This window comes from Adiantum capillus-veneris, chromosome 29 (assembly GCF_014529385.1).
Source record: "Adiantum capillus-veneris isolate H3 chromosome 29, ASM1452938v2, whole genome shotgun sequence".
NCBI lineage: Eukaryota > Viridiplantae > Streptophyta > Polypodiopsida > Polypodiales > Pteridaceae > Adiantum > Adiantum capillus-veneris.
Window position 1 is genome coordinate 114,917,691 of NC_140959.1, and position 72,089 is coordinate 114,989,779.

The following is a 72,089-nucleotide window of genomic DNA, read 5'->3' on the forward strand; positions in this document are numbered from 1 at the left end:
TTGAAAAGAACATCTATCATGCTTACGAAAAGTGTTTGAGAAGTGCAGATTGTATCACATCTCCTTAAACCCTTTCAAATGCCAAATTTGGGTTAAACATGGAGTCATTTTAGAGCACATAGTGTCCAAAAGTGGGATTTCCACAGATGAGAGAAAAATTAAAGCCATTGTTGAATTGCCACCACCTACAAACTATAAAGGAGTTCAAAGGTTCATGGGCCATGTTGGTTATTACCGGTGGTTTATTTTAAACTTTTCCAAGATAACTCGTCCATTGTACAAACTTCTTAGTGAGTTTCATTGGACCCCGGAGTGTGACCATGCTTATAAGTCATTGAAAAATACCTTGACTAGCGCTCCTATTCTACGAGTGCTCGATTGGAATGTAATTTTCCATGTGCATATTGAGATATCAAACTTTGTTATTGGGTGTGTTCTAGCTCAACCAGGAGAACATAAACTGGACTACCCCATTAGCTTTTTAAGTCGTCAATTGAATGATGCCGAGAGAAACTACACCACTACAAAGCGAGAAGGTTTAGCTATGATTTACGCAGTGAAGAAATTTTGCTACTACCTTCTTGCTAGCAAGTTTGTTTTCTATGTGGATCATCAAGCCTTGTTGTATCTAGTAAATAAACCTTGTTCCATGGGAAGAATTACATGATGGTTGTTAATTCTCCTTGAGTTTGATTTTACCGTTGTGGTGAGACCTGGTAAAAGACATGTCATGGCGGATCATTTGTCTCGCATACTCAATGGTGAAGCCTCTATTGGAGTCGATGATGAATTGCCTGATACTTCTCTATTCCTAGTCCAGACCATACCTGAATGGAGTGAGAAGATTGTGAACTTTTTAGTTAACGGTTTTCCACCTAAAGAGCTTGGTAAGGACATAGCTCGAAAACTGTTAAAAGAGTGTGAACCTTATTCTCTCATCGCAGGAACTCTCTACAGGCTAGGGAAGGACGAGATTCTTAGATGTTGTGCCCGTGAGGATGAGTATTTATACATACTGCAAGAAGCCCACATGGGTATAGCCGGAGGACATTTCTCAGAGGAACTAACAACAGCTAGAAAGGTGTTGCAATCAGGCTATTGGTGACCTACCTTATTCAAGGATGTATCATTTTTTGCAAAAGGATGTGATGAATGCCAACATTACAACATCACACAACGAAAGGATAAGATGCCCTTACATCCTGTTAAAGTGACTCAACCATTTGAAAAATGGGGTTTAGACTTTGTAGGCCCAATTAGTTCGGCAGCTCGTAGCACTCAATCTTGATATATTATCATTGCCATCACTGACTATGTAACAAAGTGGACGGAAGCTAGAGCGACACATAAGGCTGATACAAGGTCAACTGCCAAGTTTCTCTTTGAGAACATTATTACAAGATTTGGTTGTCCCTTTGGAGTGATAAAAGAACTCACTACCAACGTCATGATAGCTCACCATAAGTCCACACCTTATTATCCACAAGAAAATGGCCAAGTTGAGAGTACCAACAAGACCTTAATCTCTATCTTGACTAAAACGGTGAAAGCTTATTGCATAGATTGGGATTTGAAGCTGACTTCAGTCCTATAAGCGTATCGTACTTCTTACAAAGTGGCTATTAATTGTACACCATTCAAAATAGTATATGGCCAAGAAGCAGTTATGCCATGGGAGTTTGTAATTCCTAGTCTGTGTGTAGCTTCACAAGAAGGTTGGGATGGTAACCCTTTAGTTGAGTGCTTATATATCCTTGAGAGGTTAGATGAAGAAATACAATTGACTGTGCAAAATGCACTTGTGGAGAAAGATAGGAGGAAAAAATGGTTTGACCGTCATCTAAAGAACAAGGATATCAATGTTGGTGATAAAGTCCTTATGTATGAGTGCGTAACGAAAAGAAAAAGTTGAAATATGTAGGAAAAGGACCATATAGAGCATGTGAAATCACCCCACAAGGAACCATTCGTGTGGAGACTCTTGATGGAATTGAAACCATTGGATTCCTCAATGGTAGCAAAATTTAAAAGATATTATGACCCTTTAAGCCAAGAGGAGCTACTTGCCATCTATCAAAAGAAAGCAGCCAAAGAACAGGCAGAGCTTAAAAATATCCAAGCAAGAGTTGAGGCTCGAGAAAGACAACAACGTCTTAGACACCTACGAGAAGCTAATCTGGGAATCACGGAAGTGCTTTTTGAAGACACTGATGATGATTCATTGGAATCTAAGCCACCTCTACGATATCAAATTGAATTAAATAGCCTCTATGGGAGAGTACTATATAACAATTATTGGATACAGGAGCTCAACATAATTTGTTATCCTATGGAGTTTGGTGTCAGTTAGGGAAGCCACCTCTATCTGAGAGTAATATCCAAGTCAAGGGTGTCAACAAGAAAAAAAGTGCAGGTTTTGGAATCTGGCACACTTCTGTCAGTTATGACAATGGGGTTGTAGCTCAAGACTTTTTTGTCATGCCTGCTAGAACTATGGAGGGTAATATAAACCTAGGACGCACGTAGATGATAGCCACCAAATGCACTATTTATTGGGGGACTGGGGGTGTCACAACGTAGAAACCAACTCTTAGCCCTGCCACTCAAGCCATAGTCCCTGAGATATTGTCTTTTAAGGAAATAAAACCCAAAACATTGCATGTCCAACAGGTTGAACCATATGTCCCCATAGCCCAACTCTCTAGAGCTTCAACTATTGTAGTTTAAATAAAGCTTGAGACACACAAGACCCATCCTAATATAATAAAGAAAACATACAAGTGGGTCCCTATAGCTTCTTTAGCGACCATAGCTAGTGCTAAAAGACGATCCTGGTAAGAGACATCCCTCTCGTCCCAAGAAATGTAAAGAAACGTGCCAAAACGTAAAATGTGCTCTTACTTGTCACCTGGCCCATGTGAGCCCAATCTTGTAGCTCTAATACGAATTGAAGATCACGGAAAGGAAAGAATCACGGAATGCTACACACCCGCTCTAGAGTTAGTTTGGGTACCGAAGAAAGAATGATTTGTTCCACCTAACTCAGGAATAGGGAAGTCAAATGAAGATTCTTGCTCTTCATGTAGTTCCTATACAAAAATAGAAGCTTTGACACAACCTCCACTACCATTGTACATATCCATACAAACAAGGAAACATTTGCACCTCCCGTTGTAAGTTCACCACCTACAACAACGCTGCAAATAAAATCATGGGAGAGTACCTTACCACCCTTGCAACTAGATGAAATGCCTAGGGTGGACGAAAACTATTGGTCAAAGTCTTCACCCGTAACAACTTGGAACAATTGGTTTCAAAAGGTGATGACATCATTCCAAAATGAATGATCTACCCAAGGAAGGGGGGAGTGTTTGCTGACATCCATCATTCACTTGCTTCCCTCTCAACATTCCTCACTGACCTATCAATCTCCGAATCTTAGGGAATGTATATATAAAGTCTTATACTCACAAAAACAAGATAAAAAAGTAAAAGAGCAAGAGCCACCAAACAATAATTTGGAAACTTACAAGTTCTATACATAACACAAAATCATAAAAACACATTATGCACAAGGACACGACCTTTTGACACAACCCTTGTAATATTTGCACTCTAACCATCATCTATCTGTGTGTATAGATATGGCTTTCCAGTACGCTAGAGTCATCCACTCTTGCCTTGGGTGATAGCTACCCTCGTTACTTTTTACAAGTGTTTCACATGGTCTTTCCGGTGCTTACCTGTGAATGGGATTTGGTAGGTACGCTAGCATGTGAGAGAAATTTCGACCGGTTAGAATGGCTGATACGTCTCTTGACCACGACTGATCCATACTTAGTAGAGATCGTTTCTCCCATTGCACAAGTCTACCCTTTTGACCAAGATGACTATAGACATCTAGTGACCTTCTTAGCAAACATTGGTGCCTCTAATAATGAAGACAATTTACATGATTACACGGATGGCATATATGGTCTCACAGATGATGACTTTGTTTTTCTCGACGACGAGGATAGGGGTTTAACCTTAGGGTTTTCCTCCAATCTCTACAATATCTTATTCCCTTGACTCTCTAGGGGGAGTGCAAATAATTAGGTTAGGGTTCCTTATGTTTTTTAATTGTGTTTAATAAGGGTGGGACCTTTTTCCACTAATGTGTCTCTGGAAGGTGGATATTTGGTGATGACTATTGTGCAGTTTGTGACTACATAAGGATGCCTTCGAAGGACAACAACAATGGATGTTCTCCATTATATCAGGTGTACTACTTTCTTTTATCTATGCTTTCCACAGTTACATATTTGCATCTTGTCATTTGAGTTTCTAACAATGTATAAAATGTATGAAGTTGTGACATTGCTAATTTAGATGCTATAATTTTTTCAAACTTCTAGTACCTTATTCTTCTCTTTGAGTTTGCTCTATTAGTTGGCTTTAAGTAGGTATCAGGACCTTAGGTTAAACTATGCCACTTAATTGTTAGCTTTAATTCCTAAATAGTCTATTGATTGTAGTAACTTTATTAATGTTTTAAGATATGAGGATCTAGTTCTCTCTAGCTTATTCCACCTAAGAGTGACTTGTGTTATGGAAGTCCATGTGTTAAGCTGGCATTTGAGACCTCGAGTCTCTCAGCTGCTGGTATTTGAGACCTTGAGTTCCCCAGCTACTTGTAACAACTATGACAAAAGAGAGAGAGAGAGAGAGAGAGAGAGAGAGAGAGAGAGAGAGAGAGAGAGAGAAAAGAAAAATCAAATAGCACAAACTTCCTTGTATTTTATGTTGATCACACTTAGGTGGTATAAGTGACAAGATCACTAGTCTTTAAACCCTGATGAACAATCCTAGGGTTAACTACTCTTTAGTCGACATTTTATAATTAACGTTGGACATCTAGTACTTACTTTAGTTCTAGCTCTTGTGTACTTCTCTTAAAGTCAACCTAACAGACCTTAACTCAATTGCATTTCATTCAGGTACTACACTTGTTCTAGTTGGTAATGTTACAATTCATGATTTTTTTTGCATTTCCTAGTAGGGGGTACCAACTGGCGTACAATCGAAAAATGTTTCATTAGGAGAGAATATCCGCTTTGTACAGGACCACAGAGAAGGCATGAGAGAAGGTCGTGCGCAGGGGGGAAGGCACAGTTCGCGCAAAGAGGAGGCGGGGTAGGACAGAGATGTGGTTGGGGAGGTGCAGAGCGGGAGAAGTAGGGGGGCGCCAAAAGCATAATTTTATAAATTAATGGGTAGAATTTTCAGCTCACAGTCATAGTGGTTGTCGTGGTTTATAGCAATAGTGAATGGCTTATATAACACTGTTGCATGTGGGTTTGAATCTTGCTCTCTCCTTTTATGAGGGTGCAAGAGCAATCCCTCCTGTGAAGTGGAATCGATAGGAATCTTCGAAGAAATTGAATAAAACGACGTAGCTGTCAGTAGGGCATTTTGTAGAATATATGTATGCATCTCACTTATTGCACACCTACACATACTGCCTTTGAGCTTTCACAATGTTGTTTTTCTTCTGCTACTACAGGTACTCCTATCATGGATTCCGATGCTGCACTGTTATATTCCGAGGGTGAAACCTACATCAGGAAGGGGGGCATGTTAACCACGGCGTCCACTTCTAGTAGTCATGGGTCGGGCTTGTCGGTCCAATAGGAAAAGGGTAAGAGTGATCGTCGATGAGAGACGTCCTCTAACTGGAACATTCAAGGATTAGTTGGCTAAGCATGGGCGCCCAAGTGTGAATGGGCGAGCTCAGATAAAATTCACCTAAATATAAGAATCACTTATTCTCTCATTTGTGCAATTGAAGAGTGCTCTTGCTCCATCTCCATCTCCTTGTGTGTGTGTGTGTGTGTGCGTATGCGTATGTGTGTGTGTGTGTGTGTGTGTGTGTGTGTGTGTGTGTGTGAGAGAGAGAGAGAGAGAGAGAGAGCATTGCGACGGTACGGCGGCGGCGAGGCGGTTGAGCGTTGCACGGCGGTAGCTCCCTCTTCTTCGTGGTGAGGAATCCTTCACGAAGGCGAGCATAGGGCGGTGAGTGACACACCCTTGCTCTCTTGAGATTTCTAGATTAGTCTGGTTGTGTGCTTGCAGCCATTTGTGGCTTGCACACAGTGTATGGCAAATCCTCTCCTTTGACACGTGTGACAGACGCGCACATGAGTATAGCCGCGACCTACAAGAATCTTTTCAAAAGGTTAAGGAGGCTATATCAATCTCTCAACAAAGGCAAAAAGCTACCTGCCGACAAGCACAGAAGAACCTTAACGTTCAAAGAAAATAATTGGGTCTTACTTAAGTTTCCCAAGGCTTGATTGAGGCAAACGACGGGCAAAAATCCTACGGATCATCAAAAGTATTATGCTAAACTAGCAAAAATATACTCTGGTCCTTTTTAAATCTTGAAGCCAATCAATGACATGGCTTATCAACTCAAGTTGCCGAACCATTGTCTCATACACAATGCTTTTCATGTGAGCCTACTTAAGTCGTATAAAGGAGAGCCACCAAGAGAACCAATTATTGAAGACCCTCCAAAAATCGAAGACCAAGAAGAGGTGCTACAACCCGAAGCTATCTTTCGGCACGAAGACAAGGTACTACGACATGGTAAGATTATCCAACGATATCTTATTAAGTTCAAAAATTATCCTTTTAAAGATGCTAGATGGATGCAAGGAATACAGCTTAAGGATAGTATGAACCTTGTCAATGCTTACAATGCTACACTAGAGTAAGCAAATGTAAATGCTTTCTAAATGAGCAATGTTTTTGTCTTATAAGACTAATCCTCTTTGTGCACAAATTTAAATAGTATGCATGCTTAGGATCATGTTTGTGATTTAGGAGGTAGAAGAAATAAAGTCTTAGTCATTAGTCTACGTTTCTTAGCGTGTAGAGGATCCCTTTTCACCCTACGACATCATTCCAGAATGGATGACTAGCCCATTTGATGCTTGGGAGACGTAGCTGCAGCATAGTCATCCTCGACTATGAGGTAGAAGAGATAAAGTCTTAGTCATTAGTCTAGAGGATCCCTTTTCACCCTACGACATCATTCCAGAATGGATGACTAGTCCATTTGGTGCTTGGGAGATGTAGCTGCCGCAAGCATGTTTGCTCTTTAGTCCATGTCATACTCCCAAAGTAGAGTGGTAAATTCTACTTGGTGTTTGAGTGACATACATGATTTCAAGAGAGACGTAATGTTATAAAATCTAATATCTAACCAACCCAAATGATTTTCTTATATTAAATTGATAATTTAATGTGGAAGAATAAATGGGAACAAGGGTTAGAATATAGACATGTGCTTATGGATCTGTCTCAACACGGGGCCAAGGTTAAATGGGTCCAAATGAGAGATGGTCTGTTAAAGAGAAATGCTACCTAATGGAGCTTAAAAACCTTAGGATTAGCTTCATTAAAGACCTCCAAAAGTTGATGTTAAAAATTCCTTTGACCTTAGGCAAGCTAGGGCTGACCTTGAGGTGGGAATCCTACCCAAGCATGAGGTGCTTTTCATGCTTGCTAACTAAGGTGCTTAAGGTGTTTGTGGAAACCTTGCCCAAGCTTGAGATGTTCGATCATGCATGAATGACTAAGGTTCTTGAAGTGTTCAATTAAAACATGATCTCTCAAAAGGCATAAACAATTTTCATGCTTAAATGACTAAGGTGCTTGAAGTGTTCAATTCAAACATGATATCTTAAGAAGCATAAAAGATACATGTCAAGATCCTCCCCATTTGGCCCTCATGATGTGCTTGAATCCTATTGGATAAGATTTAAAGGGATCTAAATCCTATCCTATTAGATAGGATTTAAAGGGGTCTAATGAGAATTTAAATGCATAAAAATAAGTAATTAAGTTCTTTCTCTGAAAGAGAAAAAAGAGGACACATGTCCAAATGATATAATTATGTCCAAATGATATAATTAAATAGTACGAGAGAGAGAGAGAGAGGTGGACCAAGCATGAGAGGGGGTATACAATCCCCCCCACACACATACACACTCTCTCATTATGTGAAGTGCAAAGTGCAAGAGCTCCATCTCCTTCTCCAAGCTTGTTGAAAAGTTGAGATCCTACACCCACACTCTTGGCTATGGAATGTAAATCCAACCAAGAGCCATGCTTCAACGTTTAAGCTTGCCATCTTCTTCATCTTCATTACTATGCTATTATGCTATGCTAAGCAAGAAGAGTGATGATAAGTGAGGAAATATTTCTTTCTCCTATGAATGATTCTTCTTCCTCTTCCCTATCCGCTAGCTCTCTCCACCTTCGAAGGTGTTTGAGACCTTGGAACTGAGGCTTGGGATAGTTAATGCTTTTTGCAAAGTTTATGTTATGCTCGTGATGCATGAAGCTTTCCATTTTCATTACATCACATAGGTCACAAGGAACACAAAGATTGTATTGTACTAAGTCTCTCTTGATGGGAGAATCTATAATACAAACGCCTTTTGGAGGGGGGACTGGCTCCAAGTAAATCCAATCCTCAACTATTGTCATGTTCTCTAATACTCTCTCTTGCAAAAGTATTCTTCATGCCAAGTTAATTTAGTAGGTTTATGTTGCTACCATCAATTAAGTTCACCCTCTATGTTCTCAAAGTAATCTCACAACAATGCTGACTCTAATTCTCTTAATTGCGCTATTCTCAAAGTTCATAGGCCATTTCCATTATAGGGGCCATCGCCAACAACTGAGGCCAACACCCGTCGCGAAGATGAGATCTTGAACCCTTCACTTTTATATATTTTGTAAGGTTTTCTTTGAAGAGAGCCGATAGGGGGTACCCATTTGGTTTTATTGTATTAATAATTAATTAGTAAGGTATATACCTTGGAGTCTCATTAGATTACGAGGATTAAATTACAATGGCTGAGAGAGAGAGAGAGAGAGAGAGAGAGAGAGAGAGAGAGAGAGAGAGAGAGAGAGAATTTAGAGAGATTTGGAACTGGTGCACGAAGGGGCAGTGCAGAGAGGCTTGGAGCAAGGGAAAAGGAGGAAGGCGAGAGCAGAGAGAGGGCGCTGCTATTGGGTATGGTTAAGAATAAACATGGCACATTCGTATGGATGGCGTAGCCTAGCAGCGCGATGAATAACTCGCCTCGGTGAAGGTTCAAATCCTTAATGCCTCTTTTGTAAAGATAAGAGAGTCCAAATTAGAAGGAGTCAAGGATGGGATCAATGTTACAAAAAATTGGGGTCCACTGTATTTTAACCGACTGAAATCCTAAAATCTCAGTTAGATTTTGAGCTTGCCTTGAAGAAGACCAGGATTTTTTCACAAGTTTTAGTTTAATTACTAGCAAAAGATCAAAAATTTGACCTTAAAACCGAGATAATTTCAAGTTTGCCCTTATTTTCTTCGATTAGAAAAAATATGTTTTTCTAGCCCTGGATGGGATCACGAGGAATCTTGATAATGTTTGAATAAAATATAGGAGAATGCAGTAGGTCCTACGAATGTTGAAAAACAAAAGTGAGTGCCAATCTTGGAAGATGCAAGAGTAGGGGGGAAGAAATAATATAAAAAAAAACGAAATCAAGCGACGCAGAAGGCAAAATATCAGCGAGGCGATGAGCGAGGAGGTAGATGTGCACGATATGCAGGGGACGCTCAAGGCATGTGCACAAGGAGGGTGACGGGCAAGGGACGCTCAGAATTTGAATGGAAAATCACATATATTGTCTTTGCATGGATTGCCGTTGGGAGTATCCATGCCGTTGGGAGTAAGCGGAGTTGTTACGGCCCACGGGAGCAGGTTGAATAGATATCGATTGACGGGCATGGGTTCAATTTCGCCCTTTCATTTTGTAAGGGGAGAAGATCCTTGAGAGAAAATACGGAGAATCTGGAAGAATCTGAAATTGAAGGGAGAAGCCAGTAGGGGTGGCCCAATCAAATAAATTCGGAAATTTGTAGGACTCAAATTAGATGCGAGGGGAAATCAGCGATGTGACAGTCAAACCAGGATATGGTGCCAGGGAATTGGGCAACGCGACAGTCAGAGATGAGAGGATGTGCGCGCAGGTACGTAGCAGGTGGACGTGCAGGAGACGAGCACGGATTGAGGGCGATGGACATGCGTGCAGGAGATGAGCACGGATTGAGGATATTTTTTATTGTATGGGTTGGCCGCATAGGTCAACTCAAGGTCCTTGCTTCCTTGGTTAGGGAAGGCCGCTTGAAAACCATTGTGTTGCTACGTTGTGGGTTCGAATACACTCACTTCGCTTTTATAATGGTGCACGTGGAAGCCTCCTCATTGGCAAGAAGTGGGGTTGGGAGGGAATCGAGTGGAATCTTGGAAGGAAATGATAAAAATAGAAGAGTTGCCAAAGTGTGACAATTCTCCTTCCGTCAAATTTTTAAGCTCTCTAAGCTCTCTGTAGGCTATAAAGGGGATAGTAGAGATAGAAGTTTGAGTCTTTCCGAGAAGGACGGGGCTTTCTTACAGTTGAAATGTTTCCATTTGGGTGACGTCCAGCTTCCTTGCATTTCAATCGGCGTAGCGATGGGCCGATGTAGATGAACCCTTCACGCTTCTCTTAGTGATGTAGGGGCCAGAAGGCGAGGGGGAGTTCTTCTGATGCAGATGAACCCTTCACGCTTCCCTTACTCCAGAAGGCGAGGGGGAGGAGGAGATGGATGATGCAGTCCAGCAGCACCTCCTTCTTGATAATGGTGCGTTGCAAGAAGATGGCGATGAATACCACAAGAAGGAGGACCTCCAGCCCATCCCGCTCGCGCACAGAACCTTTTCCGGCTTGGACATTGCCTGCTTCTGGGTGGGTATGGTCATCTCTGTTTCGACTTTCTACGTTGCGGGCTCTCTCGTTGAACAGGGCATGTCCTGGTGGCAGGGTCTCCTCACAGTTGCGCTCGCTAACTTCTTACAACTCTTGCTTCTCATTTGTATGGGCCATTCAGGTACCAAGTACGGAATTCCCTTCCCCGTCTTATGTCGATCTTCGCTTGGTACCAGAGGTGCCCACATCGCTGCCTGTCTTCGCGGTGTCAGCTCCTGTGGTTGGTTTGGCATCGACACATGGATCGGAGCACAAGCTCTCTTTGTCTTTCTAGATGCTCTGTGCAACGGAAGCCTTCAAGAGTGGCAAGCCATTGCATGGATTGGTATTTCGTTGCCACAGCTTGGATGTTTTGGGGCATTCTGGCTTTTTCAAGTAGGGTTTATATGGCAAGGCATGGATGGAATCCGTTATCTCGAGAAGTATTCTGCCCCTCTTCTTTTCATTCTGTGTGTATGGCTGCTCTTATGGGCATGTGTCAAGGCAGGAGGGTTACAAGAGATGCTATCGGCCTCGTCACAATTTGGCCCCGGAGGAGCAAAACAGGGGCAGTTTTGGAGTGTTTTTTCCGTTGGATTGACGGCAAATTTCAGCCTCTACTCATCGATGAGCTTGAGTATATCTGGTAATTTTTTTTCTCACCAGATTAGCTGCTTTAGGTGCACTTGAAGGGTGGGATGGGCAAATTGAGCCAAGGGACTACTTGCTTGAGTGAATTGTGTGTAGATCCCTGTTTGCAAGGGACCTAAGGTTGGTTGCTTGGCAGATAAATGCATGGTTTTCCTATGTTCATACATCTGTTGTGATAATTGGGCATTGTTGCTTGCAGTTGCATGTAAGCATGGCCATACTCAAGTGCTTGTTGTGTGCGAGAGTGATTTAAGCCGACGATGTAAAATAAGATAAAAGAACACACACACACACACACATGTTATTTTTATATATATATATATATATATAACATGTGTGTGTGTGTGTGTGTGTGTGTGTATCTATATGTGTATATCCCATATCCCATATATCCCAAATATCCCATACTCATGCCATGATTTTGATGAGATAAGGTCCATGGCCATTAAATGCAAGGGGGCTCCTGTATCTGTTAATCGGAATGGGTGGATATACCCTCTGATTTTCTTTCGTCCGTTTCTGATGACACTACAGATATCACAAGGTTTGCAAGAAGTCAAAAGGATCAAGTTCTTGGGCATGCCACATTCCCATTTCTTATGATTGCCTTCTCATTTGTGGGCCTTGCTGTGAGCTCCTCGACGGCCGTAATATTTGGCATTGTAATATCAAACCCTGTTGAAATTCTAGCCCAGATTGGTGGGATCACGCCTACAATTATCTCTCTCCTTGGCATGACTCTGGTTATAGTAACTACAAATGTGGCGAACATTATTGCACCCTCAAATGCTCTCATCAATCTGTTTCCGGAGTCGATCACCTTCCGATTGGGGGCTTTGATAACAGCAGTTGTAGGGGTCCTAATGCAGCCTTGGCGCCTTTTTGCGAATAGCCAAACACTTTTCTATAAGTGGCTCTTGGGGTTATCCTTGATTACCGGCCCATTGACGGGCATAATTGTAGTCGATTACTACATAGTGAGGCATTGTGTGCTTGACATCGACGCCCTCTACTACCCCAACACTGTTCCACTCTATTGGTACTCCAAGGGTTATAATTTGAAGGCTGTAGTTGCTTTCTTTGTCGGGTTCCTGCCGAATGTACTGGGGTTCTTGTATTCAGCTGGTGTCTTAAGTCACGTGCCCTTCATTTTTCGGGCATTATATGAGGTTTCCTGGTTTTCAAGTTTCTTCTTGGGGGCTTTATCCTTTTGGGTATTCTCTGTAGTTTTCAAGGCTAGGTGCAATCCAATCAAAGCGGAGTTTTATGGTGGAGCAAGTTCAAAATAAAGCTTAATGATGGCACCCATTTGGCGCCGTTCTCTTGTTTAAAGACCGATCATCCCCGTGGTACACACGCTACATATTATGGCTTTCTAACTGCCCAAGATATTCAATTCTTGCAAGTCTTGGTGTGTTGGATGCATTCGATGCCTCTACTGGAAAACCATGTTTGAGAAAGAGAGCATTTTTCTCAAACTTACGAACTCTTTATGTGGCAAATGAAATGGCTATATTAGAAGGTGTTTTACCAAGTATCTCCAATTTTTTTGTACACAAGCTACATATTATGACTTTCTAACTGCCCAAGGTATTCAATTTTGCTGGTCTTGGTGTGGATGTGCATTCGATGCCTTTCACCTTAATGTAGACCTACTTTTTGGCCTCTAAAGGCCTTAGTATCCATACGGATGAAGGTCGTCCAAGTTTTGGTGTTTGACAGATGTCCCTCAAAGGAACCTTAAAAGTCTTGAAAGCCTTGAAAAGAAAGCTTTTCACATGATCTTTGCTTATGTTAGATTTACTTTATTTTGAAAAGGATGCAACAAATGATTTGAAGTTTGAATATGATAATTTTTCAAAAACTTTTGATTTTTTTAAACCACAAATCATTTTAAACTTAAGAACAAGGCTTGCCAAAAGCGTTTTTCCTAACCAAAGAAATTAAGGGCACACTTGAAGTTTGTCGATTACTAAGTCAAAAAATCAAAAAATTATTGATTTTTACATTAAAACTCAAATATTTATAGATTTTTTGTCAAGGTCATCTCATAATCTAGTTAGGATTTTGCAAATCTAACTGGTTAAAAAATGCAGTAGACCTTGTTTTTTTCCACACATTGCTTAAGAAGTAAACTAAATTCTTACGATTACATATTAAGGACTAAATAAAAGGTTTTTTTGAAAAAAAACATTACTCTCTCTCTCTCTCTCTCTCTCTCTCTCTCATGGAGATCATTATGAGCCTTTACCTTTTTAACCTTCAGAAGGCCATAGGAGAGTGGCTGGAGAATTGGTGCACTTTTTGGACTGTTGATTCAGAATCATGGATTGATGACGCATGTCAAGTGAGCTTGTTTTATAATGTATATGGATTTTTATATCATTGTAATTTGGTCCTTTCTTTTAATGCTCAAGTGACTTCTTTGTTTTATAAAGGTTATATATATTTTTGGCCTGCGAAAGCAATGGCCTTAGTGTTGGGTTGGCTTGGGCGTCCTACTGCGTATGGCCTCCACGTGGAGCATAGTGAAGTACAGGCTTTTAAAGCTCTAAAAGTTTCGCACGCAACTCTTGCAGTTGCAGTTCTCCTCACTGCGAGCCTTCACTGCGTCCAAGTTCGTTTGAGGCTTTGAGCACGTTGCGACTGTGCAACGTCTTGCGACTCTCGAGGTGCACGTGCTCAATTTTTGCAGCTGTCCACAGGTGACGCGTGCTCCAATAGCTGACGCATTCTCCAGTAGTTGCAGTCAATGACCAGGCGCTCGAAACCGACTGGGCGGCTGGGCCTTGGTTGCTTGAGAGAGAGAGAGAGAGAGAGAGAGAGAGAGAGAGAGAGAGAGAGAGAGAGAGAGATCATCTCAAGGACGCGTCTGGACTTTGTCCGTAGCTGCCCAGTGCCGCCGTTGTCCCCTCACTTCTCGTGACTTGCGAGTTTGACTGCGTTTAGAGGCGTCTTCTGCATGTCCAGCGCTTGAATGCCAATGCAGTGAAAGTACGTGATGGCTAGTTTAGGTGTCCACAGCGCTTCAATAGAATGCTTGTGTGTGTGTGTGTGTGTGTGTGTGTGTGTGTGTGTGTGTGTGTGTGTGTGTGAGAGAGAGAGAGAGAGAGAGAGAGAGAGAGAGAGAGATCATCTCAAAGCAGTGTTCGGCAAAAATCATGTTTCTAAGCATACAAATTTCCTTTGCTTCAGTTTGCAAAGAGGAAATTTTAGAAAATTAAGGGGATTTTTTTGGGTTTTTACACTATTTTTCTCTATTTTGGGGTGGAATGTCTCCTTTCCCCCTTGCCCTCAACCGGCATTTTTGGCGCTAAAGCCTTGCTTCAGTTTGCAAAGAGGAAATTTTAGAAAATTAAGGGGATTTTTTTTGGGTTTTTACACTATTTTTTTCTATTTTGGGGTGGAATTTCTCCTTTCCCCCTTGCCCTCAACCGGCATTTTTGGCGCTAAAGCCTTAGTGTTGGGTTCGCTTGGGCGTCCTACAACCTATGGTGTCCACGTGGAGGTTGTACTTTGCAGAGCCTTAAAGGCTTAGAGGTACTCGGCGAAGCGACGGTGCTCGGCGACTGCAGTCGATGGGGCTACCCTGCACGTCTTTGACGTGGTGCTTATAGGTGTGCGACAGTAGGTGTCCCTGCAGGTGAACTCGCGAGCCTAAAAGTCGTCTGCAAGCTGTGCAAGCAGTCCAACGTTGCAATAAATGCAGTCAAGAAGAGTGAGTAGACCCCTGCAAGCAGAATTTTGCACGGCATCGCGTGGGAAAAGGAGAAAGTATTGGGCTTCGGGTTGCGGCGGCTGTAGACGTGCGCATGGCGCAAGGGGAAAAGGAGAAATTTCGCCCGAAAATAGAGAAAAATAGTGTAAAAACCTAAAAAATTAAGCTAGTTTTCTAAATTTTCCTCTTTCCAAAAATAAGGAAAGTCATTTTGCATGTTTGGGAAAATGGTTTTTCCTGAATACTGCATGCCGTTTTCGATTTCGAAAATGCTATGAATCTCAAAAGAGAGATAGTGTTTCGCTGTAGGCATTGTCACGGAAAAATGTGTCTCAACTGATTACCATGCCTTTTTTTATTTCGAAAATCTTGTGAACCTCAAAAGAGAGAAAAATAATGTAAAAACGCAAAAAATAGTACCTAATTTTTCAAAATTTCCTCTCGAAAAATTTTGTTAGGGAGAAATATGTCTTGACCTAATACCATACTGTTTTCAATTTTGAAAATGCTTTCAACCCCAAAAGAGAGAAAAATAGTGTAAAAACCCATCAAAAAATTAGCCTGGTGTTTAGAATTTCTCGGCATTTTTTACATTCAAAATGGTATGGTGTTAACCCGAGGCATATTTTCCCAAAATATTGCTCGGCAATGTCCAGGCTATGATACGAAAATATTTCAAGAGGAAACTTCAAAAATAGACTATTTTTTTAATATTTTAACACTATTTTTGTATATTTTGGGACGGCACTTCTCCTTTTTCCATGCCTTCAATCGGTAGTTTTAAAATTGGAAATGGCACGATATTAAGACGACACACATTTTGCCCAAACACTAGAGACGAATTTCAAAAAATTAGGCTACTTCACAAAATTTCAACACTATTTTTTGTCTATTCTAGGGCAACGTTTTTCCTTTTTCCCAAATACTATCGTGCCCTCGAGTGGCGTTTTCGAAATTGAAACCGGTACACTATTAAGACGACACACAATTTACGACGAGTACCGGTTTTCGAAAATATTTTTCCCACCAAGTGCTCGGGAAAAATCATTTTTTCGAGCATGCAAATTTCTTTTCGCTGAGTTTCTCAAGGGAAAATTTTAGGCTCGTTCATTCGTTATTTCTATGGTGTTCAACACATGAGTGTGGTGGGAATGCTAGACCACCAACACACACTTGTCCACTAGTTCATTAATCCCTTTGAATTTGATGTCACCTGTTGCATCTGTCTAAATGTGTCAAATCCATTTGATAGATCTGATAGTAGGTTAGCTTTAAGATATAGTGAACCGTTGAGAAAGGCAAGGGAGCTTGTAGTATATAAGTGGGCTTGCCTCTTTCAAAAATCAGTTCAAAAATATTCCTCTCCCTTACTTATCCTAAGATGCTTGTGACTGTGTGAAGTATTCTTTGTATGAACTTATTCATCCTTTAGCTAAAGCAAGCGCTTTACCTTTTGCTTTTTTTGAACACAGCAAGTAATAATTGTGTGAAGATTATTTACCATCCTCTCTTAATATGGCTACCTCTTCTTCCTCGCGAAATCCACTCGATGGACATTACGATGGCTACGATAACAACGTTGAACCCATGTGCGATGAATCTAGTGATGTTCGCTCGATGGAGTTTGAAAATGGTGACTCAATAGCTTGCTAACTTATAGAAAATCATTGATATATGCTTGGGAATAATGTGGCTTTCCTTTTTGTTTTTTACAGAGTTACACAAGATAGTGCATCGTGATACAGCTGCATCTTTTTTGGGACCCGATAGTGCCCTCGTTCTTGATCGTGTGTTTCCACTCTGCACAAGGAGCGCTTCGAACCTACCTAAGGTTGATGTTTCTTCTTCTCTTGGCGTTGGGCCCAAATCCCTCAAGCGTGTGGAACAAAGTGGGGCAATAGCACGTACACTTTCCAAGACGTGTGAGGTGACAACGGAACTAAGTAAGACTTGCTTGCACCACAAAGATATTGTATTGTTGTATCCAACCCTTATGAGTTTTGTTTTTTGTTGTGGCAGCCAAACCTTTATTGGGGGGACCACCACTTGTAATTGCAAAAAAAGAGAGCATTGCGGAGGGTGCCAAACTAGAAGCACATATTGGTACTTAGTGTTCCCATGAGAATCTTATTCCCACTGGTTCATCTTCTCTTGTGCCTTATATTCCCACTAAGATCCCTCTATTGCGCATTGTTGACATCACTGAAACTTGCCCTCGTTTCGCATTTGAGGGGTGCATACTTAATCGATATGGAACCTACAAACAAAGCCCAGAGGTCGCTAAGTATATGCGTTACCTTAAGGTAGACCTAGTTGATCCACTCAACACTGACACCATCACTTGTGATGTTAGCGATGAATTTATTGAGCAATTCATTGACACCCTTACTATAGGAGACTTTGTCCACATTGAGAATGTAACTGTTTAAAAAAAAACTAAGTCAGATGGTTGCACATCTCCTCATGTACTATTTTTCAATGCTTCCACGGTTGTAGAAAAAACAAAGCCTTTTGAAGTCAGCCTTAGTTTCTACCCAGAGAGCAAAGTGCGTCAATTCCTGGATGAGGCACAGTCCTTACATGCACAAGGCACCCGTACACACTTTGGAACTGTAGCTTTTGTTGTTATACAGGGCCATGCTAGCACTTCAAAAGTTGTTCTTTCCCAAGGTGACCTTATTGTTGCAAATGGGCCAGCGCCTGAGGACCGTGCCACTATAAGGCTTGCTTATCTTCGCCCTTGTATAGATTTGCAGCTTTCTAATGCTTTCCCTCTCTTGTCATCGCAGCTTAGCTTCGTGAATGCACGTACAGACGATTACCACGCTATTTTTCGTGCTTTGGAGACCGATGTGCATTTAGGCTTCGATCTATGTGCATGAAAGCCTCACACCCAAACACTTTGAGAAATGCATAATTCACCGGTTTACATGTCCATGCCTCTTCTGGAACTCCCCCATCCAATGCCGTTGAGGGTGAACGATTGATTAAGTACACAGACGTACTTACAGCTTCCGCCCAAAGCTCAAGCGGTAGGCCTGCATGTAGCCGCATGCTTCGTGCTCGTTCCATGATTGTCCTATTCATCCTTTCCGAAATCCCATTTTGTTGAGGTGTCATTGGGGTTGTCCTTTGCCTCCGAATGTCATTGCTAGCACAAAAGCTTTCAAAAGCTTGGCTGCAATATTCGCCTCCATTGTCGGATCTGAGGCATTTAACCTTGGTACCTGTTTCATTCTCCACAAAGGCTTTCCACCTTTGAAATATGAAAAATACATCGGATTTATTCTTCATGACATAAACCCATGTTTTTCTAGTCGCATCGTCTATGAATGTTACATAGTACAATGAGCCACCAAGTGATGGTGTACTTGCAGGACCCCAAACATCAGAATGAACCAACTCAAGTTTTTTATTTTTTCTTTCATTTCCTGATTTTTGAAATTTTACCCTCTTTTGTTTACCATAAACACAATCTTCACAGCACTCTAAGTCCACTTCTTTCAAACCTGGTAGAAGCTTCTTTGTTTGAAGGATTTGCATTCCTTTGGCAGTCATATGCCCAAGTTGGTAGTGCCACACCGCACTGTCAACTTCTGTAGTTGCTGCACAAGCTAAAGGTTGCATGCTAACAGTACACAAGTAAAGTGTACCGACTTTTTCTCCCTTGGCAACCACCAAAGATCCCTTTGAGATCTTCCACCGTTTGTTTTCGAATGCAATGTTGTGACCTTCATCGTCCAATTGTCCTGTAGAGATCAAATTTTTGCGAAGAGAAGGAACATGCCTAACATCTTGAAGCTTCCATTCATTTCCGTTAGCAGTTTTGACAAAAACTGTACCTTTGCCGACAATCTCACAAGCTTCATCATCTCCCAAGTATACATACCCAAAATTACCTTTGGTGTAGTCTTGGAAATGTTGCTTGTGTGGTGTTGCATGGAATGAAGCCCCGGAATCTACTATCCAGGAATTAGACACATTGTCTAATGAGAGAATTAGAGCATCTTGCTCTACTTTACCTGCCACATTGGCCTCCGATGTTGGCTTGTTGTCTTGAGACTCTGTCTCCTTCTTCTTCTTGGAGCAGCAATCCTTCTTGACGTGGCCCTTCTTGCCACAGTTCCAACATTCAAGAACTGACTTGTGACTTGCTCCGCCTTGAGCGATCACGACCCTTTTGGTTTTTGAACCTCTCCTTAAGCCTTCCTCTTGTTTTCACTAATAGTGCAGCACTTGATGATTCTCCTGTGCTTCTCCTTCGCATTTCCTCGCTTAGGAGAACACCCACAACCTCATCAAACTTAAGAGTATTTGTGCCAGAGATAGAATTACTTACAGCCATCACAAGGCTGTCCCAACTATCTGGTAGAGATGATAGTATAAGGAGAGCTCGCACTTCGTCATCGAAATTGATTTTCACTGATCGAAGTTGACTTATGTTTGTGTTAAAGTCATTTAGGTGTTCTGCAACTAAACCATTCTCTGCCATCTTTAGATTGAACAAGCGCTTCATAAGAAATACCTTATTGGATGCCGATGGTTTCTCGTAGAAGTCGTCAAGTGACTTCATCAAGTCCTCCGTGGTCTTCATCTCCGAAACCTTGAAGGCCACCGTTGACGCCAAGCTTAACCGGATTGTTCCCAGTGCGCTTCGATCAAGGACAATCCATGCTTCATCTGCCATTGTTGCGGGCTTCTTCGCAAGACCGCCTAGTGGCAAATAGAGGTCCTTCTTGTAGGGATAGTCTTCAATCTGCATCTTCCAATGTTGGTAGTTTTTGCCGTTGAACTTCTCAATCTTGAGCTTCCCTTCCTCCGCCATAACTCCCACTCAATTCAAGGAATCCTTTCATTGAGATAATTTAGCTACGAGCAAACCTTGCTCTGATACCAGTTGTTAGGAAATAAGACGTAGCTAAATAGATAATTGAGTAGATTACTTAATGGAGAGAGACAGATTTATATACACGAGATTATAGAGTAGAGAGAGAGAGAGAGAGAGTACACACGATATACGTGGTTCACCCAATGTGGGCTACGTCCACGGGAAAGCAGCCACTCAATGGCTTTAGTACTTCAAAACAAGAAGTAGTTTACAAAGGGATTATACCCTTAATGGAGCTCCCGCCTTGCTTCACTCTCACCACCTCACACTCACCTTGTTGCATCAACTTCACACTATGAAATGTGTGTAGAAATGTCCTCCTTTTATAGGCCAAAAGGGCTGCCCTCTCTTATGAGAGACAGCCATGTGTAGCCCCCCTTGTGCGAATAAGTCCAAATCGGACCCTCCAATCCGCCCATGTGTGGCCGCCCTTGAGAAGACAAGTCCGCTTTTGAATTCGGCCACCGGCCACCGGCCATTGACTTCCGACCACCGGCCATCGGCCATTGACTACCGGCCACCGGCCAACCGACCGGTTGTTTTCCGACCACTTTCCGGCCCCCGTCCGGCCATAATATTCCGACGAAAAAGAATATTCCGGCGAAAAAAAGTCTCGGGGGCCTCCGCCCCCAAGGCCTTTAAAGTTGCCCTTGATTCTTGTCCGTGAAAATTTTGGTTTCCGGTGAGTGATTTTCCTTCACGCACGATGGCTTCTCCTCATAATGGGGGCCTTACAAATGTGCGCTTTTACCACCGAAAATTACAAGGGTAAATCAGGCTCCATAGTTAACACACAACAAAGGCTAATATTAGATGATATTATGCTAAGAAAACGTACATTTCCTACATAACCAATCCATATTTTCCTGACTGGAGGCGCAGGCACATGAAAAACTTTCACCCTCCTTTTGATTGTCCAAGGACTTCTACGTTTCTACAACCATAGATCACATTCCAGCCCAACAACGACAAAAGCTTTGCTAATGGCATACACGGGCAAGGCTGCCTTTAACATTGGTGGAACCACTATCCACTCAGCCCTCCACTTGCCACTGCTCACATCATCTAACACTTCCCTATCACCTGAGAAACTGAATGAGCTGCGACTGCTTTACCGCGACCTGCAGCTCGCCGTTTTCGATGAAGTCTCCTTGATTGGAACCAGCGTCTTCGCTATGGCAGACTCTCGCCTGCGTGCAATAAAAAACAACTACGACCTTTCCTTTGGTGGTGTTGACGTTGTCTTATGTGGCGATCTTTGTCAAGCGAGTCCTGTGCACGACTCTTGGATTTTCTCCAGAAAACATCAGTTGCTCGAAGCTATCTCACCCTCTTTCTGGCATGACCACATAAAGTCTTATGAGTTAACAAGCACCATGAGACAAACTAACAAGACATTCATCGACATACTCAACAGGATACACGTTTCAAAGCACACCAACGAAGACATTTTGTACCTCAATACACATTACATGCGCGTTGTACCTCATCCAACCATCGTCTCCCTCCTTTACTATGCAAACAAAGATAAAGACCTACACAACCAACATATCTTCAACACTACCATAGGGACACCACTATTTATTGAAACACAAGACACAAGGGCCAAAAATTGTAGCAAAACTATTCAAATACCAATAGATCCAAAATTGACAGCAGGTCTTCACACAAAACTTCACTTGAAACCAGGCCTAATTGTAGAACTTTGTGCTGTAAATATTGACATTCTAGATGGCCTAGTCAATGGAGCTGACGGTATATTCAAAGCAATAACACAAACCTCCACGACACAAACCATCGGATTCACTTTCAAACCACTTAAATAGGCCAAAAAACTAGGTATGAAAACCAGCAACTATACATTGCATCAATAGATAGGCAATGGACACCAATCCAAAAAATAACACGTGAGTTTCAAATAGGAAAGAACTTCCTGAACACTATTACTAGAACACAATTCCCAATTCAACCTGCAGCTGCTAGAGCCATACACCGTGCACAAGGCTTGACGCTAGACACCTTGGCTTTTGATCCAACCAGCATTTGAAGTCACGGCCTTGTGTACACTGCCCTCTCCCACGTAAGATATCCCAACAACCTTTACCTCCTAGCAGAATTAACTTCCAACCATATTAAAGTAGACCAAACAGTTCTAACTGAGTTACACCACCTCAAAACACATGCCACTTGGCAACCTACACAGCTTAACCTCCACTCTTTGCCCAGCAATCACTTGATAATACAATCTCTTAACATTGTGTCCCTAAAGAAACACTACAACAACCTTATTCATGATAATAGCTTAATGGCCTCCCACATTCTTTGTCTCCAAGAAACAAAACTACGACATCCCGACACAGTGGCCATAAACGGTTACACACACACTCAAACAACTGGCCCCATGGGAGTATCCCTCTTCACATCAAACAAAAACATACATCTACAACACCACAACATCATTTCCACGAATGAAATAGAATGCATTACAGCACTCCTCAGCACGCCACATAATCCACCAATAACCCTCATAACATTGTACCACAGACCCTCAACTCCACTTCCTTTGCTCCTGCAAACATTGACCACACTACTCACACCTCACCTCCAACACACCCTTACCATTTTACTCGGTGACTTCAACATCAATGCTAAATACCAAACACCTGAATACCTTGCACTTTCTAATCTTCTCTCCACACACAACATGACACAACATATAACCCAAACCACAACAATCTATGATTCAACTTTGGATCACATTTGGACTACAAATTCCTTCACTAACATAACAACAGGCACTAACTTTTCGTTCTCGTCAGACCACTCCATTATTTACTTACTACTCCCACTAAACTTCAAAAACGCATTCCAATCCTCTCCTCCTCCTACATCCTAAAATCACCTCCACAAATCCTTCGATTGGCAGGCCTCCGTGATCCATCACCTTGTTTATAATATAAATGGGTCTTTCCATCATTGTAATTTGGTCCCTTTATTTAATACTCACTTGATTTTTTTTCTTTTTTAAATCTTTGTTTAGTTTATAAGTTTTATAAAGATTAATATTTTTTTTGAATAATGTAGGTGTCTCTTTTCATTATTGTAATATGGTCTTTTTATTTAATGCTCACTTTTTTTTTCTTTAAATCTTTGTTTAGTTTATAAATGGGTCTCTTCATTTAAAGATCTAATGATTTTCTTGTCAACTTTTTTATTTCAAACATACTTTTTTCTTGTAATTTTTTCTAATTCAAAAATTATAAATTGTCTTTGAATGAAATAATTTTTTCATCACTAAGATTTTTTTTTTCAACTTTTGATTATGGATATACAAATGTTACCTTATTACTTTAGTGCATGTATTATTATTAGGGATTAGCTTTAGAATTTTTTCACAACTAAGATTTTTTTAAAAACTTTTTGTTTTGATATGTAAATGTCACCTTGTTACTTTAGTGCATGTATTATTATTAGGGATTAGGCTTAGACATTTTCAATATTCATTTCTATCCTAAAGATATTATGAATTTCTTTCATTTAATATCATGCATCATTTTATTGTGTAATTTGTTTTATTCATATATTTATACAAGAATTAGATCAATTCCTTTTTTTTTCTTTTCCAAAACTCACAATTGTGAGTGGATAGTATTAAGAACATCAAAAATATACACCAACCTCGAGCTCAGAACGAGCCTTGAGTGTCAAAGGGTTACAAGTTTTTTGCTTGACAAAGAAACCGCAATTACTCTTAGGTTTTACTTCTTACAAGATGACATCATGACATGTATTGTTCTAGACCAGTCCTCTGAGGCTTGTTTGCCTCCGATCATGTGGATCGTCACTCTGCTCTCTTGTGTGATTTCACAAAAGCTTGCCACAGCCAGACCCCCCTCAAACACGCGGCGGTTCCTTGCTTGCCAAATATGGTGAAAGAAGTAGTACCTGATTATTTGAGTGCAGACAAGACGAGCAGGACTTCCCAACCTGTTACTAACAAAGAACAGATCAGTGTTGAAGAACTTAATGTCCTTTGAATCCACTTGCATATTTTCCCAGCCATGCCATTGATTGCTTGACATCCCATGAAAAGGTGGGCTAGGTCTTCACTAGCATTTTTGCACCCTGAGCAACGGTTGGACCCGATTCCTCTTTCTTGTATCTTTACGTCCGTCAGCAAAGCACCCCACATCACTTTCCACAGAAATATCTTCATATACTGAGACCACCTTGGCTTCTAGATGTTCTCCATGACTCCCTCCCACCGTTTTTCCGTCCAGTGCCTCTTCCATAATTTGTTGAGGAGGCTACACCAATTAGCCTCGTGCATTAATGCATGGTAAATTCCTTTAGAATGTGGTTTCCAAAACAGGCTACTCCCGGGCCATCTCCAAGCGTCCCATTCAAAATTGGATTCACAAATTGGCATCACCACCTTATCAAGCTCTTTCATCACCCTGTAGACTAGTAAGATCTCAAAGCCATTCATTTTAAATTGGATGCCTAAAGAGTCAGCAGTTTTTCAGCAGGGTCTGTTACCATCCCAAAATTGCTATAGTCGAACGAGCCCCTTATTATTCACATTCTTGGCTATTTCTATCCAATAGGAGCTTTGCGACGGCCCCAATATTTGAGAGAGCCAAGGAGACCAGTGCAAAATGGAGTTCTTAAAGTATCTGGTTGCTTCCCCCCCTTCCAAAACCTCAGCTGCACTTTTGCACTTCCTCATCAGTTCCCTTGAGAGTCCACCAGATCTAAGATAAGACCACTTCGAGGCGAGAAGTTTGTTGTGCATCACAACCCCCTTCCACTTTTCCCCTTTCGATCCCAGTTTTACTACATCAAGCATTTCCTTGGTCATGATAGCCCAAGGTTGGTCCTGTTTAGCCAATGAGACCATAAATTTGGCACAAAGGGCCTCAACATGGGATACAGGGTTAAGAATGCCGAGCCCTCCTTGGTCTACCCGGCAAGCAACTACCTCCCATCTGACCCACTACCATGGCCATGAGATTTTTGTGTTGTTTTTCCAAAGAAATCTTTTCCATTGGTTTTAAGAATTCTTTCCAGTTACACTTAGCCATCTTGAGCACGGGGCTGAGGAAAGCAATACACGGGATCATAAAAGCATTAATCATTCTAATACGACTTTGGAAGGGGAGGAGAGCTGAGAAGAATTAGATCAATTCATAAACTCTCACTCATATTTTATATGCTTTATAATTTCATGAGATCAATTAATAGAACACTCATACATAAGGACATAAGAAAAATCGAAGTTATTTGGTGCAATTCCTTTACCATTGAATTGAATTGTTGGATGTTCTCCATATGGCATTTGAACTTTGTTGGGGTATAGGCGTCTGTGCCTTGCCCGGCCGCCCAGAGTCTGGGCGCCCACTGACTTGTATACCTTATACATAGCATAAGTGTATAGGGGGTTGCTCACTCTTTGGAGTCTCCCCACCCACATAGTGTGTGTCTCCTTCTCTCTCTCTCACTCTCTGTCTGTGGTGCTCCCCGATCCCCCTTCAATTGGTATCAGAGCTATGGTGACCGCGGAGAGCACGACGACTTTGAGAGCTTCGAGGCGATAGCTCGCTCGCTCTCGACGGTGGAGTTCGATCGCGGAGTTACACGGAGAGCGATTTTAGCTTGAGGAGCATTGTCTTTGGAGCTTAGGAGCTTGGTGTGGTCAAGCTTGGTCGAGGAGGCGGTTGCGGCTTCCTTGGTGAGAGGAGCTTTTGAGCTCAGTGGAGCTCGTTAGAGAAGTGCTCGGCGGAGGAGAGCTTGACATTCGAGTGCTTGGATGCTGTTGTGGCAGAGCTCTTGTGTTGGAGCTTGCATTGAGAGGACATTGCATCACGCAGAGTGGAGCAGGAGCAGGTTCAAGACTGTGTGCAGCTCGTTTTTGCCATTTTCAGGCTCTAAAACGCAGTTTTTTGCGTAGCTCCGTCATACAGAGTCAGATCTACATGATCCAGGAGTTTAGGTCAGGGTTTTGGCACGCTCCGGACGCGATGGTGATGTCTATTTGCTGAAATTATGCTTTGAATTACAGCAGGTACAGCAGCAAGTTTATTTGTGCACTTTCGGATCCCAAAAACACTGTTTTTGGCATAGCTTTCACACCCGGACTCGGATACATATGATCCAGGAGTCTACCTTGGGGTTTTGGCACGCTCCGGACGCACTCGTCATATCAGAATTGTAAAATTCTGAACGCTGAATTTTCTACAGCAGTAGTTGTTTATTGTGTGTCGAGGATTCCACACATGGTTTGCTCTCAGATGTGAGAGTGATATTTGCTGCAAGTTTCCTCACAGGTGGGAGGATACGATGTATGCCTTATGTGGTTTGATGCTCAGGGAGACTAGTGATTGCATTTTGAGCTCAGCAATGTATGCCTCGAGCATGTTTTTTGGCAGTCACAGGTAGAGCAGATATTTGTGTACTAGATTTGCAGGTGTTTGCAATGATGTATGCAAAATGTGGAGATTGGTGCATGCATTTGGAGTACGGTTTGATGCGCTTTGGTTGCTCATGGTTTTGAGCGTGCAGTCAGTTTGGTTACTGGTTTTGTGGCCGTTTTACTGACGGAACTCTGGCGAAATTTTCCCAGGAGTTTTATGCGCATCATTTATGCGATCTAGGTAGAGATTGCGGGTTGCACTCAACATTTGCGTGCGGTGTTCTCTGCAGGTGGGAGATTTGTGTGTGTGTATGCATCGATACCGCACAGTGTGGACCTGGTGATTAGCTCACAGATTGCAGTGTGATACTAGAGCATGCGAGGCTTGTATTGACATTGCGGGAGCTCTATTTTGGAGTGTGTCTCACAGGTTTTACATTGTGTTTCTGGCCATATTGGTAGACAGTTTCCAGGTGTTTTTGGTGAGGTGGTTTTGCTTTCTAGTTTGCTACATTGTGCTCATGACAGAGACAGGTGATCGATCAGATTGTGACCTCTCACAGATGCGCGTGTTTGATGGGTCAGACTTTGCGGCATGGAGAGAGTGTATGCTTGATGCATTGACACAGCGAGGGTTTCATCGACCATTGAGTGGTGATGTAGGTAGACCTTCAAACATGTCTGACGATCAGTGGCAAGAGCTAGAGGAGATGGCACTATCTACGCTCTCTTTGCACCTTGTGGAATCTGTATATGCTCTTGTTATGTATGAGACTACTTCGAGAGCACTTTGGCGCAGATTACATGATATGTATGATAGATTTGAGTCATCACGGACTCGTGTGAGACATGTACATTCACGAGCACGCCGACATGTGACATGTTGGCATTGTGGACATAGAGGGCACATTAGGCGTCGATGTTTCAGGCGTTTGAGACAACGGAGGCAACAGATGCGTGATGCAGATTTGGGCATGACAGATGCTAGTGAGATCAGTACGGTGGTTACTGAGTATGCTTGTGATGGCGATGTCACATTTACATCTAGCTTGTCTTCAGACGATCTTATGTCTACGGATTGCATATCGGATTGCACATTGTCTTCACATTGGTTACTAGATTCAGATGCTACTTTCCATGTCACGTCGCATCGTGAGTGGTTTAGCACGTTTTCTAGTGGGAGACTTGGTTGTGTGCACATGGCTGATGGTGCTATGTATGACATTGAGGGTACAGGAGACCTATGTTTGTCCTTGCCCAGTGGTATGAGATTTACCCTGCATCATGTGCGTTATGTGCCAGATCTCAGACGGGATTTGATCTCAGTCAGACAGTTACGGGATAGTGGATGTCAGATTTCGCTACGAGAGCGAGATTTTGTGATGCATTTGGGTTCGATAGTGATTGCGAGAGGTGTCAGGAGTGGTACAGGTTACCCATTGCATGTGGATCACGCGAGAGACGGTGTTGTCTCTGTGATCATGCAGCCAGGTAGAGAGCGAGAGAGCAGGCGAGTCTCTTTTGCTTGTGGGTTGCAGGATGCTTTGCATGGAGTGCAGAGCAGTGACCTTGTTGTGCAGGTTGCGTCTACAGATGCACAGGTAGAGCGGGACAGCTCTAGTGAGTCACAGCAGGATGAGTCATCAGAGGTGATGACAGAGATGACTCACATGGATGTTGAGATGTCGACTATTGTGGAGTCATTTCTTGATATGCTTATGCCAGAGCTTGATGCAGATTCAGGACATATGGATACACTTGGTACACATGTGATATGTGGTGGGCACGAGGAGTCACTCCAGAGCTCCTAGTCAGAGTGCCATGGTCTCTATGATAGGGGACAGGATTGCCATGTGTTGAGTTCTGAGTTGGAGGTGGCAGAGGTTGCCAGGGTTGCATCAACGTTCGGTGTCCTTATGTACGAGATGCTGATCTCGAGGCCCGACATAGCAGCTGCAGTGGGAGCATTTGCAGCAGGGTTGATCAGTCGTTCGATGACTGATCTCGGCATAGAGCATAGGGGAGGTTTGCAGGTATTGGATCGATACTTGCAAGAGTGCATGAGCTCTTATAGACTATTTGCAGAGCTTGGAGCTAGCTCTGTGTGGCTTCCGCAGCGAGATGTTTGTCTATCAGTAGAGCCGGATGCACACGATCACAGCCAGCCAGTGGGCATCGGTTGAGAGCGGTTTTCTCTCACCTTTTTTTAGTCTTTAGACTAGGTTCCCTTGCTTAAAGGCACAGTCGCCTTTAAGTGGGAGGTTGTTGGGGTATAGGCGTCTGTGCCTTGCCCGACCGCCCAGAGTCTGGGCGCCCACTGACTTGTATACCTTATACATAGCATAAGTGTATAGGGGGTTGCTCACTCTTTGGAGTCTCCCCACCCACATAGTGTGTGTCTCCTTCTCTCTCTCTCACTCTCTGTCTGTGGTGCTCCCCGATCCCCCTCAAACTTTTTGGCTTTCTAAAAGAAACCCTTAGTGTTGGGCTTGGTTAGGGGGTCTTTTATAGTTTTCAGTGCATGATGGAGACTTATCTTTCATTTCACATCTATCTTTACTTTTCTTGCATTCTATTGTTTTAGAATGCTAAAGTGAAGTTTCACCTTACATAATTTTAGTAAATTTTACACACACACATATATGTTTTTTTTTTTGCATTCTATTGTTTTAGAATGCTAAAGTGAAGCTTCACCTTGCATAATTCTAATAAATTCTAACACACATATTAATTAGTTCTTTTATTTCACCTTTCATTTCACAACTTCACATGGCTTTACATTTTTTGCATTTTATAGCTTGATTTTAATTAGTGTTAACATTCAAGAAAGTCTCTTTTATTAAGCGATTGTTGATCGAGTTTCCTCCTCGCAAAGAAAAAAACCAAAAATACTAGCAAAATTTTTTAGATTTGCAAAATGTTTGGACGACTTTTTCACATATTTTATCCGTTTTTCTTTCATTTACCATGGTTTGCAACTAGCTAGTCTCAATTTTCAATCCGCTCAAGACTAAGCTGATGCAATCCTTTCCCAAACACTGATACCAATTTAAACAATTTTATCACTTTTTAATTATTTTTGAAAGCCATCGTGACCCTTTCACTTGTTTGGATTTTAATGTGTGCATATGGGAGTGCCCTTCCACTCTCATTTCGTTGGAGTCGAGGTATCTCTCTCTCTCTCTCTCTCTCTCTCTCTCTCTCTCTCTCTCTCTTCCTCTTCTGTAGGCCGCCGTAAATCTTTACCTTGTTTAAAATTTTAAAGTCTCATGACCCCTCAATAGTCACCTTTTTGTCTTTTGAAGGTCCCTGTGAATACTTCACCTTGTTTATGTGAACGATTGAAATCTTCTTTTGTTGGATTATATAAGTAGTCTTTAGTAAAGGGTTGGATTTTGGGTGCATCTCTGAACCATTGGATAAAGCTTGCCGATTAGTGCCACATGGAAAGGTAATGATAATAAACTTTTCTAAAAATTATTTCTTTTAAGCCCTTGTGAGAGGGTGTTAACATTTGTGTAGGTCAAACTTGAGCACTTCTGGGACAGAGTCAACAAGAGTTGGAAAACCATTGACCTTATGATTGCCCAGTACCAACTCAATAGCTTGGAGTTCTTGCTTGTCCACAAAGTGATGAAAGAACTTGACAATCTAGTGATACCAATCTGTGACTCGGGGTTGGACTGGAAAGCCTGGAAATGGCCCGGAAGCAGTCTCTTGTGGAAACCCCATACTAAAATCATTTATTAAACAATGATGCAAAAGAAGAATTGGTCTAGCCCCTTTAATAAGCTACTAGTATGTGACCCGCGCGTTGCTGCGATCAAGAAGGAGTATCATTCAATTTTGGGTAACCTCCCCTCCCCCTTTCTTAAAAGGGATAACATGTGTCGGTATTCTTTATGCATCCAATTCAAGGTAGTGACAACCATATCTTAAATGTTTTATTATGTGCAATAAAGTTTTAGATGCTTTATGACATCAACCTAAATCACATCAACTTTGTGCAACAACAGAAAGTACACAGAGAATTGAATGAACATAAAAACTTTAGAACATAAATTTAAAAGACTGCACGTTTGGGGGGGGAGAGAGACACAAAGAGATAGGGAGAGGGGGACTAAAAGAAAAGCAACAATCCACTTCCATTATTGTAAGTAGTCTTTGTAAGAATAACCTTATATTCGTCTCTAAAGAAAAAGTTTTTTGAAAGACACTAAATCTTAACTAACAAAATTGTTGCAATTTCAAAATGATAATCTTCGGATGTTGTATTTGGTACTCATCAAACCCATGGACCCACACAACAAATTCTCCTACCAAAATGACGATGCCCCTCATGCAAGGTGTACAATACAATCCTCAAATTCTCATACCTATCCCTATAAGAGCATTATGCATTGGTCAGCCAGCGATCTTCGAGCTCGTGAACCCTTATGCGAGCTGAACCTGCATTACGATTCATAGCCACACTGATGTGAAAGTATCATTGGAGTCCTCCAAAAACTCATGCACTTCGATTAAAATGTTATCACAATAACAGTGATTCCTGCAAGCCAACGGGTTAAGTACAATAAGTTCAATAACCAAACAAAATATAAAAAATCATCGTGCTTCATTGATGTTCCTTACCTAACAACTTCCAAGCTTTCAATAATATGTACTACATCATGCGTAGTGAGTGGGCCTCTCCAACCAGGTGGATCTACATGAGAAAATTATTAGTTTGAACACCAAGCTGAAAATTTTACAAAGGAAATACTTAGATGTTACCATAGATATGAAATGGTGGATGATGAAGCATCCAGCTAAATGTAGATAGTGTCCAATGCTTTCTTTGATGTGGCATCTATAAATAGAACATTTCAACCTCATCCAAGAAACATCATAACATCAGCTTTTCATGAAAATCAAAGTTGAATAAACATAACAACTATAGTATGTGGCCCATATGTTGGTGCAAACCAAAAGAGCACAGTATCAATACCATTGCAACTCTTAAATTTGTAACAATATCTTAGCTCTCGATCACTCGCAGATATGCATAAAGAGCTGCACAAATCTACTCGTTTATGTATACGAAAGCGATAATATTTCAAATTCCCCCATAATGAGTCAAACACCACTACTAAGAGCCTCTCTCTCTCTCTCTCTCTCTCTCTCTCTCTCTCTCTCAATTATTGCGCTCCTTGTGAAGGGAGAGGAGGTTCATGAGGAGGTTCATGAGGAGAGGATGAAGACACACACACACACACACACACACACACACACACACACACACACACACACACACACACACACACACACACACGCATACACATGATCTGATTGGGTGTTGTCTCTATTGTTGTAAAGTAAAAGTAGGTTGATCTAAAATTTCTCGTATGCACATTTTTCAAGTGTCCAAGAAGAAGCATTGTGTATCTGAGTGGGTATCCAATTGCTTGAAAAAAATGTAGGTTTTGTGTATTCCCATATATTCAATTCTGAAATCTACCTCTAAATTCTATGTTCGATTTCAATTTTGGATCGATTTAAAGATGAGAAACCTACAAAGTTTAGGGGAAAAACATTGAAACACAATGAAGTTGCCGTAAATTTTAAATTTTTTCATCTGTCGATTTTTAAACTGGAAGTAAACTTAGGGTTAGTGCAATCCTAGTAATAAATTTTGACATTTATCTATTCATTATAATTACTTGAAGGTGAGATAGAAGTAAACCTAGGTTTAGTGTAATCTCATCAACAGCTATTCATTGTAAGTTTAAGGCGACCAAATCCTAGACAAATTTATTGTAAAGACCTTCAAATAGTGTCAAGATTTTTTGTCCATCTCGGGCCTTTGCCACCTCGGATTTGGTCATTCCACTGCAAGCAAGCATTATGTATCTAAGTGGTATCTGATTGCTTGAAAAAACGTAGGTTTTGTGTATTTCCACATTCTCAATTTTAAAATTCACAGTTAAATTTCTTTCCCGATTTTGATTTTGATTCAAAGATGAGAAAACCTACAAATTTTAGGGAAAGAACCTTGAAACACAATAAAGTTTAATTTTTTTTTCATATGTCGGTTTTTAAACTGGAAGCAAGCTTAGGTTTAGTGTAATCCTACCAATAAATTTTGAGATTTATTTATTCATTGTAACTTGAACGTGAAATGGAACTAAACCTACTTTTAGTGTAATCGTACCACTAAATTTTGAGAATTAGCTATTCAATGCAACTTAAGGTGAGAAAAAAACCCAAGTTTAGCACAAATAATAGAGAAATTTAGTGCAAAAGAACCTTTATACATCGTCAAGTTTTTTGTCCATCCCTCGCCTTTGCCACCTCGGATTTGCTTGTGCCACTTCGGGTTTGCCTACACCGCATTGGGGCCGTTCGTCATCCGTCTTGGTTTCACTTGCCTTTGATGGCCCATGATGCACATGCATATGCACGTACACGCACACACGCACACAAGCACACATGGTTGATATACACATGATTCAAAGGTAGACAACGTTCGAAAAAAATGTGTCTTAGCTTAATAGCGTGTCGTTTTCAATTTCAAAAATGCCAATTGAGGGCAAGGGGAAAAGGAGAAATTCGACCCCAAAATAGAAAAAAATAGTTCAAAAATCCATCTATCAAAAATGCGGGTTGAGAGCAAGGGGCAAAGGAGAAATTCCACCCCAAAATAGAAAAAATAGTATAAAAATTTGAAAAAATACTCTCACATTGACGGTTGATTTACACATGATTCAAAGGTAAACATTGTTTTGGAAAAATGTGCCTGGGCTTAATAGCGGGCGTTTCCAATTTCAAAAATGTCGACATGATTCAAAGGTAAACAATGTTCGGAAAAAATGTGTCTTAGCTTAATCACGTGCCGTTTCCAATTTCAAAAAGGCCGATTGAGGGCAAGGGGAAAAGGAGAAATTCCATCCCAAAATAGAAAAAAGTAGTGCAAAAACCCTAATTTCAAAAATGCCCATTGAGGGTAAGTGGAAAAGGAGAAATTTTGCCCCAAAATAGAAAAAAATAGTGTAAAAACCTGTAAAACATCCGTAATTTTTTAAAATCTCCTCTTGGCAAACTCAATGAAAGGAATTTTTAATGTTTGGAACAATGATTTTTCTAGAGGTAGAAATGACAAAAAATAACGATGATTTTTTTGGAGGTAGAAATGGCCGAAAATAATGATGTGTCATAAAGCTTCTCTCTCTCTCTCTCTCTCTCTCTCTCTCTCTCTCTCTCTCTCTCACACACACACACACACACACATACACACACACACACACACACGCACCTTTGATAACTGCGTAGTGCGAGTTGCACGAAGCTCCATCAATTATTGTGAGCGAAGTAAGTTGCAGGGCCAAGTGCCACCTCAACACTATCTCACACAGGCATGGGCAAGAGAGGATCAATGGCCCATGCCTATTTCTGGGAGCGTGTGCATCGTGGGCCGTTCGATGTTGCAACGTGTCCGAATGTACCAATTTGCCCGAATTTACTAAATTGACCCAAGTCTACACAGTGGTGGGTTCATCATAAGGGAACCCCTTCTCCCAATGTTTTCAACAAACACTCACAGGTGAGGTGGTTAAGGTGATAGGCTTGCAAAGGCAATGTCCTGGGTTCGATTCCGGGGGCGGAGAGTAAGGGAGGGAGGGGGGCACCCGAATTTACAAATTTTTCTCCACGCGAATTTACCTATTTTCCCGAATCTACACAAACCGCATCGGACGGCTCAGATTACACCCGATCCCCGAAATGGGCGTGGGCCATTGATCCCCTCCAACTCATGCCCGTGTGAGATAGTGAAGACATGTCACATAAAGCCTCTCTCTCTCTCTCTCACACACACCCACACAAACACACAAACACACACACACACACACACACACCCCTTCGATTACTGTGAGCGGTCAGATGCAAGACAGTTTCAAATTGTAGCGCTCTCTCTCTCTCTCTCTCACACACACACACACGCACACACACACCTACAACCCCATATCAAAGACTTGCTCTCTCTCTCTCTCTCTCACACACACACACACACACACACACACACACACACATGCGTGCACACACACACACACACCTTCCAACTTCAATAGGTGCAACTCAAGTGTTGTCTCTCTTTGTCTCGCACACAATCGCTCATCATCATTGAGTTGGAGTCCTTAGAAGAGAGCAGGTTTTTGTCTCTCTCTCTCTCTCTCTCTCTCTCTCTCTCTCTCTCACTCACTCACACACACACACACATGCAAAGGGCACCAGTAGCCAACCGTGCTATCGAGTCTCTCTCTCACTCGCATAGCCTCGTCAACTCCCATGCAATGCTATTCAATTTCCTCCGAGAATCCTCCCCAATGCAAGTCAGTGGGATTGAGGCCTTCCTTTTTTGTTATCCAAGATTCCAAGTTAAGTTGAAGTGAAAGGAAGGCTCCAATAATAAGTGGCGGAGTGCATTGAAGAGGTTTTTATTTTCTTAAAAAAGTGAAGTGAAGTGATGATTTTTTTATATACTCTAATGAAAGTTTCCCAATCAGAGACACGTGGATACCTTCTCCTTGCTCAAAATTTTTAAGCTGCATCATATAAGTATAGATGGAAAAAGCAATGGCCGGAGAAAAGGTGGGAGCATGTAATGGAGAACATATGGAAGCCAAAGGTTCCACAATACATGAAGGTTTTCTTGTGGAAGGTTACTTGGGGTGCTCTACCGACGAGGGTGAAGATCCAGGAGAGAGGGATTGGGTCAGATCGATGCTTGGGGTGCAGGTTGACTAGTGAAGATCTGGCCCACCTGTTCATGGACTGCCCAGCTATAAAAGGTCTCACAGGTCAAGTATGCAAGTGGGTCCAGAGAACATGGAAAATTAGATTTTTCAAGACTAACCTATGCTTTGGAGGTAAAAACTCAAGTAGTCCTGCACTCCTCGTCAGCACTCACATTGTCAGATACTTCTTCTTTCATAATGTATGGCAAACAAGGAACCGCCGTGTGTTCAAAGGAGGATTTGAGGTGGCAAGCTTCGCATAAATTATATAGGAAAGCAAAGTGCTAATATGGGCACTCGGACGCAAGCATCACTCGTAGGACTGGTCTAGGACTACTTGTGCCTTGTTGTAAGCAGATGGAATACCGGGGACAAAACCTTGGCCATCGGTGGGAGTGGCTACCCTTATAGCCGTTATAATTATGATTCCTGGATGTTGTCATGGCTTAACATGAGCATGACAAAACCTTGTAATTTTTTCGGCTGCTCAATATTGTGGTGTGTGGTCGTGTGTCCGACCACCTAGTGTGGGAGGACACCTCTAAGTGTTCTTGCAATGTAACCTTTCCAGTGCTAAATATAAGGAGCTGCCTCACTCGTTGAGGAAAAACTTAGTTTGGTCCAGTCTCTCTCTCTAAATGTCTTGTAGTGAGCACACTACATTGGTGGAGTTGACGGGCAGTTAAGAGGCAATTCTTGATTTCAGTTCTTGCTTTTTGCACGCAAGCATGGAGTTCTTTCTTGACACAGGGTAGCGAGAGAGAGAAACTTAGTGCCCTTTGCTAGTGCTCACCTTTTCAGCCGCAGCCAAAATTTTCTGCCGACCTGTATCGTGCCAGCCTGCCATTTACCTTCTGCTCCACACACGTCGCTATAGTGGCCCTTGTCGCCGCTCTTGCATACACAACACCTCTTGTCACGCTAGTGCCCCTCCATCGATTGCTACAAGATCCTATTTAATCTTTGCTCTTGTTCTAAGCTTTTCTGACGTTTCTTCAGTTGTCATAGGTTGCCCATGATTCATTGCCCCTGCTACAGTTTCTACTGCATTCTGGTTCCTTGACTATTTCTCGTTCATTATCATTGGAGCTTGTCAAAACACCTTCTTGAAGCCCTACCACAGTCTTGGCTGGTTGTCATCTTGTATGATCATCTCAATCTCACTTTGAGTTGGCAATACACTATCACATCAGCACCTGCTCACACCGATACGCCTCAGTTAACAACAGCCCAATATGGAGTTTTCGTGCATGCGCGTTCATGCGCACGTCAGCTAGCTGGCAAGCAAAAATACTTGCACAACTACTCTCATCGCTGCTAGGCCATCTTCTTTTCTTCGAAGAAACGAGCCCCAATCCTAGAAGCGACAAGGAAGCTTGTGGAGGTCGCTGCCAAAAACGATCACGAAATGAGAGCTGCTCCTTGTGGAGAAGGAGCCATGGCAATGGCACATTTAGCAGCTGATCAGTCCCAGGCTTGCATCGTCAATCACAGGAAGCTTACAGCTTGTTTTTTGTGGGCTTTTCTTTCAATAACAAAGTCCAAGAAGCACTTCTTGAGCAGTTCGAGGTGCTGCCCAAGCCTCAATTGCATGCCCAATAAAATAACTGCAAATTTTCCTCATTGGCATTCGCTGCACTCTCCGTGGTGTTTACTGCATGCTGCTTTGTTCTAATCAAGTCTTGCTTTTAGAAAGAGTTCAACGCTGGTGTAAATTTCCCACAGCTCACGTAGGTCGAGTTCTAGAAGAAGTACAAAATCCAGAATCATATTCAGGGGTTGTTCACAGACATAGGAGTTGTTGCATCTTTGGTGCAGAGGTGCCTAGTCTGTTCATTTGCAAAAGTAGTAATCGAGCTCCATGATTCAGTTTAAGTTTTAAGGTCTCTTTCTTTGTAGTAGGTTTTTCCTAGTCTTTGTCTTACTCGATCACACCGAACCCCTTTATGGAGATGATGTATGTCGCAAAAAATTTCGCACCCAATCCTCAGTCAGTCCTTCCTTGTTTTGTCCATTTCATTGGGATAACGACCTAATGTTTGCATAAGCGAGATGTATGAGTTCCATGCCTTGATGATGTTCGGCATGATGACGAGTCCAGCCCCCAAGTTCAGTCCCTTAGCCCCGAAGCCGTTGTATGATCACTCCCCCCAGATGAGGCGTTGGAGTTGATCCCTCTTTTGTCGAGTCCCTTCTCCGACCAAAATTGTAAAAAAGATGTCCATCTTTTTCTCCCTAAGGGGGGAGGTGTGGTGTGTGGTCGTGTGTCCGACCACCTAGTGTGGGAGGACACCTCTAAGTGTTCTTGCAATGTCACCTTTCCAGGGCTCAATATAAGGAGCTGCCTCACTCGTTGAGGAAAAGCTTAGTTTGGTCCAGTCTCTCTCTCTAAGTGTCTTGTAGTGAGCACACTACAATATAATTCACTCACAATTGTGAGTTTTGCTTTAAAAAAAAAAACATTTGTGTAGGTCTCTCTCTTTAAAGAGCGTCATTGAGTATTGTATTAAACATTATTTTTTATGCTTTTGGGAATTTATTGTAATCTAAATATATCATTGTTATACTTCTTTAGATACCGCATGTTTTAAAATACTAGCGTCGCACACTCGCTCGCTCGCTCTCTCTCTCTCTCTCTCTGTGCTTATTATGAAATTCTTCTCAATAGCCTTATGTAAGACTTAGTAAATTTTTACCTTGTTTGACTACATAAGGAGTTCTTAGTACAACGTTGGATTTTTAGTGCAATTGTGGACCATTGGATAAAGCTTAAAGATTAGTGCCACGTGGAAAAAATTTCTTTTTTAATGCTTCTTTTAAGTCTTTGTAAGAAGTATTCACATTTGTGTGTCTCTCTCTTCGAAATATGTGACACTTGTTTTCGAAACCTGTAATACTCTATTGTGACAAAACGAAAATTAAATCCTAGTGTCACTTTTTTTTCCCTCTCACACAAAGAACCATCTTATAATTAAATTCCTCTCAATAGTAGTATGTTGCCTCAATCTTCTAAGCAGGACAAATTACGAGGAATGTAGGAAGATGCTGACAATTTTTTGAGGAGAAAAACGCTGTAGATGATACGCGTCAGAGTGAGGGAGAGAGAGAGAGAGAGAGCCGCCAGCCTGGCGATCCTCGGGCATCGCAGGTGTCAGCGTGTCCGTCCGTGGCTGCGACTGTTGCCAGCGCTGATGAGAACATGGCCATGAGAATAAGACACGGGCACAGGCCGGAGCACTCTAACCGTTGCAAAACTCTCTCTCTCTCTCTGTTTCGATTGCATGGGAGGATCTCGTCAACGGCGCAGTTTGCTCCCTCTCTCTCTCTCTCTCTCTCTCTCTCTCTCTCTCTCTCTCTGTTTCACTTGCATGGGAGGATCTCGTCACGGCGCTGTTGCGTGGGAGGGTGGCAGTATGCGCACACAGTGTGTGTGTCTCCCTTGCAAGCAAGTGCAATGCCCACATGCAGCTCAGACCAACGCAGGGGGTCTGCGTTGGGGCAGCTGCAGGAGAGCGAGAGCAACTCCCTTCCTAGCCATGTCGTGCGTGCAACGCATCCAAGTTAGAAGTCTGATTTGAGACTTAAGCTCAAGGGGAATCTCTTTGAAAATTAATTAATAATGAAACCATGCGTAGACCCAATATTAATATGTAGCTGATGCTTTAGAGTTGAGTTGTAGGCCATACATAACTTGATTCTATTTCATTTTATTGTTTAGAATGCCAAGGCTCCTTTTTGTTTTTAGTATGGTTTGTTAACGTCCTCTTTCAATTATTATGTAGGACTTCCTTTTCAATGAGTTTGAGAACTTCCTCTTATTTACTGTTTATGACTTCCTCAAGCAAGCGACCTCCTTCCCTGGTGGCCCTTGCTCTCGTTTTCGCTTGCAATGGCTGCTTGCATCATGTGAGTACACAGGACTCTCGCCTCACGCAACACACACAAACACTTTTGCATCATTTTCCTATTTCGTCTGCTGCAAAACCATCTCATCAACTTGCACTCATCAGGATCGAAACATCGAGTTGTCACACAGACACCCATGATAGAAGGAGAACAAAACGGAAAAGCTCTCTCCACAAGCATTCTGACACACGTAATCTCTGTCTTGCCCCCCCCCCCTCCTCTCTTTTCTTCTCTCTCTTTCTCTCTCCACGTGCCATCCCCACAGTTTTTCTTCCTCTAGGACTTAGATTTACTCCTTAGCTTTACTTTTACATCCTTGAAACCTATCGAAACAAATGAAAAAAAGATTGTAGGGACATACCTACTTTCTTCTTGGCCTACGAAGGCCATCTAGAATTGGTGAAGAAAACGTGCAAATCTCTCACCACATCAAAAGTTTCACTATCACATTAAATGAAGCGCGTACGTGCACACACACACACACACACACACACATCACATGCAGACACAATTTATTGCAGCTAAAAATGTTGTCTTCTTGAGGCGATCGTAAAAACTTTATCTTGTATTTACGCAAGAACACCTACATACTGGGTCTAATTCAAAATTTTGCATTAATTAGTTGCCAAGATTCCGTCCACGTAATCTTTTCTAAGCTTCTAAACAAGCCAGGGCTTGTTCCCACTGCCGAGTAAACGTCCCTCTCTCTCTCTCTCTCTCTCCCTCTCTGTCTCTGCATCTCCCTGGTCTGTACTCTCCCTGTTTCACCACGGCAACTCATCCGCTGGCCTACAGCTCCGACCTGCTCCTGGCCATTGCTGCGCCTCATGAGCCATCTCTCTCTCTCTCTCTCTCTCTCTCTCTCTCTCTCTCTCTGCTTTCAACGACGGATCGCTCTGATGCAGCCACACGATCTCAACAGACAAAAAATACTCTCTAGCTCTCTGTCTCTCCGGGTGTGCAAAGGAAAAAATACTCTTTGCCTTTCTCTCTCTCTCTCTCTCTCCGGGTGTGCCGACGAGAAAAATCCTTCTCCTCTGTCCTCGTGCTGACAAATGGCATTTACTACTTGCCTCTCTATATGCTGCATTCTTTGCCGCCTCTCCCCCCCTGTGCACGTGCCATTCTCTCCTTTTTGACGCCAAGCCGAAATCTAGTATCTCATGAGATTCCTAGTAATTTGAGCTGCTTTCGAAGATTGGGGACACATAGTCGGTCCTCTACATTTTATTAACACGAATCTTCTCAGATTCGTTCTTCGTTCTTCTGTGTCCCTTTGCCGAGCCACAATGTCCAAGCGTTCCCACGCTCCTTGCCATCCTCGCTCACAGTCTTCTCCTCCATTGCACCCCCTATTCTTGGTTAACCTCTGCTTCGGTTGGGCTCAAGCCTGCCTAAGGCATGCGCTCCTCTGGGCCAACCAATCTCTTGGATGCCATGGTCTTCCTTGATGACGTACCCTTGCAGCCCTATCCAGCAACTCCACCTGCTCGCGTCCATGGCACATGCACAAACACACACACACACACACACACACACACACACACACACACACACACACACACACACACACATGCAGAGACGCTATGCAAGTCGCCACTGCATCCTCCTGTCATTCGTGTGAGCGAGGCCTCTGCATTAGAGGCTCTAAGCCAACAAAAATGCACATTTCCCCATTGCCTTGTTGCTCGTCTCCACCACAATGCTGCCACCTCCCGCGCGTGTCAATGCCACCTATGCCCTTTCCCTTGTCTCCTGCACGGGCGCTACCTGTCCCTTCACGTGGCATCTCTGCCTTTTCCACCCTCAAAGGCATTGGATGACCTAGCGAGCCTCGCGAGCTTGCTCTTATGCAATGCCGACATAATGCGCGTCACAAATTCCCAAAATGCCTTTCAAATCTTCCAAAATACCCCTATCGTTAGATTAAAGCTCTCCAAAGATAATTTTTTTTTTTGTAGGTTTTCATAAGCAGACTGATTGTCTATCAATACAATACAGGATGTTAAAACTAGAATTTGAGTTGGCTTCGGAGATTATTTTATCTCTTTTACTATTGTTAGACATAATTGGTTTTTTTTTGCAAGACAATATGTAACAAATTACATGCTAAGCACTCAATAGGCGTGCCCAATTTTGGGAAGCATGTGGATTAGGGAGAATCTAAGAAGATCCTCGAAAAGGTGAGGAGGAATCGAGGGAATTTGGCGAGTGGAGGAGAGAGAGAGAGAGAGAGGAAGGCAAAGAGAGAACATATGCCATGCGTCAGCAGGAACGCGGGAGCCCTCGAGTGAGGGCGAACGGGGGTACGAGGCGCAGAGGCAGAGTCTCTCTCTCTCTCTCCCTCTCTCTATCTGTGAGTACCAGTAGAGCTCTGTCTTGCCACGAGGTACTCGCAAGAGTGTTTAAGACATTGCTCTCTCTGTCATCTCTGTGATGAGTCCCAACAGTCTCTGTGTACTGTTCATGCGAGAACTACACTGCTCATACACTGGCTGCTTGGTCTACGGATGTGTGTCTGTGAGTGTTTTGCAGACTCTCATCAATGCCTCTGTCGTCCTTTCAACAGCCTCATGACTGTGTTTGCGACGCAGTCAATTGAAAGATTGCCGTTCTGGACGCCAGGCAAGACGTGCGAAGATTTTTTTTTTCTTGTCGTGTGCGTAGAAAAAAAATGCAGCTCAACAGCATCTCCGTTGATTCCCGTTAATGCGCACATGGACCGATTAGGGAAAGTCTAACTACTCAGTAGCCGAAAAACGGATCTCGATTGTCAAAAAGAAATAAAGATTAGAAAATCTTAAGCAATCCTACCAAAGTAGATACGACAATATTTTTTGGGAATTTTTGAAATTTGAGAGGCGTATTACCCAAAAAAATATCTCTTCAATCTTTCACTTTCGAGGTCGCATTGGCATGTCCCTCTCCCCCACGTGCCATTTCCCTTCTCTTTTTTCCTTTAAAGAGAAACGAAGCATCTACTTAGATTCTATTTAATGAACCCCTTCTCAAAATTGGGCACCGCTACCTAAATATGGTTGGCTCATACTCAGTTCGTTAGCTAGAATCTACAGAGATTCCTCTATTTTCAGCCTGCCTTTCTCCATTGCCTTCCAATTCTCTCCAAGAAGATGCTCGCATCGGTCCGCCTTTGTTGGGTCACATGACAACTAACAACTTACCCCTTGGATTGAACTGTTCAAAGGTAACTTCCCTCTAGGATGGAAAGCGGGACATTCATCTCAAGCACACGATGTTCACGATAGAAACAACACATCCTACCTAACCACTCTGCCACGATAGTGCCGTTGCTTCATACGCAAGCCATAAGCATTAAAAAAAAAAAGAATTGTTTTCTCCTTGCTTCGTCGCACGTCACAACTCTCTTCCAGCCCTTGCGTTCATCATCTCATGCGCTCCACGTGCCCCCCCCCCCCCCAAAAAGAAAAAATTTTAAAAAAAATCCTTTCAACTTTTTGTTTTAAAAAGAATTAGTTTAGTTTGTTAACATCCTCCATTTAGTGTCCAAGACGCCATCAACTATTTGTCTTAAATGCCAATGTCAACCAATGAGCTTTTAAAATTTGCACTTCTCATCGTACAAGGTCTTCATTATGATTGGCTAAAGCTGTGTGCCTCCTTGCCTCCTTGTTAGCCCAGGTTTCTTTTTGAGCACCGAAACTTTGTGCATCATTATCTATGTAGGATGAATAAGAGAGAATTTATGTCACAAATCTTATTTGAACTTGTCATGCTTGCGTTGGGGTTCACATTTTGCTTATGATTGCCTTGAATTTCTGGTTGGATTTGCCTAATCTTCAAATCTTATCATGTTTATCTTCAAATCTTTTTTTTTTTTTTTTTTTTGCAAAACTCACAATTTTGACTGGATAATATTAAGAACATCAGAAATATACACCAACCTCGAGCTCAGATCGAGCCTTGAGAGTCAAAGGATTACAAGTTTTCTGCTTGACAGAGAGACCACAACCACTCCTAGGCTTTACTTATTACAAGATGTCTTGTATTGTTCTAGACCATTCCTCTGAGGCTTGTTTGCCTCCCATCATGTGGATCGTCACTCTGCTCTCTTGTATGATTTCACAAAAGCTTGCAGATCGCCCTCAAACACGTGGCGGTTCCTTGCTTGACAAATATGGTGAAAGAAGTAGTACCTGATTATTTGAGTGCAGACAAGAAGAGCAGGACTTCCCAACCTATTACTACCAAAGAACAGATGATTCTTGAAGAACTTAATTTTCCATGTCCTTTGAATCCACTTGCATATTTTCCCAGCCATGCCACTGATTGCCTGGCATCCCATGAAAAGGTGGGCTAGGTCTTCACTAGCTATTCTACACCCGGAGCAACGATCGGACCCGATTCCTCTTTCTTGTATCTTCACGCTCGTTGGCAGAGCACCCCACATCACTTTCACAGAAATATCTTCATATACTGAGGCCACCTTGGCTTCCAGATGTTCTCCATGACTCCCTCCCACCGTTTTTCCGTGCAGTGCCTCTTCCATAATTTGTTGAGGGGGCTACACCAATTAGCCTCGTGCATTGATGCATGGTAAATGCCTTTAGAATGTGGTTCCCAAAAGAGGCTACTCCCGGGCCATCTCCAAGCGTCCCATACAAAGTTGGATTCACAAATTGGCATCGCCACGTTATCAAGCTCTTTCATCACCCTATAGACTAGTAAGATCTCAAAGCCATTCAATTGAAATTGGGTAGCTAAAGAGTCAATAGTTTTCCAGCACTTCCTATTGCCATCCCAGAATTGCTCAAGTCGACCGAGCCCCTTATTATTCACATTCCTGGCCATTTCTATCCAATAGGGGCTTTGTGGCGGCCCCAATATTTTAGAGAGCCAAGGGGACTAGTGCAAAATGGAGTTCTTAAAGTATCTGGTTGCTTCCCCCATTCCAAAACCTCAGTTGCACTTTTGCACTTCCTCATCAGCTCCCTTGAGAGTCCACTAGATCTAAGATAGGACCACTTCGGGGCGAGAAGTTTGTCGTGCATCACAACCCCCTTCCACTTTCCCCCTTTCGATCCCAGTTTTACTGCATCAAGCATTTCCTTGGTCATGATAGCCCAAGCTTGGTCCTGTTTAGCCAATGACACCATAAATTTGGCACAAAGGGCCTCAACATGGGATACAGGGTTAAGCATGCCGAGCCGTCCTTGGTCTACCGGGCGAGCAACTACCTCCCATCTAGCTCATTGCCATGGCCGGGAGGTTTTCGTGTTGTTCTTCCAACGAAACCTTTTCACTGGTTTTAAGAATTCTTTCCACTTACACTTAGCCATCTTGAGCACGGGGCTGAGGAAAGAAATATATGGGATCATAAAAGCATTAATCACTCTAATCCGGCTTTGGAAGGGGAGGAGAACAAACTCCCAACTTCTCATTTTTGAGCTTATTTTTTCAAGGATCCACTAAAATATTTGCATGTGGGTTACGTCCACCCGTACGGGGGCTCCCAGGTGTCTGAATACACTCCCTTTTGAGATAATCTCTCCTGTCCATACTGCATGGTCAAAAGAGTCGTTCTCCGACAGGGAGATTAGTCTTGACTTCTCTATATTGCACTTGGATCCCGAGGCCACGACAAATGTTTGCACAATCTCCAAAGCTCTGTTGACAACTTGAGGGCACACCTTCAAGAATAGGAGCGAATCATCTGCAAATATTTTGGCCAGTAGCTAGTTGTTGCTCGGTAATGCCAGACCTTGAATCTCTCCCCGCGCAGCACTCGATTCGAGCATCGTAATGAGAGGATGCGACCCGATGACGAAAAGCAAGGAGGCCAGGGGGCATCCTTGCTTAATAGACCTTTTAACCTCAAAAGAGCCCACAATTATGTCATCAAACAGGAGCTCTAATTGGTTGCCAACCCCTATTGTGCGTATAAGGAGACAAAGGCCTTGAATTCCTGGTTGGATCGATGTAATGTTCTTTACCTTATTCTTATCTATTAAGCTTGTAAAAGAAGAGTTAATGACAGTGATAGAGAATGATTAGTTTACCTTATTGTTATCTATCAAGCTTGGAAAAGAGGACTTTTGATCTACTTATGTGAGATAAGCTTTTAGTAGATCAAGAATGGTTAGGTTAGCTATTTCACTTTGGCCATCCGTTTGGGGATGATAGGCTGAAGATAAGTTTAGCCTTGTAACTAAATTCTCAAAGAGACCCTTCCAAAACTTACTGGTCATTCTAGGATCTCTATCCGACACTATAGATATTGGCAAGCCATGGTAAACCATACTAGCAAATTTTATGTGTAAATATTTACTTGTACTTTGGTACTTCAAGCCCTAGTTGCCACTCCTCTTTACCTTCAAAGATAAGCACTCAAGCATCTATACCCGTGGCTTGAATATTATTAATTACAAGGAATAGAAGAGAGGGTTCAGCAGAGCCAAGACAACATCGATTCCTGTCGAGCTTCTAATAGCTCAATAATGGTTAAGCCATAGGCAAGCCCCGTAGGACTCCATTATTAAGACCATAGCTCTCGACGGTATCCCCGTTAACTTCATAAAGTAGGCGTGCTTCAAGGATGAAAAATCCCTATTCTACTTACTCTTTTGCAATTAATAACACGAACCATATGTAACAAGCTTGAGGACCTCTCTTCTTGAGAAAGAAAAGAGAAACCAATAACTCTTATACCAATGTAACATTTAATGCACTAGTAACTTGTGTGTAGCGGAAATTGATAACATAGTAAGCATTTCATTAAGAACAAGTTCCTAATGAGCATAGAGAGAGTACTTAATTTGAGAAAGCAACATAGCAATTTACACCTAGCTATTTTGGCATTGACAATACTTGAAAATAGAGAGAAGTAGAACAATTGACAACAGTTGAGGACTGGACTTATATGGAGCCGGTCCCCTCTCCATAAAAGATTGGTATTATAGCTTCTCCCATCAAAGGAGACTTTTGTACAATACAATCTTTGTGTTCCTTGACAAAACTAGTTAGTGTAATAAAGATGGGAGCTTCATACACCAAATTATTCTTGAAAAACACACCTAGTGTCCCTAGCCTCAGTCCCAAGACCTCACACACCTTCAAAAATGGTGAGACCTAGCAGGGAATGAGGATATATTGAGAGGAAGAAGATGTATCTTACGAGAAAGAAGTATTCTCCTCACATAATCACTCTAATAGCATAGCTTAGCTTAGTAATTAGCATATTGAGGAGGTGAGCATGCCATTGAAGCTTCGCTTTTGGTTGGATTTGCATACCATAGCCAAGAGTTGTTGATGTAGGCCTCTACTTCTCAATTCTTGGAGAAGGAGAAGGAGTTCTTGCTCAGCACATGAGTTATGCGTTTGTGTGTGTGTATAGCATAAAAGATAGCCTAAAATGCCAAACTGCCTCCCTCTTGGTCGACCCCTCTTGCTTTTTGCTGATGCTGGCATCCTATTGGCTCCTGTAAAGCTTAGCCAATCACAAGTTAGCAGCATAATTGATAGCCTTGTGACATGTGTCCCCCCTTTCCCCTTTTGTGATAGCTTTAGGTAATTAAATAATTCAACTAAACTCTCATTGGACCTCTTAGTCTTCTGGCCATAGGAATCAGGCAAGCCATCGGGCTGCTGGATGCTCATTGGACCCCTTGGTAGACTGTCCAATAGGCTTCTAGGGAACTTGATTTCTGTTGGTTCTTTTATCAAGCATTTTTAAATTGATTAGACTAATTTTACTCTAGCCTAATTCTCATTGGTCCACCTCTATGGCCATCCAATAAGATTCAAGGGGAGATTGGGGGCAACTGGCGTAGGAGCCTGGCATGTATTCAGTATTCTCTTTGAGTAAAGGGGGAGCTTTGGAGTGTGTGTGTGTGTGTGTGTGTTTCTCTCTCATCCCCTACTATTAGGGTTCGCCGTGTCCTTCCTAGGGATGTGGGAAGACTAAAAAGTCTTCCCATGACCATTCAATATTCCCCACCTTTGGCCATTGGACTTTTAATTAATTTTTGGAACTTTAGCCTATGGAAGTCTTGATGGAGCTGAACCTTTGGTCTTTTAAGCCCCATTGAAGCACATTGCTTTTTTGCAGGCTGTCCCCCTTTGGATCCCTATTTTCCCTCCTTTGGATCCTTGCAAAGACCGGTCTGGCAGCCTTACCAGTATTCTAGCTTTTACTCCCTGGTACTTCTCCATATTAAATGATCAATTTAACATGAGAAAATTATTTGGGAGAATTAGATATTAGTTTTTATGACACCTTGACCACTATGTTTACATCCAAATAATTTTTGGTAAACGCGATCCAAAAAATTACGAAAAAACACGAGAATGAGCACCAACTTCGTCTTTAAAAACATTAAATAAAAGGACTTCATGATTTGTTTTCTACTTGCCATTTTTCAATGATTTTTTAAAGTACAAAACCACTTTTTTTTTTCCTATTTCTTGTACCACAAGTGAAACGTAGAGATGTAAACCCAACAAGAACCATGAAAATTTGAAGATCAATCAGATGTATTTCTATTGTAGCAATTACAAAAGCAATTGAAAAACATTAGAAGCAAAACACCAATTGCTAGAATTGGTTGTGGCACAAAACTAGAATCATGTAATCCTTGTGTGTGTAGGTCTGTGTGTGTGTGTGTGTGTGAGAGAGAGAGAGAGAGAGAGAGAGAGAGAGAGAGAGAGAGAGAGTACACATATGCACTTGCAAAGACTTGAGTTCTTTATAGGCACTAAAAGATTCATGGTGATAGAAAAATTCACCCAATGCAATGAAACACAACAAAATGAACGAGCATTTTTTTTCTCAACGACATAAACACAACTGAGATGAGGACTCTTTGTGCTCCCATAGTAAAAAAAGTAGACGGTCATTCAAGCGGATACAAGTGGATTGGAGAAGTATGGAGTATTTTTATTCAACCAAGAACATTGCAAGATAAAATTGGCCTCAATGGCTAAAGCTTAATTGGGGACTTCCTAACCAGCAACTCTATGAAGGGCTAGAATGTTGGACGTTGTCTTACTCTATGAAGGGCCAAAGATCTAACGAGTGCCTTACAACTTTGAGCACCATGGATCATTGTTGGTCTCACAAGAATGCAGCATTTTAGTCCATGCAGCTCTAGTGGTAACATCAAAGCATAGTTCCACTTCCCCTTGCGTTCCCAAGTGCCTTCAAGTTCCTTCGGCTCTTGTACTTAGGTTTTATAGAAGATAGTGTCACCATTAGTTTCTTTCACTTAGTACATAAAAAGTTCCCAAACCATGATGAGAAGAAATATCCATAAATTGACTTCCAAGAATTAATATGTGGGACCCAATATGAGTTAACATGTCCAACCAAAGAGGTTCTTGACTTGGGGGTGATACCATAGGCATGCCCTTTTTATAGTACATAATCTACAATTTTTCTACACAATTGTTTTCTTTGTGTATTTTAAAAATAAAGTTGATATCATAATTTTGTTTATGTTTGATTATTTGTTAGAAGCAAGTAGGTCAATGAGCTTCCATTTAGGCATGTGGGAAACTGATCGTGGAACAAGGAATCACTTAAAGGCAACTAACCAAAGTTACATCAAGAATAAAGCCGGGAATCAAAGTTAAGAGTGGTGTGTGCACCAAAGGAGATTACAAAAGGAGGACACCCCTTAATTTTCAAGGGTTGGGAGTACTAAACAGAGAACTAGGAATTAGTCTTGAACAGGGCTTGTGCCTTGTATACATAGATTACTTGCTAAGCATATTGGGTATTGTATTATTCACCACAATAACTAAGCTACTATCTTCTGCCTTATTATCTCTCTTACTCATACCCTTGGTGTTCATGTGTGCTATTTCATTGCTTCCATGGTCATCAAGTTTCCATTGTATTCAATTCTGTTTTCTAAGTAGCCGACTCCGCATCGTGCCATTGCCAAGACCTCACAACTACCCAATGTTGAGGCTGAGATAAGCTTCATTGGCAAGGACTTGGCAGAAGATGAGTGGAAGAGCACAAGGACTTGGCTGGTCAGATGGCTACAGTGCGAAGTGACAATAGCATGAAGGCATCCACCTCAGTGGAGGTTTGTAGAAGGTGAAAAGCACTAGCTTGACAAAGTCCTTTTAAGGACTTGGTAAAGTGAGCACTTAAATTAGAAGGAAAGATAAAGAAACAAGACTCCAACATGTTTGATTGTTCAGTGCTGGGGTAAAGACATTACGCCTTTGCCCAGGGCCGGACGTCCGGTGTCTGGCCACCCACTCTATGTACATAGACATTCCTTATTCTTCATATACACAAAGAATAAGGAGCTCCTCACCACATTCTTGGAGATTTATGGTACACGTATGCCATATGTGGATTTATGATTGAGACAAATTGGTTTCGAAAAGGTTTATGCGCTTTTTGAGTGTTTAGTGTTGGGGTAAAGGCATTACGTCTTTGCTCGGGGCCGGACGTCCGGTGTTCGGCCGCCCATTGTATGTACATACACATTCCTTATTCTTCATATACACAAAGAATAAGGAGCTCCTCACCACATTCTTGGAGGTTTATGATACATCTATGCCATATGTGGATTTGTGATTGAGACGGATTGGTCTCGAAAAGGTTTATGCGCTTTTTGATTACAGTCCACAAATTTTTCTTGCTTCTCTAAATCGTGGTTGGAGAGCGTTTAGTCACTTTTGACTTGGTGTATGACATCTATGGATGAGAGACCGAGTCTCTGTTTTGCGCATTACCAAAACGGTTTCATTGATGTATTTTAAGCATTGTTTGTGTTGCCGATTGTTTATGGCTGAGATGTTTTGAGTTTTTATTCAGTTTACAGTTAAAAGTTTGTCAAATTTTTCCAAATTCCCGCCATGTTTTATGTATAGTTGTAGTTTTTCTCTATGATGGTTTAGTGTTTGAATGTGACTCACTTTGACACGTTTTGTGAGCTTGGACACAATTTAGTGTTCTTGTACCCACTTTCTCAACGATGAGGATTACACATGCTCGTGTGGCTACATATAGTTAGTCACAAGCTTTACGGGTTTCACAAGTTTCTGTAGATTTTTGCAGATAGTTTCTCTTGTCGGATGCGTTTTGAGCTAGTTTGCTCACTACTTGCATATATGGTTATGCGCTTTATGTTCAATTGAGCTGTTTGTCCTAGATTGTATGCTTGTAGATATAGCAGATTGTCATTAGGAAGTGAATGGGGTCTAGGAGGGCCTCTTTATTTGGCACTTTAAAGAAATCAAACCTTTAGTATTAAGAAAGTAATCAAAGGACAATTTTTAAATTCAAACATGCAAAACGGCTAGTTTATTTGAATTCAAAGTTTTCCTCCTAAAATGGAATTTAAAATCTAGCAGGTAAAACCATATCATGTAGCATATCTATGGAAAGAGCTGGATGCATAGATTGTAGATCTATGATGTCCGCTCAAATCGAAGATCATATGTGGGAGTTATGGAAGGCCAAAAATCATAAAATTTTCCACCTCCTTTTTGGGGGAAAAAGTGCATCCTTTGACCACTCTTACACATCTCTTACACACCCACCATGCTTGCACACAAAGGGGTATACCTATTCGTCAAAATGTTAATCACCTCTATAAGCTCATGGAAAATAAAGAGGCCCTCCTACATCCCATCCTCTTCCTAATATGGAGTTGATTTATGTATATGTGAGCATAGATTTTGATGTGTTTGATCATGCTTTCCATGATTGTGTAGTGGTCGAGGTATCTTCCACTTTGTCGTCAGTTTGAAATGGTCTATGGTTGAAGCTTTTGCTGAAGTTCTTCACTTGGTTTCCAAGGGAGACTCTGCCAGATTTCTCCCAAGATTTATTGCCATCGTTTAATTTCTTGGCATCCACTTAGCAGACATGTGTGAGAGTTTAGAGTCTATGGTGATGACTCATGAGAGACTGCGGTCTTGTAGTTTGCGATATATGCGTTGTTGGCATTGTGGTCACACATGACACATCGAACGCCGCTGATTCAAACGTATGAGGCATCAACAAGATTTATGCGAGATACACATGAGGTTTGGACACATGCTAGAGCAGTGGATTCATATGCTAGTGACGGTGATGTCTCGTTTGCCTTTAGCGGTCCTCCTGATTACATGTCATTGAGAGGTTGTTAAGTATGGAGCCTGATTTACCCTTGTAATTTTCTGTGGTAAAAGCACACATTTGTAAGGCCCTATGATGAGGAGAAGCCATCGTGCGTGAAGGAAAATCACTCGCCGGAAACCAAAATTTTCACGACAAAAAATCAGGGGCAACTTTAGGGGCCCCGGGGGCGGAAGCCCCCGAGTTTTTTTTTCCCTCGCCGGAATATTCATTTTCGCCGGAATATTATGGCCGGACGGCGGCCAGAAAGTGGTCGTAAAACAACCGTCGGTTGGCCGCTGGCCGGTAGTCAATGGCATGTGGCCGGTGGTCGGAAGTCAATGGCCGGTGGGGCCCGTGGCCGAATTCAAAAGCGGACATGTCTTCTCAAGGGCGGCCACACATGGGCGGATTGAAGGGTCGGATTTGGACTTATCTACACAAAGGCGGCTACACATGGCTGCCTCTCATGAGAGAGGATAGCCCTTTTGTCCTATAAAAGGATTTCTACACACATTTCATAGAGTGTGAAGTTGATGCAACAAGGTGAGTGTGAAGCAAGGCAAGAGCTCCATTAAGGGTATAATCCCTTTGTAAACTACTTCTTGTTTTGAAGTACTAAAGCCATTGAGTGGCTGCTTTCCCGTGGACATAGCCCACATTGGGTGAACCACGTATGTCGTGTGTACTCTCTCTTTCTCTCTCTACTCTATAATCTCGTGTATGTAAATCTGTCTCTCTCCATTAAGTAATCTACTCAATTATCTATTTAGCTACGTCTTATTTCCTAACAACTGGTATCAGAGCAAGGTTTGCTCATAGCTAAATTATCTCAAGGAAAGGATTCCTTGAATCGAGTGGGAGTTATGGCGGAGGAAGGGAAGCTCAAGATTGAGAAGTTCAACGGCAAGAACTACCAACATTGGAAGATGCAGATTGAAGACTATCTCTACCAAAAGGACCTCTATTTGCCACTAGGCGGTCTTGCAAAGAAGCCCACAACAATGGCAGATGAAGCATGGATTGTCCTTGATCGAAAGCCACTGGGAACAATCCGGTTAAGCTTGGTGTCAACGGTGGCCTTCAATGTTTCGGAGATGAAGACCACAGAGGAATTGATGAAGTCACTTGACGACTTCTACGAGAAACCATCGGCATCCAATAAGGTATTTCTTATGAAGCTCTTGTTCAATCTAAAGATGGCAGAGAATGGTTCAGTTGCAGAACACCTAAATGACTTTAACACAAACATAAGTCAACTTCGATCGGTGAAAATCAATTTCGATGACGAAGTGCGAGCTCTCCTTATACTATCATCTCTACCGGATAGTTGGGATAGCCTTGTGATGGCTGTAAGTAATTCTATTTCTGGCTCAAATACTCTTAAGTTTGATGATGTTGTGGGTGTTATCCTAAGCGAGGAAATACGAAGGAGAAGCACAGGAGAATCATCAAGTGCTGCATTGTCAGTGGAAACAAGATGAAGGACTAAGGAGAGGTTCAAAAGCCAAAAGGGTCGTGATCGCTTAAGACGGAGCAAGTCACGCACAAATTCAGTTCTTGAATGTTGAAACTACGGCAAGAAGGGTCACGTCAAGAAGGATTGTTGGTCCAAGAAGAAGAAGGATACTGAGTCTCAAGACAACAAGCCAACATCGGAGGCCAATGTGGCAGGTAAAGTAGAGCAAGATTCTCTAATTCTCTCATTAGACAATGTGTCTAATTCCTGGATAGTAGATTCCGGGGCTTCATTCCATGCGACACCACACAAGCAACATTTCCAAGACTACACCAAAGGTAATTTTGGATATGTATACTTGGGAGATGATGAAGCTTGTGAGATTGTCGGCAAAGGTACAGTTTCTGTCAAAACTGCTAACGAAAATGAATGGAAGCTTAAAGATATTAGGCATGTTCCTTCTCTTCGGAAAAATTTGATCTCTACAGGACAATTGGACGATGAAGGTCACAACATTGCATTCGGAAACAAACGGTGGAAGATCTCAAAGGGATCTTTGGTGGTTGCCAAGGGGGAAAAGGTCGGTACACTTTACTTGTGTACCATGAGCACGCAACCTTCAGCTTGTGTAGCAACTACAGAAGTTGACAGTGCGGTGTGGCACTATCGTCTTGGGCATATGAGTTCCAAAGGAATGCAAATCCTTCAAACAAAGAAGCTTCTACCAGGTTTGAAAGAAGTGGACTTAGAGTTCTGTGAAGATTGTGTTTATGGTAAACAAAAGAGGGTAAAATCAGGAAATGAAAGAAAAAATAAAAAACTTGAGTTGTTTCATTCTGATGTTTGGGGTCCTGCAAGTACACCATCACTTGGTGGCTCATTGTACTATGTAACATTCATAGACGATGCGACTAGAAAAACATGGGTTTATGTCATGAAGAATAAATCCGATGTATTTTCCATATTTCAAAAGTGGAAAGCCTTTGTGGAGAATGAAACAGGTACCAAGGTCAAATGCCTCAGATCCGACAATGGAGGCGAATATTGCAGCCAAGCTTTTGAAAGCTCTTGTCCTAGCAATGGCATTCGGAGGCAAAGGACAACCCCAAGGACACCTCAACAAAATGGGATTCAGAAAGGATGAACATGACAATCATGGAGCGAGCACAAAGCATGCGGCTACATGCAGGCCTACCGCTTGAGCTTTGGGCGGAAGCTGTAAGTACGTCTGTGTACTTAATCAATCGGTCACCCTCAACGGCATTGGATGGGGGAGTTCCAGAAGAGGCATGGACAGGTAAACCGGTGAATTATGAATTTCTCAAAGTTTTTGGGTGTGAGTCTTTCATGCACATAGATAGAAGCCTAAGATCAAAGCTAGATGCAAAGTCCAAAAAGTGTTTCTTCATTGGCTATGGAGAAGGAGACTTTGGGTATCGCCTATGGAATCCTGAAGATGGTAAAATATTAAGGAGTAGGGCTGTAATTTTTAACGAACAAAATATGTACAAAGATTACTTGGAAAGAAAACAAACAAAAGAAACAGGTGATGAGTACATGGAGCTTGAGGATGGTGAAGACTCAAGGACTGCAAACGGTGACAATGTGCAATAACGTCAACCAAATGAGGAGCCTCAACCTATTCCCCGAAGATCTACAAGAGCAAGTAGACCTCTAGAAAGGTTTGTTCCTTCCTTCAACTATCTCTTGATCTCAGATTCTGGAGAGCCAGAATCATACAAAGAAGCTATGCAACATGAATCCAAAGAAGAATGGACGAAGAGCATGCAAGTGGATATGGACTCACTACATCGCAACCAAACATGGGAGTTGGTTGAGTTACCTAAAGGTAAGCGGGCACTTCAAAACAAATGGGTGTACAAGCTGAAGGAAGAAGAAGGTGGGAAGAAAAGGTACAAGTCTAGGCTTGTGGTAAAAGGGTTTTCTCAAAAGAAAGGTATTGACTTCAATGAAATATTTTCTCCTATTGTAAAAATGAACTCAATTAGGCTTGTCTAAAGCCTTGTGGCTGCTCATGATCTAAATCTCGAGCAAATGGATGTAAATACGACATTCCCTCACGGTGACTTAGAGGAGGAAATCTACATGCTTCAACCAAAGGGGTATGAAGTAAAAGGTAAGGAGAAAATGGTTTGCAGATTAAAGAAGAGCTTGTATGGTTTAAAGCAAGCATCAAGACAATGGTACTTGAAGTTTGATTGATGGATGTTGGATCATGGATTCACAAGATGCAACTCGGATCACTGCGTCTACACGAAGAATTTGGGAGATGGGAAATTCATCATCCTAATGTTGTATGTTGATGACATGTTGATTGCAAGTGCTAACATGCAGGACATCAAAGACCTAAAAGAGGAGCTGTCTAAATCTTTTTCAATGAAAGATTTAGGTGCTGCAAAGAGGATACTTGGTATGAAAATATCAAGGGACAGGATGAAGAAGACAATAAAGCTATCTCAAGAAGATTACATCAAGAAGGTACTAGAAAGGTTTGCAATGCAAAATGCAAAACCAGTTTCTACACCTTTGGCTGGTCACTTTAAACTAACGAAGGATATGTGTCCAAAGACACAAGAGGAGATAGCCTATATGTCTAAAGTTCCATATGCTGCAGCGATAGGTTCTCTAATGTATGCTATGGTCTGGACAAGGCCAGACATTGCACATGCAGTGGGAGTTGTGAGTAGGTTCATGGACAACCCAGGTAAAGAGCATTGGCAAGCTTTGAAGTGGATACTTAGGTATCTAAAAGGGACAACAACAAATGCTTTGTATTTTGGAGGAACTCATATTTTTCTAGAAGGGTATGCTGATACAGATATGGCAGGTGACAAAGATACTTGAAGGAGCACTACTGGCTATGTATTCACGGTTGGAGGCACAGCAGTAAGCTGGGCTTCAAAGCTGCAGAAAGTGGTTTCACTTTCTACCATAGAAGCAGAGTATGTAGCAATGACGGAGGCAAGCAAAGAAATTCTATGGCTTCATAGATTCTTAGAAGAGCTTGGATTCAAACAAGGCAATTGTGTCTTGTACAGTGATAGCCAAAGTGCTATCCATCTTGCGAAGAACTCAGCCTTTCATTCAAGGACAAAGCACATTGAGGTGAGATATCACTTCATACGCACTCTTTTGGAAGAGGGACAACTAAAGCTAGGAAAGGTGCATACAAGTGAAAATCCTGCAGACATGTTTACAAAGGTGGTCAACAAGGAGAAGTTGAGCTTTTTCTCATTTTCAATCGGCATTCAAGGATAAGAAGCCAAGATGGAAAGCAGTCTCACAGGTTTGGTTTTGAGATCAGTCTCCAAGTGGGAGATTGTTAAGTATGGAGTCTGATTTACCCTTGTAATTTTCTGTGGTAAAAGCACACATTTGTAAGGCCCCCATTATGAGGAAAAGCCATCGTGCGTGAAGGAAAATCACTCGCCGGAAACCAAAATTTTCACGACCAAAAATCAGGGGCAACTTTAGGGACCCTCGAGACCTTTTTCCCATCGCCGGAATATTCCTTTTCGCCGGAATATTATGGCCGGACGGCGGCCGAAAAGTGGACGGAAAACAATCGTCGGTTGGCCGGTGGCCGGTAGTCAATGGCCGGTGGCCGGTGGTCGGAAGTCAATGGCCGGTGGCTGGTGGCCGAATTCAAAAGCGGACTTGTCTTCTCAAGGGCGGCCACACATGGGCGGATTGAAGGGTCCGATTTGGACTTATCTACACAAGGGCGGCTACACATGGCTGCCTCTCATGAGAGAGGACAGCCCTTTTGGGCTATAAAAGGAGGCCATTTCTACACACATTTCATAGAGTGTGAAGTTGATGCAACAAGGTGAGTGTGAGGTGGTGAGAGTGAAGCAAGGCGGGAGCTCTATTAAGGGTATAATCCCTTTGTAAACTACTTCTTGTTTTGAAGTACTAAAGCCATTGAGTGGCTCCTTTCCCGTGGACATAGCCCACATTGGGTGAACCACGTATATCGTGTGTACTCTCTCTTTCTCTCTCTACTCTATAATCTCGTGTATGTAAATCTGTCTCTCTCCATTAAGTAATCTACTCAATTATCTATTTAGCTACGTCTTATTTCGTAACAAAGGTGACACTTCTCCCCGTTGGTTACTAGATGAGGATGCAATTTTCCATGTCACACCACATCGTGAGTGGTTTAACACCTTCTCTAGTGGGAGCTTTGTTTGTCTACACTTGGTCAAAGGTTTGGTGTTTTTCATTGCAAGTGCAGGAGATGTTTGTTTGTCATTGCCTACTGGTGCATCATATACACTATGACAAGTGCGCTATGTTCCTCACTGGGACAAAGCTTGATCTCAGTGAGATTATTAGCAGATTATGGGTGTCAGACATTTCTTAGAGATCACTCTTTCCAGATGCATTGTCAATCATTAGTGATTGCAAGAGGAGCTCGCAGTGGCTTGGCATATCCTATGCATGTATCTGAGGTTCGAGATGGCATAGTCTTGATTTTGTTGCTGGCATGTTTTGAGAGAGAGACGAGACATGTCTCCTTCATCAATGAGCTCCTCCATGCTCACAAGGCAGAGCATTTTTCTGAGCAAGATGTGCCGACTCTATAGAGACAGCAATAGAGCGACAATGCTCTAGTGAGACACAACAGGTGTTGTCAGAGTTTGTGCAGTCAGAGGTAGAGCGGGTCTGCTCCCTAGAGACATAGACAAAGATAACATACATGGAGTTCTTTGGTATGCTCATGCTAGAGGCTAATGAGTTAGTGCCATGAAACACATTTCCGCCTATGGGCAAGAGAGACGTAGCTATCCTAGTGTCGACATTGACACATCCATACACAATGGGTAGTCCCGATGATGTAGTACATACAGATAGCACACGGGAGGCAAGGACAGTCAGGTTTGTGTAGATCTCGTTAGCGTTCAGGTGTCTCATGTATGACCTACTTGTGTCGAGGCCCAACCTAGTCGCTGCAGTGGGAGCATTTGCAAGAAGGATTGTCAATCGTACAATGACTGACACTAGCACGATGCATAGTGGACTTTTGCAGACCATATAGAGTTGTTTTTAGGATTTACATGCAGGCTCTAGCATGAGTACGCACACTAGACTATCCCTAGAGCCGATACGATTATATGTAGATCAATTGAGCGAGCCAAAGGGCATAGGTTGAGAGAGTCTCTCACCTATTTTCTTGTATATACTAATAGTTTAGCTAGTAGCACTCACTTATCATCGCATCACCTTCAACTGGGAGATTGTTGGGGTAAAGGCATTGCGCCTTTACCCGGGGCCAAACGTTCGGTGTTCGACCACCCTCTGTATATATATACACATTCCTTATTCTTCATATACACAAAGAATAAGGAGCTCCTCACCACATTCTTGGAGGTTGCTCCACCCACATAGTGTGTCTTCTACTCTTCTCCTCCCTTGCGCTCCGCACATACCGTGCATTGATTCTGCACCTACCGCTCTCACATTCAGATAGTTCAAGCTTAGCTGACTATAAAGTTGAGATTTCTTGAAGATTTTAGCTTGCAAATGCAATGAAGGAGGACCAAAGAAGCTTGGTAGGAAACTAAAAATGCTATCCAGAACCAAAGAGAGTACATTATGCAAAGATAAATGGTGTACATTGCAATGTAACATTAAATGGCCTAAAAACTTGTGTGTAGCGGAAATTAGCATGAACATAGTGGGCATTTCATTAGAATAGATTCCTAATGAGAATTACAAGAGTGCTTGGGTGGAGAGAGCAACAAAAAGCATAACACCTAGTTAGATAGCATAAACAATACTTTCAAAAGAGAGAGAAATTAAGCTATTGACAACAATTGAGGACCGGATTTGCATGGAGCCGGTCCCCCCTCCAAAAGGCTTTGTATTATGGTTTCTCCCATCAAGAGAGACATTGTACAATACAATTCTTTGTGTTCCTTCAAGACTAGCTAGTGCAATGAAGATGAAAGCTTCATGCACTAAGAAAAACACTTAGCAAACACAACATTAATTATCCCCGGTCTCAGACCCAAGAACTCACACACCTTCGAAGATGGTGAGAGCTAGCAGGGTATGAGAGTAGATTGAGAGGAAGAAGGAGTATCTTACGAGAAAGATGTACATCTCCTCACATAATCACTCATATTATCATAGCTTAGCTTAGTAATTAGCTTGGTAGAGGAGATGAGCATGCATTGAATCTTGGATCTCGGTTGGATTTGCATCCACATGTCAAGAGTGTGTCGATGTAGGCTTCTATCTCACAAGCTTGGAGTAGGTGATGAGCTCTCCATTAAAGCTTGGGAAGAGATGTTCTTCTCTTTCTTCACACATGAGATTGTGTGAGTGTGTGTGTGTGATAATGCCTTGCAAAAATCAGCCCCCTCTCTCTCTTGGGCAATCCCTCTTGCTATTTGCTCTTGCTATCTCCCCATTGGACCTCCCTAGGGCTAGCCAATGACTATTAAGCAGCATAAGTGATAGCCTTCTGACATGTGTCCCCCTTTACCCTTTTGTGAGAGCTTTAGGTAATTTAATAATTCAACTAAACTCTCATTTGACCCCTTTGCCTCATGGCCAATAGGAATTAGGCACGCCATTGGGCTCCTGAATGCTCATTGGACCCCTTGGGAGACTGTCCAATAGTCTTCTAGAGGACTTAATTCTCATTGGTTCTTTTATTAAGTGTTTTAAAATTAATTAAACTAGATTTACTCTAGCCTAATTCTCATTGGTCCACCTCCAAGGCCATCCAATAGGAATTGGGTACACCTTGTGGGCATCTGGGCTAGAGAGCTGACATGTGTCCCTCATTCCCTTTGTGTAAAGGGAGCTTGTGTGTGTGTGTGTGTGTGTGTGTGTGTGTGTGTGTGTGGCTTTCTCTCTCATCCCCTACAAGAAAGGCTCGCCCCCTCCTATGTAGGGATGTGCAAATACGTTTTTGGACACACACAAAGCATCCAATTCCCCTATGGTTGACCTTTGGACACAACCTTTGAATTTTGGAACCTTAGCATTTTGGAAGTCTTAATGGGCTGAACCTTAGGGTCTTTTTAGCCCATTGTTGCACATGGCTCTTTTGCAAATGGCCCCCCTTTTGGATCCCTATTTTACCTCCTTTGGATCCCTACAGTGGCTGGTCTGCTAGCTTAACCAATATTCTATCTTTTTCTCCCCTGGCACTTCCCCACATTAAATGATCAATTTAATATGAGAAAATAATTTAGGAGAATTAGATATTGATTATTATGACATTACCTCTCTCTTGAAATCATAGTCGTCCTCGACTATGGTGTAGAGAAGATAAATCATATTCATGAGTCCTTTTCTTAGCGGGTAGAGGATCCCTATGCTACCCTACGACATCATTCCACAATGGATGACTAGTCCATTTGGCACTTGAGAGCCTGAGGCTGCCGCAAGCATGTCTGCACATTAGTCCTATCAGTCTTCCATAGTAGAGTGACAAGCTCTACTTGGTGTTTGGGAGACGTCGTCTCCGCAAACTTGATCTAAGCATGCATACCACTTCATTTTTGTGCACAATAAAGAAAAAGAGAGTCTTATAAGACAAAAAAAATTTTGTTAATTTTTAACATTTTGTACATTTGCTTACTCTTGGGAAGCATTGTAAGCATTGACAAGGTTTAGGTTATCCTTTAATTTTATGCCTTGCATCCATCTAGCATCTTCAAAAGGATAATTCTTAAACTTAATAAGATATCGTCGGATAGTCTTACCGCCTCTTAATACCTTGTCTTCATGTCGGAGAATGGACTCGGGCTGCAGCACCTCCTCTTGGTCCTCGATCTCTGGTGGGTCTTCAATAGTTGGTTCTTGAGGTGGCTCTCCTTTGTGAGGCTTTAATAGGCTCACATGGAAAGCATTGTGTATGAGCCAATGATTGGGCAACTTGAGTTGATAGGCCATCTCATTGATTGGCCTAAGAATCTGGAAGGGACCATAGTACCTTTTTGCTAGTTTAGCATAGTACTTTTGGTGTCCCGTAGGATTCTTGCCCGTCGTGTGCCTTAATCAAGCCTTGGGAAACTTTAATAAGACCCAATCATTTTCTTTAAAGGCTTGGGCTCTTCTGTGCTTGTCAGCAGCAGCCTTTTGCCTTTGCTGTGAGACAGAGATAGCATCCTTAATCTTTTGAAAAGATTCTTGTAGGTCTTGGCTATACTCATCTGCAGCGAAGATCTTCCCATGTACCTTAAGTAGCAAGGGACTTTTTGATCTCCCCTCAATTACCTCAAAAGGTGCTTTTCCCGTGGAAGTATGTACAGTGTTATTGTAAGCATACTCCACTAAGGGTAAGTACTTCTCCCATTGGGATCTTGATCTACTTTCGTTACATAGGCTTTTAGTAGATCGAGAATTGTTAGGTTAGCTATTTCACTTTGGCCATCTGTTTGTGGATGATAGGCCGAAGAGAAGTTTAGCCTTGTCCCTAAATTCTCAAAGAGACCCTTCTAGAAATTACTGGTCATTCTAGGATCTCTATCCGACACTATGGACATTGGCAAGCCATGGTACTTGAAAATTTGTGAAATGAAGAGGGTTGCCATTTGATGGGCTTTGATAGTCTTTTTGACAGGTATAAAATGAGCTTGTTTACTGAACCTGTCTACTATCGTCCATATTCTCGTATTCCCATGGATAGACTTAGGCAATCCAAAGATAAAATCGATGGATATGCTCTCCCATGGTGAATTAGGGATTGGCAAGGGTTGAAGCAATCCAAGTTTCTTCCCTCTATCAAATTTTGTCTTTTGGCATACCACACATTTAGAAACATACTCTTGTATGTTCACTTTCATGGTAGGCCAATAGAAATATGTTTCAATTCCCTTTAAGGTAGACTGAATCCCTCTATGCCCCGCATAAGGTGGAGCATGAGATTCATACATTACTTTCTCACGTAGTGAGTTAGTAACGCATAGTCTATTGCCATAGAGAAGATAACCATCTTGTAAAGTAAATAGTTCTTCTTTCTTCCCTAATGCAAGGGCTGAAATCACATCTCTAAAATCAGGATCAATAGCATACTCATCTATCATTGAAGATAGATCATTGTGAGTTGCTATGGAAACCGCATTCACTCTCGGCCGTCTTGAGAGTGCATCAGCTACTTGATTATGCTTGCCAGCAATGTGAGCAATATGAAAATGAAATTGCGAAAGGAAATTTGCCCACCTAATTTGTTTGTTGGAGATCTTGGTCTGCGTCATGAAGTACTTAAGACTGTGGTGATCCGTTCATAGAATGAAAGGAGTCCCCAATAAATAGTGCTTCCATGAGTCTAAGGCATGTAGAACTGCAAGGAGTTCCTTTTCATATATGCCTAGAGCTTTCTCAACAGGGTCGAACCTTCGACTCTCATAGCCTATGGCGTGCCCTTCTTGGAGCAAAACAGCTCCAAGGCAATCACCACAAGCATCACATTGGACCTCAAATGGTTTTGAGAGATCCGGTAGTGTAAGCACAGGTTGAGAGATAAGCTTTTCTTTAAGCTTTTCGAAAGCATTGTTCTCCTTAGCAGACCATGTATACCTAACGCTTTTCTTTGTTAGGTCATGTAATGGTCCCGCAATTTGTGAGAACTTTTCTATGAAGCGTCTATAGTATGCACAGATACCTATAAAGCTTCTTAGTTCATGAAGATTCCTTGGTTTAGGCCATCCTTTTATTACCTCTAACTTGGATGGATCCATTTGGATGCCATCTTGAGAGATAATGTGACCTAAATACTGAATCTCTTGCAAGAAAAATTCACTTTTCTTTCGATTAACATAAAGTTTATTCTCTCTTAAAACTTGAAATATTACCTAGAGGTGTTGCTTGTGTTCGTCTAATGAATTAGAGTAGATGATAATATCATCAAAGAACACTCCAGTGAAGGATCGATGAGGTCTGAACAGCTTCTCCATCAAGCGGTTGAATGTGGCTGGTGCATTGGTCAAGCCAAAAGGCATGACAATATATTCGTAAAGACCAAATGTGGTGCAAAATGCGGTCTTTACAATGTCTTGATCAACTATCCTTATTTGATGATAGCCACTTTTTAGGTCAATCCTACTGAAGTAGGTCGATCCTTGTAGCTTATCAAATAGGTCTTCTACCCGTGGAACGGGAAACCTATTTTTGATAGTGATCTTATTTAGTGCTCTATAGTCGACACACATACGATATGTGCCGTCTTTCTTTTGCACTAATAGCACAGGTGAGCAAAATGGAGATGAGCTAGGCCTAACCATGCCCTTTTCAACTAACTCATGCACTTGTCGCATAATCTCCTCTTGTTGAGCTTGAGAAACTCTATAAGGAGGTTTGTTAGGCGATGAACTTCTTGGAAGAAGTTCAATTGCATGGTCATCATTACCTCGTTTAGGAGGTAGCTCACAAGGGATGTCGTCAATAAAAACATCTTGAAACCCCTTGAGAAAATTGGATAACTCTAACTCCTTTTGGTTGCTTTTATTTTATTTTGCTAAAGCATTAGGTTCATTTTGAGAATCTTTAACAAAAATCATGTATACGGAAATAGAGCTCTTTATTGTGTCTTTTGAATGTACAATCAACCTTTGGTCTCACTTTCAACATGCATTCATGCATTTAGGAGATGTAGATTAATGTACTTATAGTTGCATCACTTCACTTGTTTTCTTTCGAGCAAAGTAGAAATAGAAATTAAGCAAAAAACAAGAAATAACATCCATGGGTCCCAAGTGAGGGAGCCTACAACACTATTTAACAACTTTTTTTTTGGGAGGGGATCTTGTTAGAGTTTTGGCATCTCAAGTGAATTGCCCTCGACTATATGTGACACGGTGAAAGTAGAGGGATCAATGGTGGAGGTTTAATCCATCGTTGATCACATTCCATTGAGGAAAAAAAAAGGGTTCCCTCTATCATGATTGCCCCTTTTAACCCACAACCTCCCCCTCTGCAGCCCAGTGCCCTATCAATCTGAGCTAGCATGTGTGGTTGCACAATAGGCAATGCCGCGTGTCTAAAACCCTGCCCCCTCTTTGCACGATGATTGGATGGCTCAGATCATGCTTTCCCCGCCGATCATTTGCCTGCCTTGATCCCCCGTCTCTACCTCCGTGTCACTTATTGATGAGGCAAAGTGATCCCATTATTTATTTTGGCTTTTAGATATTTATTTTACATATTTGTCAAACTCGACTTTACTAAGGTGGGTATATATGTGACCCCTTGGCCCCATTTACATTGTATAAGTTATTCATTTCCAAGGTTGGTTGGTTCAGGAGACTCTCTCTCTCTCTCTCTCTCTCTCTCTCTCTCTCTCTCTCGTGCTTTCTCCCTTGGTCTCTACGCTTCCGTATCGTTGACTTTGACATGGTATTAGAGCTTTGGTGGAGCAAGGAAAAATACTAAGAAGAGGATTGAGAGTGGCGGTAACACTTGGAGCCTTCGACAAAAAGTATTGCAAAAATGATGGCGCTTGTAGTGTCCAAAGTAAAAGTGCATCATTGGATCTATCCATGAGTGTTAAAACGTAGTCAAAAGTAGTCTTGAACCCCGTGCACCCAGCGACATCTTGAAATGAAATCTTGCAAAGCTCTTGTGACCGCGAAGAGGACGCCTACTTCAGTGTTCTAAACGCTGTCAAAAATTGCCTCTTGAAAAGCTACCCAAAACTTCATTTTGATATGCTATCAAAATCTGCCAACGGGTAGTTTTGAAGTCTTGAAATGCTACCCAAAACCACGTTTTGATATGCTATCAAAATCTGCCAACAGGTAGTTTGCTGAAGGGTGTTGTGAAATGCTGCATGTAGGGATGCATTTTTGAGGAATTCACTGCGAGCATTTTGAAACCCTAGGCTTGTGTGGTTTGTTATGGGAGCACTAAGCATCTCAAGATGCTACGGGCCAGCATTTTGAAATGCAGTGGATGAGGTCTATTCGACAAGCTTTTGGAAGGATGTTGTGAAGCGGCTTTGGGAATTTTTTGAAGCCTATTGGAGTACAAGGAGGAAGACACTCAACTCTCTAGGCCTTATACCTTTAAGATGGCACCCCCTTGCTTTAGCACCCATGTGATGACATCGACCAAAACTAACTATCGAGTACGGAAAGCAGATCAACCATCCAATAAGTGGCCTATGCACGGTCACAGTTCTCAAGGAAACAGAAAAATTGTTTGGCTCAAGATTGTGAAGCCAAAATCAAATGGATGAGGTCGCTTGAGGATAGAGGAAAAGGGAAGCTTGACAAGGATGGTAGTACTAGTACTAAATTAGCTACCTTGGTACTCGCGAGGTCCGCCATTTTTGTTATAAATGTGACATGACGCTTTGTTTGGCTTGGGAGTTTGGAGTTCAAGACAAAAGAAGGAACTCACAAAGAGTCAAAGCTAATGGCAAGCTGGACATAGATAATGGTGATAAAGATTTGACAGAGGAGATCAACATGGTACACGTGGTGGCAATCATAGTAAGAACAACACCAAATTTCTAGTCAGAAGGCAATTGCCACCACTAGATTTACCTAGAGAGAGGCATGTAAGTGGAAAAGAGGGGAAAACAATGGTCCATATAATTAATTTGGAATCTTGTGTTGGAGTTCAAGTTATCAATGTTTGAACCTATGCGTCGGAGTTTAAGGCACATGCATTTGGCAAGGAGCCAATTAGCATATCTAAAACACTATGGATGTGCACACGAATCCATTGTTGTTGGTCGGATTATGGAAAGGATGTGTTCCAAAGTTCATTATCTTGGAGTATTTTAGGACGTGATGTGTTCATAGTTCACGAACAGGGATTCTTGATCGTAGTGTAGTCTACAGTTCAAAATTTTCTACAAGGCAACCGATGCTCAAGATGACATTCTTCTAAGGTAAAAAGTTGAGGGTAGCAAATCTAAGGTACATCCAGTGGAAAGGATCCTCTATTGGGGTGTCCATGGTAGCTTCTTCATCGACTTGGTCTGACCATTTATGCCCACAATGAGCTAGAGAGAGGGTGTAATGTACCCAACATTTTTCGATAAAAACTATGTCATTTACTTTGCCAAAGTGTTCAAGGTTTTCATTTTTTAAAGTCATAGAGAGTTTTATCAAAACCATGGGACTTTTATACTATTAATTATGGCCCTTATTCACTTAGAAACAATAGCTTGATATAAGACTATATCTACAGATAAGAGTTGACTCTTAAGAAAGAAACATAATTTTAGAAAACAAGGGGTGGTTTTAGGAAAGAAAGAGTGTTTTTGGAAAAGAAGGAGTATTTTTAGGAAGGCAAATAAATTTTTTTGCAAGAGTGAAGAAGTTCAAAATTTGAAACTTAAATTTGGCATACTTACTGATAGTTTGAAATTACCGCCCTTGGTATTGAAGTCATAGCACCGTGTAACATGGTTGTCGATGTTGATTTCAACTCAAAACTCTTGATGTCAATATGATTCAAATGTGATTTTTGTATTTATTTTGCCTACACTCTGGCAATTTGTAGATGTTGTGAAGTGACCATGCACTCCATGCATATAGATAAGGAACCGTGCTCCTGAAAGCCTTGTTGTTTCCCTTCACTTGATAGCACAAAGAGACATATGAAAGAGATACTAGCCAATGAAACCTATGGACAACTAAATCCATGGATCCTTGCTAATATTTCTTGCATATTCAAAACTAGCAACAGATCTTGCCATTGTATCAAAATGTAGCTTGTTGATGACTAAAACTTGACTAGGAGCCATACCCTAGAGAATCCAAAACTCTGAACTAGAGGGAAAAAGTCTGATTGGCTTAATCTTACAAGCCATAGGCCTTGCCTAATCTATCTTTATTACTAAGAAACCCTGCTTACATGCATCAACCAAGATTGAGTAACTGATAAAAAAATTTGAAAAAAAAACTCCCCTTAATTTGAAGCCCATATGGCCTCCTTTGAGGGAAAAATTGTTTGTAGCAAGTAGATACGAAGCCTTGACTTCAAACTTACACATGGACACTTTGTCCTCAGATTTTGGTGCCTTGTCACCATTGGATTTTGCTTTGCTAGGCCTTTTTTAGCAGATTGTCCTAAGGTCTGAGTGACTGTCTTTGTTCATAGACAAACATGCTCATAGGAGCCCATAAACTCTTTATAGAACTTGGTAGAAAGACTCCATGTTGACCCATGGGTCAATAATACGACATAACACAATTTTCATACCAAAGTCTTACGTTTTGAGAGTTATGAAATGATGTGGATTATGATTAGAAACATCATTTGTAATGAGTAGCTATTCTAGTTGTAGAAAGTCGGGGTGCAATGGCACTTCCACATTGTAAATAGAAAGACATTTGACCCATTGAACTCTATTTTTTGTTTAACCTATGGTAGGCTTAGTGTATAAGCTACCTAGGTCATTTTGTAAAAACAACTTTTATCTTAATCAAAGTATTGTGCTGTCATCAAGTGTGTGTGAGAGAGAAAGAGAGAGAGAGCGCGAGCTTCATCTTGACGCTACTCTCTGCTCCCTCATTGCATTAAAGATCCGACTGCACGATTAAGACAGGCTCGGAGAGAGCTGTGCAAGAATGCCAAGCATCCCATGCAAAACAGAGCACAAATGCTAATGCATCTACGAGATATTTGTGGTTGTAAGTGTATCAAACAATGCTTGTTTTTTTCATGCAAGTAGTCGTTAGAATTGTGGCAACATAAGCTACACATAGGTACTCATAGATTTTAGTTTTGAGAACTTTCAAAAAAACAAATCTCTGTCTTCATAGAAATTTTCTGTAGATGGGTTTGGAGTGAGTTGAATGTAGAGGCTTTGGGACAAGTGTATCCTACTAAAGGGATGGTGTTCCTTAAGTTTCGTAAGATTATAATACAATTTGGTAAGTTTCCTTTTGTTTGTGTGTATGTGGGTTAGGTGGTGTAGTTGAGAGTAGTGAGATTCTTGATTTTGGTTTATTTGTACTTCTAGAGTGTTGTATGTGCTATAGAGATTGCCTCCGTGCGCCTATTGTGTCATCGGTGTCCTCGATTGACATTATGTTGATCTAGGTAGTGTGGCATGCACTTTATAGGTGGTGATTCACTCCCATAACATTGCTGCCGTTGCCGGAGACACAAGAACTTAAGTAGGTAAGTAATCCTACTAACACTCATGTGATGGTTTCTTGCTTTAGTTTTGACTAAAGAGAGCTTTTTTCTTAAGTGGATCCGGAAGAGGATATTCCGAGATCAAGTGGACAACCAGGACTAGAGAAATTTAGTTAGGATTTGTAGTATTAATTATAGATTAGAGTAGTTATTGGTGGTCGAGTGATTTGTGAGGTGATGAAAGCATTTGCTAGTCCATGTGTGGTAGTGAAGCGTTTTTCTACTCATAAATGCAAAACCCCATATGGTGAGTAGGAGTAGCTTTAGGTAAGTGATTTGATTTTGATCTAGAGCTATTCATCACTGGTTTATTTGCTAAAGTTCTTGTTTGCATTTAAAATCATGGAGAAAGTTTGATTTTGAGGATAAAAATACAATAAACAGGTTTCCTCTGACATTTTTTCATGAGTGATTGATACTGTGTATATAACAGGGCATTTGCAAGAGTTCTATGAAGAAAAAATGAAATTCTACAAACTTGGACATCATATGCATATGATGTCTCAAGAGGCACTTGTAAACCAAATTTGACAAATTTGACTACACTAGAGTGTTCAAAAGGGGTGTTTTACCCTAAGTACACCTTGAGACTAGGGCTTTGACCAACACTTAGTACCCAAAAGAAAAAAGACGGAGCATCGAAAATGGGAAAAATACGGAACTTGTGATTTTGAGCATATTTTTCCATGGAAATTGGTGGAAGTGCTTGAAAACGAGTTCTGGACACTTATGGATGACTCTGAATGAATTTTGGATAAAAATGCATCACCAGACATCATACACGTATGATGTCTAAAGGGTAATTCTGGCAGCAAAATTGACTTTTTGACTTTACATCCCTAATTTTGCATGCTGTGTTGAGCACATACACCAAATTTCATTTGCATTTGGAGCACATAGACATCATACACACGAATGTCTCTTGGGATACTTTCAAACAAAACTGACCATTTGTCATTATAGGGTGCTTTGACATAGTGTTTTAAGCATCCTCACCAAGTTTGAATCATTTTGGACATATATCTTGAGAGAAAATTGTGATTTTACACTTCATGGAAGGTGATAGGTAAAATTTGTGTTCTGAGAGCAATTTTGAGCTTTAAACTTTGCTGTGATCATTTCTTGTTGCTTATGATAAGGGGGACCTAAGGTAAAGATAATTTCAAAATCTAAGCACATAGACATCATATGTGTGTGATGTCTCAAGTCAAGATCTGAAAGTCCAATTGCACTTCTGACCACACAAGATGTTTGGAAATGATGATTTAATCTTGTTTGCAAAATTTCATCTCATTTGGACACATATCTTTGAATTTAAGAAGATTTTTGCAATTCCAAGAAGGTAATAGTGAAAAATAGTAATCTTGTGCAATTTTGACATCCAAAATTTTTTGTGAGCGGATATTCTTGTTGTATTCATCAAGGAGCACCTTGGGTAGAAGCAGAAGTGAAATCTGAGGCAAAAGACATCATACACGTATGAAGACTTTTAGTCCACATTTGGGTCAAATCAGACATCTGAGTATACCCTAGTGTCCTAAAGCATAAACGAAGTCCCTAGCCAATTTTTTTTGTGAGCACATATTCTTGTTGTATTCATCAAGGGGCACCTTGGGTAGAAGAAGAAGTGAAATCTGAGTCAGAAGACATCATACGTATGAAGACTTTTAGGCCAGATTTGGGTCAAATCATACATTTGAGTATACCCTGGTGTCTAAAGCATAAAAGAAGTCCCTAGCCAAAATTTCATTGCATTTGGGACACATTTGGGTTAAAAAGTACCGAAAGATGGAAATTGGGCAAGGTTCATGCTTGTATTGACCATAATTTGCACGTTGAAATTGAATTTTGAAAGTTGTTGAGAGTTGCTTGAGTGATAAAGAGTCTTTGGGATAGATGTCACTTCATTTTGCCACAAAAATATCATACATGTATGATGTCACAAGTCCCAAATTAGAGGCCAAATCTTACATTTGAGCTTATAGAAGTGTTTGCCATCACAAAATAGGCCTAGAGACCTAGTTTCATTCAGTTTGGATCACTTTTGGCTTTGCTAACTCCCAGGGAAGTTGCAAATAACCAAACAGAAAAGGAGTGATAGACCTAACTAAAAGTATTAGAATCACCAAATTGAGACTTGGAGTGGTTAGAGTACATGAAGGAGAGTCTACAATTACAGTTTGGAGCAATTCCGTGTCAGGAGACATCATACACGTATGACGACTCCAAGCATAGGTTGAGGCCAAATAGGAACTTTGACTAGTCAAAGGACTTTGTTTTGACCATAGAATCCCAAATATTATTCCAAAACAAAATTTGGACACCTACAAATGGACCAAAGCATGTATCCAGTGTTGACACTCTCAAGTCACTAGAATTGACCTACAGGAAGACTGAATGCGATAGAAGATTGTTTTGGCCATAACTTGAGCTCCCAATGTCAGATTAAGAAACTATTTTTTTATCAAAACAAAGCTCCACAGTAACTCTTTAGTGCAACCCCTAAACAATAATTAAATATCCTTTCAGTCATTCATTGTTGGTGAGTGTTGAAAGAAAATGTCGTTTAAGGCCTCCGAAAGTTAGGGATGTCTAAAAGTGACAATTTGAGACAATTGTGAGGAAACGATCGCGGTCTCAATTTTTCCTAACCAAAGTACTTGAACACATTGAAATACGACTGCTTACATCAAGCTAGAGCTCTTAAGGCCAAAAATCATGTCTACTTGAGATTTAAACTCAGCTTGTACAAGCTTCGAGATCCCAATGATAGGGAGCATCCGCCCATAATGGATCTTCCAAACTTGCAATTGATAAAGACCAATTTTGTTGAGAGAGTTTGGATGACAGATCATGAGAGTAAAGGACTGTATATATACATTTACAGAAGTGAGATCAATCTTTGTAAGTGCTCATCACCATACCCAAAAGAGCTGTCGAATTACAAGCTCTTATATGTCTATACATACAGAGTCGATTGTCAATGGAAATCTATAGTTGTTGACAAGTATTGATGAAAATACAGAGCTGTAGAAAGCACAAATCCACAAACTGCATTAGAATAGGTGCACATTTGGTCACAATGAAGGGCCACATATACCTCTACCAAACACAAGGATTCCTACAAGAATTCCAAAAAGGGGTCCACTTGGATTCCCTCCTAGAGCGATAACGAGAGATGAAATGATCACAGAGATGGCAGACATGCCTCCTCAAATGAATTTCCCTAATGGACCAATCTCCAATAGAACGACCAATCCCTTTGAAGAAGATGAATATACAATCAGGCATCAATCAAACCAGACAAGGAGAGTGTAAATGCTGATCTATCCACCAATGAACAACGTGGGACCAAATACACCACAGTAATTGTAATCAAGGCTACATGAAAATACCATACCAAGACTAGATATCAATAGAGGTGGTTATCAAGTCATCCCAGGACTAAGTGCACTACCACTATTTCCATCACATCCATATTTGAGTGAAGGTCGAGGACTAACCGCTGGGCTGACTGTAACAAGGTTACCTTACATAGAAAGAGTAAGAATCGAGAGAGAGTTCCGAGAACACCCACTTGTTATGAGACACTCACAAGGATATGAACTAGAAGATGAAATTAAAGAAGAACCTAGGATAGTAGAAGGCCTGAAGCAAGAGAAGGATTGAGAGAGTCAATGTTAGACTCATACCTCATACACAATCAATGAGTGAGACTATCCCAAGTCCAAAAATAGGTAAACAAGAAATACCTCAAAGATAAATATTCAAGAGATCACGTAGCAGCTTTCACAAGAGTAATTAGAGCAGAGGAAGTTTTGGATTTTGTGACACAATTTACAGGATTCAGACTGACTCTAGAAGATGACATGGCTACATGGTTTGACTCAGTGGAAACACGATATTTTGAGACTCTAGACGAGTTGTTTGAAGAATTCATCAAATAATTCTTGCAAAAAGACATAGCTCACAATACGATCTCGCAACTTCACAGATTCAAGCAAAAAGAAGGTGAATCAGTGCACAAGGTGGCATTACAGCTCAAGAGATATATCAAGTTCTGTTCGAGAACCGAACTACCTACACAGGAATGATTGATGTTGATATTTATCCAGGGAGTATGACATGCCGGTCTTCAGAAGGATCTGCATATGATAAGGAGCTTGAAGCTAAACTAATTGATCAAAGAATCTCTTTATCTGGTGGATAACTGTGAGGAATA

At 41.6% G+C, this 72,089-nt stretch overlaps 2 protein-coding genes across 3 annotated transcripts; both read left to right on the plus strand.

The window, feature by feature from the left end:
* Nucleotides 1-10,466: 10,466 nt before the first annotated feature.
* Nucleotides 10,467-13,254, plus strand: LOC147419801 (purine-uracil permease NCS1-like). 2 transcript variants are annotated; one of them, XM_086506007.1, is made up of 3 exons: nucleotides 10,467-10,824; nucleotides 10,900-11,470; nucleotides 12,010-13,254. In XM_086506007.1, the coding sequence occupies exons 1-3, from the start codon at nucleotides 10,681-10,683 to the stop codon at nucleotides 12,762-12,764; spliced, it is 1,470 nt and encodes a 489-aa protein (XP_086362133.1). In that variant the 5' UTR covers nucleotides 10,467-10,680; the 3' UTR covers nucleotides 12,765-13,254. The 2 variants fall into 2 exon arrangements, with proteins under 2 accessions (XP_086362133.1, XP_086362132.1); XM_086506006.1 differs by having other exon boundaries at nucleotides 10,468-11,470.
* A 7,810-nt stretch (nucleotides 13,255-21,064) lies between these two features.
* LOC147419802 (uncharacterized) lies at nucleotides 21,065-21,907 on the plus strand. The gene has a single exon (XM_086505846.1). It carries the CDS (start codon nucleotides 21,065-21,067, stop codon nucleotides 21,905-21,907), a length of 843 nt encoding a protein of 280 aa, XP_086361972.1.
* The last annotated feature ends 50,182 nt before the right edge of the window (nucleotides 21,908-72,089 follow it).

What these genes read in the sequence shown, in the direction of transcription:
- LOC147419801 (XM_086506006.1), top strand. Translation starts at nt 10,681, where the DNA reads ATGGATGATGCAGTCCAGCAGCACCTCCTTCTTGATAATGGTGCGTTG. An exon ending in GATGAGCTTGAGTATATCTG is followed by an intron (nt 11,471 to 12,009) that starts GTAATTTTTTTT and finishes ATGACACTACAG; the next exon opens with ATATCACAAGGTTTGCAAGA.
- LOC147419802 (XM_086505846.1), top strand. Translation starts at nt 21,065, where the DNA reads ATGGCATACACGGGCAAGGCTGCCTTTAACATTGGTGGAACCACTATC.